The 69,604-nt window shown below is 51.2% G+C and overlaps 2 protein-coding genes and 1 long non-coding RNA gene across 3 annotated transcripts; 2 read left to right on the forward strand and 1 right to left on the reverse strand.

Annotated features, from left to right (window-relative positions):
- Positions 1–14,450: 14,450 nt before the first annotated feature.
- C6H10orf143 (chromosome 6 C10orf143 homolog) lies at positions 14,451–21,187 on the reverse strand. Its single transcript, XM_038141338.1, has 4 exons — positions 21,119–21,187; positions 17,722–17,862; positions 16,759–16,824; positions 14,451–16,068 (listed from the first exon to the last, which is right to left on the reverse strand). Exons 1-4 carry the CDS (start codon positions 21,185–21,187, stop codon positions 16,039–16,041), a joined length of 306 nt encoding a protein of 101 aa, XP_037997266.1. The 3' UTR covers positions 14,451–16,038.
- Positions 21,188–28,961: 7,774 nt separating this feature from the next.
- Positions 28,962–44,187, forward strand: GLRX3 (glutaredoxin 3). The gene is made up of 11 exons (XM_038141481.1): positions 28,962–29,119; positions 31,187–31,295; positions 33,918–33,992; positions 36,149–36,365; positions 36,480–36,652; positions 36,750–36,811; positions 38,189–38,246; positions 38,860–38,912; positions 40,806–40,845; positions 40,954–41,046; positions 43,976–44,187. Exons 1-11 carry the CDS (start codon positions 29,052–29,054, stop codon positions 44,024–44,026), a joined length of 999 nt encoding a protein of 332 aa, XP_037997409.1. The 5' UTR covers positions 28,962–29,051; the 3' UTR covers positions 44,027–44,187.
- On the forward strand, positions 42,058–43,179 carry LOC119702847. Its single transcript, XR_005257464.1, has 3 exons — positions 42,058–42,479; positions 42,655–42,725; positions 43,122–43,179. It is a non-coding gene; the product is annotated as an uncharacterized LOC119702847 (long non-coding RNA).
- Positions 44,188–69,604: the final 25,417 nt, after the last annotated feature.

The following is a 69,604-nucleotide window of genomic DNA, read 5'->3' on the forward strand; positions in this document are numbered from 1 at the left end:
ACCCTTCCAGAGGCGTTAAGTGGCCATAAATGCATATGAAATATCTGCCGCGGATCCCTCGCCTGCTCAGCAATGTGTTCTTCCTACGTCCCTAATTGCTAGCAGGAAAAATAGGAGGAATTTGTTTACCAGCTTCCTGCATAATATTCAGACATCTGGAGCTGCGAGGTCTGCCTGGCGCTCCTGGGGGACAGCAAATACATCAAGGACAATTAGACAAGCGGGGAGCTGCAGCCGGGAGGGAATTTCCCAACCGTGGGGAACGGCTCCGAGCCAGCCCCGGCGCCCCCCACCCTCCCTGGGCTCCCCTGCTCTTCCTCCTCTCCGTGACAAGCTCTTCCCCGCTCCTTTCATCATCCTGCCGCTGCTGGGAATGCTTGGACTCCGCCATCTCAGGGGGTTTTTCCCTAAATTATTTCCCGACCTGCTGGTGGCCGTGGGCTGCAGGTGCACTGGCCCCATCCCGGGGGGCTTTTCCCAAAGCAGGGAAACCCTCCGGAAAACCAAGTTTTGTGCAGTGGAGTTTCTGTCTGCGCCTCTCAAGGGCGAGTCAGGCGCTTTTTAGGGAGTGGAAATTCACCAACCTGCTGTGCGAGCCCTCCCTTCTGGCTCCTGTCACACACCTGAGGGACAGGCTCCTTTTTGGGGGTTCCTCTGGGCTCCTGCCACCCCTCAAAAAGCCAGGGACTGCTGTACGAGAGCCAGGGAGCTCCAGCCCCCGTGGGGCTGCTCCTCAGCTGTGACACAGATGGGTTATTGATGATTTTCTGTTTCTTATTTAACAGCTTGAGATCAGCAGAGAGAGACTGTGCGGTTTGATTGAAATCAGCCAAGGAACTGCTTTTAATCATGATTTAAATCGAAAAAAAAAAAAGAGAAAAAGTGAGAAACGTTGGTTTAAGTAATTGGTTTTTAAATTTGCTTTGCATTTGTGCTTTTTGAGTTGCCTAAATAAAGGTCTGTCCCCTTTGGGGTGCCCTGGAACCAAAATTCTCTTTGTAACACATCAGGGCCAAAGACCACGTGGTTTCCACCGGTGTATTTCGTGAACATACTTTAATTTAATTTAATTTTTGTACAAAGCCCACTTACCTGCTGTATTTTCACTCTTTCTCTGTTGCCTGTGTTCTGTAACTCCTGGTACCAGGCAGGAGGTGACTGGAAGGCAGCCAGGGACACTTTTTCCTGGAGATAATGCTTCTTCTTCAACACAGACATGAGAGAGGATGCTGCAATAGATTTGACAGCAGGGCACGAGGCTGGGGCAGCCTTTGGGAGCACTCAGGTGAGCCCGGGGTGGGATTTGGGAAGGGATGGGGGTCCCTGAGGAGCTGGCAGCCCCAGGAGCCCCCCAGGACCTCCCCTGACCTTCTGCTTTGTGAATTAGCAGATCTCAGCCTCTCACACCTTGGGCAAAAACAGGTGTGCAAATCCAGCCTGGACAGGGCTGGGAGCACCTGGGACAGGGGAAGGCGTCCCTGGGCATGGCAGGGGTGGCACTGGGTGGGGTTTAGGGTCCCTTCCCACCCAAACCAGTCTGGGATTCAGCGGAACTGTGGGCAACAGAGAGGGGAAGCACAGGGGGAGCCCTTGGAGCACCCAGAAATTGTTAATTTAGGGTTAATTTAATTTAATTTAATTTAATTTAATTTAATTTATGCCCTTCCACTTCTGAGAAGTCCTTCTGGCCAAGCTGGTGCCAGGATGGGCTGGGCTGGGTTTTGGGGCCCTGCCCCCCAGGCTGGGCTCCATGGATGGTTTGCCTGTGGATGCTCCCACAGGAGAATATCCACAGAGATCAGGAGCTGAGTCACTGCGGGGGCCAAAGGGGCCTCAGGAGCTCATGGAGCTGATTCCAGCCCCGCTGCTGCTGCTCCAGCAGGTCCTCTGCTCCCTTCCTGTGGATTTAGGGAATTCTGGACTGGCTGCCCGGGGAGGTGGTGGGGTCACCATCCTGGGTGTGTTTAACAAAGACTGGATGGGGCACTGGGTGCCAGGGTTGAGCTGAGGTGCTGGGCTGGGTTGGACTCGATGATCCTGGAGGTCTCTCCCAGCCTGGGCATGGTGGGATTGTGGGGTTCTGTAAAAGGCCCCTGACAAACCTGGGCCCAGCAGAACCAGGGACAGAGCTTTCAGAACAAGGACAAAGCGAATTCCTGAGCTGGCTGTGCCACCCTGGGCTGGGCTGGGGTGGCACCAGGAGTGGTTCAGGGCACAGAGGATCTCTGTGCCATCCCTGGGGGATCCTTGTTAGCCCTGGGGGATCCTTGTGCCAGCCCTGGGGGATCCCTGTGCCAGCCCTGGGGGATCCCTGTGCCAGCCCTGGGGATCCCTGACAGCCCTGGGGGATCCCTGTGCCAGCCCTGGGGATCCCTGACAGCCCTGGGGGATCCTTAACAGCCCTGGGGGATCCCTGACAGCCCTGGGGGATCCTTGACAGCCCTGGGGGATCCCTGTGCCAGCCTGGACATCCTCTCAAAGGGTGATGAAGCTCTGGAGTAGCTGCCCAGGGAGGTGGTGGGGTCACCATCCTGGGTGTGTTTAACACAGCCTGGATGTGGCACTGGGTGCCAGGGTTTAGCTGAGGTGCTGGGGCTGGGCTTGATGATCCTGGAGGTCTCTCCCAGCCTGGAGATTCTGTGGGTCAGAGTTCATGCACCTGGCACGCCCCAGGTGAGGATGGAGCTGTGTCAGGGGCACCCCCAGCTTTCTGAAGGGTCGATCAATACCCGAGCCAATCTGCTGCTGCTGCAAAGGTTACGCTGGGAGCTCTCCCTGCAGATAAAACAGAGCATTATGTCTTCTTCAGGCTGGCTCAGAATTGCAAATCCTGGAGTGAGACATGCTGGGGCACTCACAGGCAGCCTAGCAGTGAGGCTTGGAGCAGGCAAGGTTCTGCAGCGCTGAGCTGCATCCTGTCCATGCCATCCATGCCATCCATGCCATCCATGCCATCCATCCTGTCCATCCCATCCATCCTGTCCATCCTGTTCATCCCGTCCATCCCATCCATGCCATCCATGCCATCCATCCCATCCATCCCGTCCATCCCATCCATCCCGTCCATCCTGTCCATCCTGTTCATCCCGTCCATCCCATCCATCCCATCAATCCCATCCATCCTGTCCATCCCGTCCATCCCGTCCATCCCATCCATCCTGTCCATCCTCTCACTGTCCATCCCCTCGCTGTGGGGACAGGAGGGAGCCCAGCTCCTTGCAGGATCTCGGTGCTGTGGGATGGGGATGCTCAGGAGAAGGTGATGCCTGAGAGCTCCCTGGGGCAGAGCTGGGATCTCAGGGAGAGAACAAAGCAGGGATTTATTCCAGGGAAACCATTCCCTCCCAGGACACACCTGGGGCAGTGGTGCTGAGAGCTCCCTGGGGCAGAGCTGGGCACAGGGAGAGAACAAAGCAGGGATTTATTCCAGGGAAATCATTCCCTCCCAGGACACACCTGGGGCAGTGGTGCTGAGAGCTCCCTGGGGCAGAGCTGGGCACAGGGAGAGAACAAAGCAGGGATTTATTCCAAGGCCTCCCAGGACACACCTTGGGCAGTGGCTCCAGCCCAGCTGGGCCCCGGCTCAGGAGTTCTCCCGCTTGGATCAGCTCTGCTCCATTTCCATGGTGGCCTCAGGGCCCAGTCCCAGCTCCAGGGGACGCAGTGCCACCCTGCCAGGCTGCTCTCCTCCATCCCCTGCTGTTGGCACTTTTGGGGCTGAAGCTGCAGCGCTGTCCTTGGCTGTGGGGCTGGGAAAGGATTGCTGTGTGTGCCCGAGCTGTGAGGAGAGCTGCTGGGGCTGTGTGTGGGGTGCAGAGGCACACTGGGGCAGGGCAGGGGCTGGGACAGCAGAGCTGGAGCTGAAGGCATCAGAGGGGATGGAGCGCACGGAGCAGCACGGGCAGATGCGAGCCCAGGTAGCCGCCAGGCCGAGCGATGCTCCACGAGCAGTGCTGGAGCTCCTTCCTGTGGTGGCAGCGATGAGTTACTGCCTGTGGAGCACCGGCTGGGAACCGGCCTGGAAACAGCCTGGGAACAGCCTGGAATCAGCCTGGGAACAGCCTGGGAATCAGCCAGGAACCAGCCTGGGAATCAGCCAGGAACCAGCCTGGAATCAGCCTGGGAACCAGCCTGGGAGCAGCCTGGAAGCAGCCCTGGAAATAGCCTGGAACCAGCCTGGAAGCAGTCTGGAAGCAGCCTGGGAACAGCCTGGGAACAGCCTGGAACCAGCTGGGAACAGCCTGGGAATCAGCCAGGAACCAGCCCTGGAAACAGCCTGGGAACAGCCTGGAACCAGCCTGGGAACAGCCTGAGAACAGCCTGGAAGCAGCCTGGGAACAGCCTGAGAACAGCCTGGAACCAGCCAGGAACCAGCCTGGAACCAGCCTGGGAACCAGCTGGGAACAGCCGGGAACAGCCTGGGAACAGCCTGGGAACAGCCTGGGAACAGCCTGGAAGCAGCCTGGGAACAGCCAGGGAACCAGCTGGGAACAGCCTGGGAACAGCCTGGGAACAGCCTGGGAACAGCCAGGGAACAGCCTGGAAGCAGCCAGGGAACAGCCAGGGAACAGCCAGGGAACAGCCTGGGAACAGCCTGGGAACAGCCTGGGAACAGCCTGGAAGCAGCCTGGAACCAGCCAGGAACAGCCTGGGAACAGCCTGGGAACGCTGCCCATCCCCGGGATCCCTCCAGCCCTGCGGTCCCGGTGGGCTCAGGGCAGAGTGACCCCCTGGACACTGCCCCAGGACACTCCGGGTGTCCCCTCACCCAGCCCTGGGCCAGCTGGGGGGGTCACTCAGGCGTGTTCCTTAAATAATGTCATTTTCTTGCTGGTGTCACACACCTGCCCGGCCAGGAGTGGGGGGTCTGGGGTGGCAGCTCTGCCCAGCCCCGGGCACAGCCGTGGGTGCTGCCCACTCCCCTGCCTGCAGATCGTCAAGAGAACAGAATCTGGCCCTCAGTGCTCTTTTGATGTGTTTTCAGTATGCAAATGGGGTTTAATTTACAAACTTTGAGCAGTTTGCAGATGAGTTTATCAGTGTTGTGTTATTGAATTTATGGGTCAGCTGCAGGCACTGGGAAAGCACAGCAAACATTATTTATATTGTTAAACAAAGTCAAGGAATTCAGGCATCTGCTATTGGCCAGGAAAACAGACAATCAAAACAAAGCCACGTTTGTAACCATGCTCAGCAGTCTTTTTAGGAGAAGTAATTACTGAAATAATCGATGGCATGGATGGGATTACTAAAGACAGCAGTAGCCTGGAACGTCCATCCCGCCCTTGCACAGGGCAGCTGGGGGTGGAAGGAGCAGCTCTGGGGCTGTGGAATGCCAGGCTCACACTTGGATTTTGTTGTCTCAGCTGAGGAGCTCTGAGAGGAGCAGCTCCAGCCCTGCTGCTGCCTGGGCCGGGCGGGGATTCTGAACCCAGCACTCTCCTGTCCCATGCACTGATTTTGCTCTTGCTGCTCTGAAGAAAGTGAACGTAAGTCATTAATGAATTCCTTTTAATATGAGCGTTGATGTGCGTCGAGCTGGGTGAAACTCAAACTGAGGGGGAAAACATGCAGGCTGCATTGCCATGGGATGGGACACTGAGGGGGGTACGAGGGGGGGTCTGCACGGGCTTCCCTGGGCCCAGGCTGGCACCCAGCACCTGGAGGGACAGGGCTGGGAGCCCCTGGGACATGGGAGGCATCCCTGCCGTGGCAGGGGTGGCTCTGGGTGGGATTTCAGGTCCTTTTCCAGTCAAACCGCTCTGGGATCCTGCGACATCGCTGGTGATGCTCACGCCGCTCCGCAGAGCTTCCCCAGCCCCACCCGCCCAAATGGTGAGGTGCAAAGCTGCTTCAGGGAGAAAACAGAGCTACAGGGACACAGCGGGTCCAGCTGCAGCCCCCCGAGCCCCGCTGGGTCTGCAGTCAGGGCCAGGCTCTGCGCTGAGAGCCAAGGGAGGAGAGCAGGACTGGGGGAGGTGGGAGCAAACCCCTTCCACGCTTCTGGAACGGGAGCAGCGGGAATAAAACGCCACTTTGCTGGCACTAATGAACGTGTGGCAGTGCAGGAATAGCTCTGTGCCCATAGGAAGTCTGGGTTTTCAGCTACTGTTTAAGTTCCTTTTCTTCCAAAAGTGCTGGTGAGGCTCAGCCCTGTCATCCACTTCCTCTTACAACCGCCGCCGACTTCAAAGGAAATCCTGCTGGCAAAATAGCTACAGAATTGTGTCAGGAGTTTATTTGCTCCCAAGATTAGACAGTTAATGAAGATAGAATATTAAAATTACATTTACATAAAGCTAAGGGTAATCTTAAAGCGTTCCATTATTTTGTAAATGACCCGAAGTTTGTAACGCATTTATAATGATGAATCAGGAGACGAGGTCTTTCAAATGAGGAAGTGCAATTTATAATCTCACTTTCCTTCATTATTTATTCATCCTGCTGTTGAATCATCTGCTCTTCAGAACCTGAAAAGCCACGGAGCTCCCTTTACCTGCCACTGCTACTCTAGAAGGAAACCAAGTTTTGTGTTTGAGTCAGTCCCAGCCACAGGGTGAGGGGAGCTCCACACGGACCCTTTTCTTGGGCCCAGTGAGTCTGAAATTCCTACAATTCCAGCCTGGTTTGGGCTGGAAGGGACCCTAAATCCCCCCCAGAGCCACCCCTGCCATGGCAGGGACACCTCCCACTGTCCCAGGTGCTCCAGCCCCAGTGTCCAGCCTGGCCTGGGGCACTGCCAGGGATCCAGGGGCTGCCCACCCTCACAGGGAACAATTCCCAATTCCAAAAATCCCATCCAGCCCTGCCCTCCTTCAGCTGAAGGCCACAAATTCCACAGGACTTTTGCTGCCTGGCTTTCCCTTCAGGCTCAGACTTTGCTACACCTGAGCTGCTGGGGATGTGGTGATGGTAAAAGCAGACATTTTCTATTTCCAGCACTGACCCATGGAAAGAGCGAGTGCTTTCCACTCTGGTACTGTGCTTGTGACAGTGCCCTGACATTGCCCCTGTGTGAGCTCATAGCTCTGCTCCTTTCAAACAACCCCTCACCCAGCAGAGCTTCATTTAACCCCACTGCCCCTTTCTGGGTGCAGCAATTTCCCAAATTGTGAATTTTCAGCACACAAACTGGGCTGCCCCTGCATCCCTGGCAGTGCCCCAGGCCAGCCTGGACAGGCCTTGGAGCACCTGGGACAGGGGAAGTTGTCCCTGCCATGGCAGGGGTGGCACTGGGTGGGATTTAGGGTCCTTCCCACCCAAACCATTCCAGGATTTTATCCCGAGTGTGCTCTCAGTGGGCACCAAGGGCTCAGGAGGATCCCCCCAAGGAAATCAGGGCCTTAACCCAAAAGCTGCTCCAGGAGCATTCCCTCATCCCAAGCAGAGCAATAAGACCCCAAACTCCCTGCTGTAAGAGCTGGCCCTGAACCCAACCCACAGCTCTCAGCACGGAGAGCAACACTGGGCTCAAGAAGTGACAGAAAATCTTCTCTCCCCTTCTCTAAAGTAACTGTCCCAGTCTGGGCAAGTGATTTGCTGCACACAGGGACTGGGAAAGCAAAGTCTGGACAGGGCAGATTGTGTGACTCAGCTTTTACCAGAACTGGAACGACTTCGACAGGATGCTCAGCACAAGTGATGGAACCCATAAATTCAGGCCATAAATTCAGGCAGAAAATGCAGAATGTTATTTACCAGCTGCCCTAAATCACCCCATCTTCAGTGAAATAGCCTCCCTTCACCAAGTAACTCACACCAGCTATTTCCCTTTCCTTACAAACTCTGTGAAAAACTACTCAGAATTCTTCCCCTTCTCAGCTTTGCCTGAAATGCACATTTTAAAGCTTCCCAGGCTCTTTCTTTGCCGAGCTACTGAGTCAGGCACTGAAGCATCTGGCACTTGCTGGGAGGTGTTCAGTTCGGAGAACTTAACTTTTATTTAAAGGCTTTTTATCTTCAGGACTCCAGCACATCAGCACCCTGTTGGTGCAGGGAGTGCTGAGGCGCTGGAGATGGATTCCTGCCCCTCTCCTTGTGCCTCTGAGGATGAGGGGGGTGAGGATGAAGGCTGGTGCTCAGGAAGGTGCTCATGAGCAGAGGGAGGGCTCGGGAGGCTCAGGGAGGATTTTAACTGTGTGATTTTAGCTGGAATATTCACATTCCACTGGGCTCCTGTTATTCCCAGGGCATGGACAAGCCTGGCTTAGGGCACCACTGACAAAAGGAGAGGTGTGTTGACACTTCTTCATTAATTAAGGCCTAATTGATAAATTATTATTCAAGCTGTGGCTGTTCCTGGATCCCTGGCAGTGCCCAAGGCCAGCTTGGAGCACCTGGGACAGGGGAAGGTGTCCCTGCCCATGCAGGGGTGGCACTGGGTGGCCTTTGAGGTCCCTGCAGCCCAAACCAATTTGGGGCGCCGTGTAATTAAGAGGTGAACGTTAATTGTGTGAGGGGAAAAGCTTCCCAAGCCGCTGGATAGAGCTGGAGCATGGCTGGGCTCGGGACAAGCGGAAAGGGGAAGGAACTGGGTGGCCAGGTCCCGGCAGAATTCCATTTATCAGTGACCACAGAGCCTGCTCAGAGCCAGCAGTGCCAGCACGAGGTGACAGCACAGCTGGTGGGGAGAGATTCCAGGTGGGATCTGCGCGTGGGGACGCCTCGGGCTGATGCCACAGGAATCCCGCGCAGATGAGGAAAAACCTTGGTGCTGCTGCAGATCCGTGCTCCATCTGCAGCCTTCACAGGCCTCTGACTGTGCAATTACAGGAGGATTTTAGTCTGATTATACATGAAAAACTCCCCTCTCCAAAGAAACTCAAAGATCAGAGACATTTCCTTTCAAGTATTACACTGAAATCGGAACACTCCTGCTGCTTATTACAAAATGTTTCTGCAAGGCACTGTGGGACTCTCCCACTCGATACTTTTATTGTCAGAATTGTTTTGTTTTCTCTGTAAATCCCAGCATTTCGCTTCCATACCCTTCTTCTTTAGGGAAATGTTGTTAGGGAAGTTTTAGTCACAGCTTGAGCAGGATGCAGAGTCACAAGCCACTGCTGTGGGTGCATTAGCAGGACCCTGAGAATCACAACCAAACACAAAATAAATGACATGTTTGTCCTTCAGCTGGGTGAAAATGGGAATGCAAAGTCTAGAGTCTTATTTTTCCTGATCCCCACGATTCTCTAATCTTATCAAATATACATTCCCACATTCCAAGGCAGCCTGATAAAGCAGCTTGCTAGAAATAAGTTGCATTAGATTGTGTAGAGCACATTTTCCTGGGAAATCCAATTTCACAATCATCTTCTGGTGACATTTAGCCATTGCTTAGTTCAGCAAGGGCTCCTCGGGTGTTTGAAACGCCGAGTCCTGTGGCAGCAGCACCAGGGCAGGGACTGTCCCCCTGTGCCACCACAGGGACCTCCAGGGCTCAGTCCAGCTCTGGGTCCTGACTGCAGGAGAGCCCTGGAGGGGCTGGAGCGTGGCCAGGGCAGGGAGTGGAGCTGGGAAGGGGCTGGGGAACTCCTGAGGGAGCTGGGAAGGGAATGGAGAATCCTGAGGGAGCTGGGAAGGGGCTGGAGAGTTCCTGAGGGAGCTGGGAAGGGGCTGCAGAGTTCCTGAGGGAGCTGGGAAGGGGCTCAGCCTGGAGCAAAGGGGGCTCAGGGGGCCCTTGTGGCTCTGCACAGCTCCTGCCAGGAGGGGACAGCCGGGGGGTCGGGCTCTGCTCCAGGGAACAGGGACAGGAGCAGAGGGAACGGCCCCAGGCTGGGCCAGGGCAGCTCAGGGTGGGCACAGCAGGAATTCCCCCATGGAAAGGGGGCTCAGGCCTTGGCACTGCCCAGGGAAGGTTGGAGTGCCCAGCCCTGCAGGTGTCCCCTGGAGGTGGCACTCAGGGCTGGGGACAGGGTGGACTCAGGGGTCTGGCAGGTCCTGTCCCACCTCAGGGATCCTGTCCACTCCTTCCCCCAGCCCCTGCTCTTCCCTGGCTTTCCAGCCTGCTCCTCCTCTGCGGGCAGGCAGGATCATCCCCCTGGAGCCCAGATCCCAACAAACCCCAGGCTCCAGAGGCTGCCTGGCCACGGCACAGCTGCTCAGGGAGCGTGGCTGTCCCTGTTTGTCTGCGAGTGGAGGTGCCTCCAGGTTCATAAATCTGCATGCAGTAGTAGGGGTTCTCCACCAGCAATTCATTTTAATTATGTGAGACATAAAAAGACCACCTACAGATGAGACAATACAGCTGTAAGATTCTCAAGGTTACTGTGGGGAATACTTCATAACTGAAGTATGTTTTCCCCGAGGAATTTGACTACCATTTGATTTAATTTTTAATTTTTACATTTTAATCAAAAATAGATCAAATGGTGGTGTTGTCCCCCGGGAGCCATACTTCAGATATGAAGCAGTCCATGTTCCTTTTAAATATGTAAAGCTGCCATTTATGTATAACTCATGAATGACACCCTGTGTTGCAAGCAAATATCACGCGGCGATTTCGGGATTGTTGCAGCAACACCACCACAATCACACCAAAATATCAAAATATCCCCCAGTACAGGGCCAGCAGCACCCAGGGGGGCCCTGGCAGCTCATCCTGCCCATGCTCGGGGGAAGGCAGAGCCCCAGGGATGGAGGATGTGCCCGTGGAGGCTGTGCTGATCCCCGTGGGGTGCAGAAGCAGGGCAGGAGCTGCTCTGGGAGCGGGGCTGGGGGGTCAGGAGCAGGGTTTGGGACATCAGAGCCAAGCAGGGCTGCTCCAGGCTTGGGAGAGGCTGGGGACAAGGATGGAGGGACAGCACACAGGGAATGGCTCCCAGTGCCAGAGGGCAGGGCTGGATGGGAGATTGGGAATTGGGAATTGTTCCCTGGCAGGGTGGGCAGCCCTGGCACAGGGTGCCCAGAGCAGCTGGGGCTGCCCCTGGATCCCTGGCAGTGCCCCAGGCCAGGCTGGACACTGGGGCTGGAGCAGCTGGGACAGTGGGAGGTGTCCCTGCCATGGCAGGGGTGGCACTGGATGAGCTTTGAGGTCCCTTCCAACCCAAACCAGGCTGGAATTCTGTGACAAGAAACAGCCTCAAGCTGTGCCAGGGGACATTCAGGATGGATCCTGGGAAAACTCCTTCCTGGAAAGGGCTGGCAGCCCTGGGGGATTTCCCAGCCCTGTGCAGGTGGCACCTGGGGACACGGGCAGTGGTGGCCTGGGCAGGGATGGACTCCGTGGTGTGAGGGCCTTTTCCAACCGGAGCAATTCTGTGACTCTGTTGCATCTTCCTGGCATTTTTTATTTTCTGTGCTTTCAAACGTTGTGGCCGCTGCTTTTTCTGCTTCCTGGCCAAAGCTGGGAACAGCTCAGGAGGGAGAGGAGCGGCTCTCCCTGCTGTCCCCTGGCCAAGCCCCTTGTCACCCCTGGGAAAGGAGGTGACAATTCCCGCCGGGCAGGGATTCCCAGGAAAACCCCTTTGCCCAAAGCTCCCGGTGCTGCTCAGAGCAGCAGGAATGGGCAGGCAGGACCCTGAGTGCAGCTGGGTGAGGGGGAAATGCCCGTGCCAGTGTTAATTGGATAATTATCTGCTGCAATCGAGGCAAAGGCAGAGTTATTTATGTGTGACTCTGAATCTGCCAACACGGGGTATCACACCACGCTCCCAGGAGAGCGCTGAGGTTTTAAGCAACTAATTTAGACATAAACAGCGCGGATTTGAAATCTAGTCAATAAATTATAATGTCTAAAATAAACAAAAATAAATTTAAATATATTAACTGTATTCATTTCAACACGTAAGTCTTGGCTTGTCAGATCCAGGTTGCCTTTACACCCTACTTATCCCAATATTTTGATTTTCCATCTTATTTTTGGGAGTCTAGATGCCAAGTGGACCTGTAATTACCATCAAATTAATAATGAGAGCACCTAAACCTACTATAAAGATTTTACATGACATAAATAATATATTTATTCTCCTCATCAGAGGTTTTATTTACCTTTATTCCTCAGAAACCACTCGTGGAATAACACAACCAGACAACTCCATGCCGCAGCCAAAGTGGCGTTTAATGCTTCTGCTTTTGTAAGGAACAATTTACAAAATACAGAGTTAAAAATAAGAATTGGATCCTTTAAACCTGAATTAAAAACAGGCCAGGGGCCTTTCTCTCTATATACAGGTAAATAAAGCATCACTGGTTACTCTGTGTACAAACCACGGCAGTAGGAAATAGAAAGTTTATATTTTATATATTTTTTTTCATCAAGAAAACAAAATTTCAGAGTTCTACAAGGCGTACAAAAATAACTCTGTGGTTCCATGCAGATTTGACACAAATCTGCTTTAAAGGAATATTCACTGCCCCAGCCCGTGCCAGCTTTATGATCCTGGAAAATCCCAAAATAAATTACAAACACATCTATTTAAAAAAATATCACTGTTAAAAGCCTTCAGTGGAGCAGGCAATTAAACTCCAATTTGCTTCCAGCCTGATTTAAAAAAGCACTCCCTGCCCCGTTGGAGAACACGGAGCAAGGAATCACATCCGAGAGGAAAAGTTCACTTTGGAATTGATCCAGGAGCTTCTGCCTTCCAATCCGGGAGAAAATTCAGGATAACGGGGGTCTGGTAAAGGTGGTTTTATCCAGAGGGGACCAGGGCAGCAGCTGCCCTGCTGTGGGAACAGCTGGATGTGAACCCCAGGGCTCCCAGGTGGGGCAGGTCCCCAGGATGGAGCTGAAATGTGCATTTCTGTGGGGCAGGTCCCTCAAAACAGAGCTGAAATGTGCATTTCTGTGGGGCAGATCCATCAGAAGGGAGCTGAAATGTGCATTTCTGTGGGGCAGGTCCCCCAAAACAGCTGAAATGTGCATTTCTGTGGGGCAGGTCCCCCAAAACAGCTGAAATGTGCATTTCTGTGGGGCAGGTCCCCCAAAACAGAGCTGAAATGTGCATTTCTGTGGGGCAGGTCCCCCAAAACAGCTGAAATGTGCATTTCTGTGGGGCAGGTCCCCCAAAACAGCTGAAATGTACATTTCTGTGGGGCAGATCCATCAGAAGGGAGCTGAAATGTGCATTTCTGAACCCTCAGGGTGGGCAGCCCTGGCACAGGGGGCACAGATCCCTGGCAGTGCCCCTTGGGATGGGGCAGGGACAGGGGAGGTGTCCCAGCTGGAGCGGGATGGGCTGTAAGGTCCTTTCCAGCCCAAAGCAGGCTGGAATCCTGCAGGAATTGGGGACTGGCACAGCTGGAAATGAGAAGGGCAGATCCCTTCCCGCTGCCCGTGCCCCTTTTGGGGCTCACTCCCAGCACAGATGGCATCAGGAGGAGAATCTGTTTTATTTGATTTGGGTATCAGAACTGACTTGCTCTGCTTTCCCCTCCGTGCTCCTGGGGAAGCCCAGCACAGGGAGCCCTGTTTGGGAAGCAAACGCTTTTCCAGTGTGGGAAACACCTGGGAATTCCCCACGTCCCTGCCAGCCCATTTGGGACGGGGGAAGGACATCCCTGCTCCTGTGGAGCTCAGGAATGCCCTGAATGAAATGCAGAGGAGCCCCTGCTCCGTGCCCAGGGACGGGGAATCCTCATTACATAAATCAGCAGCGCACAAATGCTGAGCTTGCTCGAGTAACACGTGAGGAGATAAATCTAGAACCAGCCCCGCGCTTAACTGGCACTCACACTTCGGTTTAAAAAATAAATAAATCCCCAAAAATCCCATTAAAATTCTGCTGCAGCCACCAGCTGGGATTCACCAAAACATTTCAAACTGGAAAAGCGGGAGAAAAGCACTTCTCCTGCTGGAAAAGCAGGAGAATTCAAAAGGACGTGCCACAAACGCCAGCAGGAGCAGAAGGAAAAGCAGAAAGGAGCCAGCTGGTTCTTGGTTTTACCCCAGCCCAGAGCAGATCCAGGTGCAAAGCAAGCAGAGGAAATGTTGGCACAGGTCTCTGAGAACTCTTGAACGCGATAAAATGGGAGCTACTCAAGGAAAAACCCCTTTTTGCTTTGATAACCCGCGTGTTTCAAACTTGATCCCACAGTTTTGCCTGATGTGTTCTGGCAGAAAACTCTTCCATCACAGACTCCGAGTCCAGTTTTGGTATTCCCCTCTTTGAACACCCAAAATTTTGACCACATTTGACCAATTTTGACCAGTCCTTGTCACACCTGGGGTTTTGAGTGATTCTGCAGGAACTAAACCCTTTTAGCCCTTTACATTTAATCAGATCTTTCAGCTTGTGCAGCACAGAAACTGCTGTTTATCCACCTTTTTTTTTTAAAATACTGCTTTGATTGCCAGGATTTTTAAAAAACGAGGATTGGGGATGTAAAAATGAATTCCCCACAAATTCTGACCCAGATCTTGGTATCAAGCATGTAAATACTGACTTGAAAGTATTTATTCTTAATTTAACTAAAATTTTTGTTGGCTTGGAGGAAACTTAATTTTTTTAACCAAAGTCTGAATGCTAATTAAGTGCAGGTTTTAGACTTATTTCCTCACGCATTACTTCATTAAACTCAGTATTTCTGTGATATTCATTTATTTGATGAGAATATCTCAACTCGGTGCTGACTCCAACTCCACACACAGCATGGGAAGGATTCCAGGACTGCAAAAAAACCTTTGCCTGAGGGTTCTGCAGCCTGATAACCCCAAAATTAACCTTTCAGAGGTTAATTAACCTGTCCTTAGGTTTGTGCCAATAAAAGCCTGCCGGGTGACGAGGCCAAGCCTTTTTAAACAGATTTTTTGGGGGATTTAAATGTAAGCTTCAATGGGGTTTTTCCTGCACTTCACAGCTGCAAAGCCACTTCAAAACGAAAATTTGTGTCCTCCCATTCCTGCCTGTGGCCCTGCACAAGGAGCACTTTCCAAAGCAGCATTTTCCAAGGGGTCAGGGCTGCTGGGGAAACCTTTGGAATCAACACAAGCTCTGGCCCAGGCCCAGGTGAAGCCTGGGCCCACGGCCAGCTCAACTTAACCAGCCTAAAACATGAAATCTGCCTTTCCTTATCCTTTATGGACAAATTCTGAGCTACCTGAACATTAAATCAGCCATTTCTTGTCCTTTTTAGACAAATTCTGAGTTAAATCTGAAATCTGCCTTTTCTTGTCCTTTTAAAACAGATTCTGAGCTACCTAAACATGAAATCAGCCTTTCCTTGTCCTTTATGGACAAATTCTGAGTTAAATCTGAAATCTGCCTTTCCTTGTCCTTTTAAAACAAATTGTGAGCTACCTAAACATGAAATCTGCCTTTTCTTGTCATTTATGGACAAATTATGAGCTACCTAAATATTAAATCAGCCTTTTCTTGTCCTTTTAAAACAATTTCTGAACTATCTATACATGAAATCTGCCTTTCCTTGTCATTTTAAAACAAGTTATGAGCTAAACATGAAATTAACCTTTCCTTGTCATTTTAAAACAAATTCTGAGCTAAACATGAAATCTTCATTTTCTTGTCCTTTTAAAACAAATTGTGAGCTACCTAAACACAAAATCAGCCTTTCCTTGTCCTTTATGGACAAATTCTGAGCTAAACATGAAATCAGCCATTCCTTGTCCTTTTTGGATGAATTCTGAGTTAAATCTGAAATCTGCCTTTTCTTGTCCTTTTAAAACAAATTCTGAACTATCTATACATGAAATCAGTCTTTCCTTGTCCTTTTTAAACAATTTCTGAACTATCTATATATGAAATCAGCCTTTCCTTGTCCTTTTAAAACAAGTTATGAGCTGAACATGAAATTACCTTTCCTTGTCATTTTAAAACAAATTGTGAGCTACCTAACCATGAAACCAGCCTTTCCTTGTCCTTTATGGACAAATTGTGAATTACCCAAACACGAAAGCAGCCTCTCCTTGTCCTGTTCAGACAAACTCCAGGCTAGCTGGGGAGCAGGAGCGTTTTGGGCAGCTGTGAAACTGCAGGGATGGAGGCCAGGGTGGGTGCAGAGGCAGGCAGGAGCCAGGACCAGCTGCCCCCTGGGGATGCCAGCAGGGAACCAGAGCTGCTCCTCTGCCCCTCTCCGTTCCTAGGAGCCCAGGATGTGGCTGAAGTGGCCCTGCAATGAGAAAACCTCAGGTCACCACAAAGGAGCTTGGCAAAAAGGCTTCTCCTCACTCCTCACTGTCAAATTTTATTTGAAATCGCTGAGTACCACCACAAATGTTCCATTCTTTTTCCTTTTTATTTTTTTCCTCCAGGGATAAGTGGAAATAAATTAAGTCAATCAATGTCTGCTCCTGATGGAAACTGTGATGGAAGCTTTGCCTTTAATTCCATAAATCAGAGATTTTGCCATGAACTTCCAGCATTTCCTCACACCTCTCCTCATTCTGGCTCTGGAAGGAGCAGTATTTTCAGTATTTTATCTATTCCTTAGAAAGGAAATACCCAACTACAGAAAAAATGGAGATAGACTGAGATTCCTGAGTATTTTGTTCTGATCCAGTAAATCAAGGACAAGTAAAACTGGGCAGAGCAAGTGTTATGTTGTTGTTTCTTTCAGTCACTTCCCAAATTCTGCTTTTTAGAGAGAATTTAAAAGATGTGTTGAGAATCTCCAGATTTTCCAAGTGCTGCTGGAAATATCAATTTGTGCTCTGCTGAAATGCTAAATCCATCTCCTTTATTTTTAATTTCCAGGCTTTATTCCTGAGCAGTGCAGCTGTGGAGGGTGTTAACTTCATGTTTGAATGGGGAACAGTCCTCCCAGTCCTTTATGTCCCAAAAAGCAGATTCCCACACTTACAGATTCTCCAGCAACACATCTCGGGCAGGGCTGGGGAATGCCTTTGCTCCCATGATTGTCCAAAACCTGAGGAACAAACCAGACACAAATTCATCAAAAAAAAAAAAACAAAACAAAAAAACCAAACAAAAAACCAACAACAACAACAACAAAAAAAAAAAAAATCCAGAAAAAAACCCAAAACCAAAACCAAGGAAACAAAAAACCCCCAAAAAAACAAACAAAAAAACCAACAAGAAAAAAACCAGAAAAAAACCCCAAAACCAAAACCAATGAAACAAAAAAACCCAAAACCAAAACAAACAAAAAAACCAACAACAACAAAAAAAAAAAACAGAAAAAAACCCAAAACCAACCAAACAAAAAAAAAAACCCAAAAAAACCCAGAAAAAACCCCAAAACCAAAACCAACCAAAAAAAAAAAAAAAAACCCAGAAAAAACCCCAAAACCAAACCAAACAAACAAAAAAACCCCAAAAAACCCAAAAAGGGCAAATATTTGCAGCTTTATGATAAAATGTATTTGAGATGTGATCTTGCAGCAAACCCACGGACAGTGGGAACTTGTAGGTGTGATATTTTGTGAAAATCCCTTTGCTAGGATTTTCTTCTCCTGAGAAGCTGAAGGGCCTCAGCTCCAAGTGTGAACAATTTGTGATCTGCTGCTGTGGGATGCAGCAGGTGCTTCCTCCATTGCTCAGTGTGGGATGTTTCTGCTTGGTGGCCAATCCAGGGGGCAGCAGCTCTCGGACTCTGTGGAGTCACAGAACTTTGTTATCCATTCCTTTCTATTCCTGTCTCGCCTTCTGATGAATCTCTCTCTCTGTTCTTTGTAGTACAGTTATAGTGTGGTCTATTTAATGTAATATATATCATAATATAATAAACCAGCCTTCTGAAATGGAGTCAAGATCTCTCCTTCACCAAGCCCTACCTGCCCTGAACCCCACATCAGGAACTCACCACGGGATTCTGCTTTGTCCTTGCAGCCCAGGGAGCAGGCTCAGGGAGGAGGCTCTGCCTGGAATCCAGGTCCATGGCACAATCCACCAGCTGGGCACCAGCCTGCCCGGGAAAGGTGTCCAGCAGCCTGCACGCCCGCTTCTGGAACGTTCCAAAGGCAAGGTTTACATCTCTGTGCCAGCACAGACCCCAAAGCCTGGGGATTTTCCTGCCGGTGCCTCCCAAGGATGCCACATCCACTGGGAAGAACAGCAGGATGGCAGCGGGCTGTGAGGAGTTAGGGCAGAACCCCAAGGTTTGGGATGCCCAGTGCCCCTCCTGCTGGGAGAGCAGGAATTCTGTGTCACACCTCCCTGTGCCCCTGGGAGCAGGAATTCTGTGTCTCACACCTCCCTGTGCCCCTGGGAGCAGGAATTCTGTGTCTCACACCCCTCTGGGTGCCCCTGGGAGCAGGAATTCTGTGTCTCACACCCCTCTGGATGCCCCTGGGAGCAGGAATTCTGTGTCTCACACCCCTCTGGGTGCCCCTGGGAGCAGGAATTCTGTGTCTCACACCCCTCTGGGTGCCCCTGGGAGCAGGAATTCTGTGTCTCACACCTCCCTGTGCCCCTGGGAGCAGGAATTCTGTGTCACACCTCCCTGTGCCCCTGGGAGCAGGAATTCTGTGTCTCACACCCCTCTGTGCAGCAATTCTGTGTCTCACACCCCTCTGTGCAGGAATTCTGTGTCTCACACCCCTCTGTGCAGGAATTCTGTGTCTCACACCCCTCTGTGCTCCAGTCCCATGAGATCCCTGGCAAAAGGCATCCCTGAGCCTCCACCCCAGCCGGACGTGCCATGGGGCTGATCCAAGGAATCGTGTGGAAGGAGTGATTAAATCCAGGAAGCAGAAGGAAAAGCCTTGGATCCACGATCCCAGTGATGGGAACACCCTTGGAGAGGGGATTTGTGCCTTCCCTGAACACTGGCACCTTTTCCCAGCTCTCCAGGGCTGCTCCACCTCCCCTGGAGCTGTGCCCTGAGCTGTGCCCAGCACCCAGGGGGGTTTGGCTGTCCTGGGAGCCCAAGGGCTGGGCTGAGCCCTCCCAGGGCTCAGGGACCCCTCACAGGACCAGGGGGGTCCCAAAACTGCTGCTCTCAGCGGCACCGGGGAGGTTAAGCTGCAAATCCATGGAAAACACCAAGTGGAAACCTCCAGGAGAACATCCCTGGCCCCAGAGTGCCCATGGAAAGGGAGGGTGACCCAGACCCCAGGGCTGGCTAACACGAATTAACACAACATGGGAATGACAAAACTGACCCAGATTTAGGGCCTGAATTCCAGAGGGACACTCGCACCCTTGGGATGTTCTGCCCCAAACAAAACTTTGTTCAAGGAATCCCACCATTCCATCTCTTTCTCCAGGAAGGAGGCGTGCTGGCACAGAGCCACCAGGCTGCTGGAGCACAGAAATGGAATTTACAGTTGGAGTAAGTTATGGAAAACCCAACATGGATCAATGCACCAGGAGCCTCGGCAGGAAAGAGCTGAGATGGGATCAGCGGGAAGGGAGGCAGGATACCAGCATGGGAAGGGAATCCACAAGTGAAATATGTGCTGCAGTAGGAAAAGAAATAATGGAATAAAAGTCTGGGGAGGGTCTCTGAATCCTTGAGTTTGCCTCCCACTGGGAAAACATCCTCTGCCTCTGCAGAATCCTCCTCCGGTGCAGGGAAAGGCAAAGTGCAGCAGCAAACGGGGAATATGTGTGAGATGAGGGGGCAAAGGGAAAAATGGCTCAATGCCCCACCCCAGAAGGAACTGGGCTGATTAAAAATAAACTCCAGGTATCGTTCTGGGGGTTTGCTCAGCGTCAGCGCCAGGAATTCAGCACAGGCAGGAGACAAACTCATCCCACCCATGCCAGCCTGCGGGAGATTCCTGCTCAGGGCACGCTTCAGCCTCTGGAATTGCCTCCTGGGGAGGAAGCAGCACTGCAGCAGCCCTGCCTGCACAGGATCCTGACAGGGATCCACAGTCCCTGCTCAAAGGCAAGCAGGGATTGTGCCAGGGAATGGCGCAGCCCAGGCAGCTGGAAATGAGCAGACACAAGCAGCAGGCAGGGATGCACCTCCCTGCCGGGAGTCACTCTCACTTTCCTGTCCAGCTGAAAGCCCTGGGAAATCCCGCTCGTTTCCACTGATGGGATGAAGAGCTCAGAGGTGAAACCGAACTGCTGCCAGAGCCAGCTCCCCTGGACATCCAGCCTGAAGGAGCTGGAGAAGTTCTGCTCATTTGTTGGGGTATTTTGGTACAGTTTTAACGATTTCCTCCAAGTTTAATATGTTATTGTCGTGCAATTTCTGCTTTTTGGCCCTGTTTTAAAGGCAGCCTGTCCCTGTTTGGGGACACACCAGCCTGTCCCACACGGCTCCACAGAGCCCAGCTCTCCTGGATCCCTGAGGAATGATGCCCTGGGGAGATGCTCCTGGCTTTTCCCCATGGAAAGACGGCTCTGCCTGGGAAAGCAGAGGGAATGTGAGATCCATGCAGATCCACCTGCGAAACTCTACCTGAAGAGCAATCCAAACTGGGAGCTCTGGCCTTGAAAATCTGATATTCCTCTAAGTCCAAATGCCTCAAAACCCAACCTTCCAACCCAAACCAGGCCGGGATTCTGCTTCCTCTCTGTCATCCGGGAGCCAGGAGAGCAGCAACAGATGGAATTAGTGAGGCTGCCTGGTAAAGAGGGTTTCAGCCAGAAAGAAAGAAAAAAAATAAGAAAACAGGAACAAAAAAAGGAAAAGTAAAAATACCGGGAAGAAAAAAGGGAAAAGAAAAAAAAAACCCAAAACCAAAAAACCCACAAAGGGGGCGAAAAGGAAAAACAAAAAAGAAGGTAAGAAAGGGAAAATAAGTGAAAAGAGAAAAGGAAGGAAAAAGAAAGGAAATAAAAAAGGGAAATAGTAATTAAAAATGAATAGAGGAAAAGGAAGAAAGGGAAAAACGAGAAATTCCAAAGGAAAAAAGGAAAAGAAAGAAAGGGGAAAACGAGAAATTCCAAAAGAAAAAAGGAGAAGGAAAAAAGACATCAAAAAAAAAAAAAAAAGAAGGGGGGAAATAAAATGGGAAAGAGAAAACGTGGAAAAAGAAACGATGGAAAAAGAGGGGAAAAAAGCAAAACCCCGAAGCCTGCGGAGCTCAGCCCCCGAGCCGGCCGTGCCCGCTCCCGAGCCGGCGACAGTCGCGACACGGCCCGGGAGCGAGGGGAGCGGGACCGGGCCCGACCCCAGCCTCTGCCCCGGTCCCGGTCCCGCCCGGTCCCGGTCCCGCCCGGTCCCGGTCCCGGTCCCGTCCGAATTCCCGATTCCCACTCCCGATTCCCGATTCCGATTCCCATCCCCGTTCCCGACTCACGCATTCCGGCTCCCCGGCTGCCCCCGGCCCGAGCGCCGCACGCCGGCCCCGCACCGGCACCGCGGCCATGGCGGCACCGGCACCGCCCCGGAACCGCCCCGGAACCGCCCCGGGATCCGCCCCGGAACCGCCCCCGGCACCGGCACCGCCCCGGAACCGCTCCAGAACCGCCCCGGGATCCGCCCGGGATCCGCCCCTGGAACCGGCACCGCCCCGGAACCGCCCCGGGATCCGCCCCTGGAACCGGCACCGCCCCGGCACCGCCCCGGAACCGCCCCTGGAACCGGCACCGCCCCGGAACCGCCCCGGAACCGCCCCCGGCACCGGCACCGCCCCGGAACCGCTCCAGAACCGCCCCGGGATCCGCCCGGGATCCGCCCCTGGAACCGGCACCGCCCCGAAACCGCCCCGGAACCGCCCCGGGATCCGCCCCTGGAACCGGCACCGCCCGGGATCCGCCCCTGGCACCGGCACCGCCCCTGGCACCGGCACCTCCACCCCCGGAACCTCCCCCTGGCACCGGCACCGCCCCGGCACCGCCCCGGGATCCACCCCGGCACCGCCCCGGAACCGACACCGGCACCGCCCCGGGATCCACCCCTGGAACCGGGACCCGCCCCGGAACCGCCCCCGGAACGCTGCACCAGGATGCGCTCCTGGATCCGCCCCTGGATCCACCGCCGGAGCCTCCCCTGGATTCACCCCCGAGCCGGGATCCGCCCCCGGAACCTCCCCTGGATTCACCCCCGAGCCGGGATCCGCCCCCGGAGCCTCCCCCGCACCTGCCGGGGCTGCGGTCCCGGTTCCGATCCGAGCGGGGATCCGAGCGGCCCCGAGCCACCGCGGCCATCGCGCAGCGCTGAGCCCGGCCCCGGGCGGATCCCGGGATGGCCGCACTGGGAAGGGACCCCAAATCCCCCCCAGTGCCACCCCTGCCATGGCAGGGACACCTCCCACTGTCCCAGCTGCTCCAGCCCCAGTGTCCAGCCTGGCCTGGGGCACTGCCAGGGATCCAGGGGCAGCCCCAACTGCTCTGGGAATTCCATCCTGCTGGAAACGGAGAATTCCAGACTTTCTGTGCTGCCGGGCTCTGACCCCCAGGAGAGCACTGCAGTGACCTGAGGCCCTGGAGAAGCTTCCAGAATGGAATGACAGAACTGGGATTGAGGGTGTGGGGTTTGGATAGAGGTGTGTGACAGCACAGGGTGGGAACGCAGAGTTGAAGGGTTTGGAATACAGAAATAGATAGAAATACAGTCATATACATAAATGTATAAACACAACATATAAACATATATAAACATAAACATACATAGATATAAATACAGTAATAGATATAAATACAGTAATATACATAAATATATAAATATAAACACGACATATAAACATATATAAACATATATAAATACATATAAACATAAACATACACATATATAAATACAGTAATATATATAAAGCAAGATGGAGGTTTTAGGGTGGAGGCTGCTCCTTCTTCATTTTCTTTTTCACAGCTTTGGGTGGTTTTGTGGAATTGGATAAAAAAATCCTCATTGTGGGCACGGGTGGTTGGTTATTGGGTTAAAAGTAAAAATAATTGAGGTGTCATTTCTTAATTGGACAGTTTATCCTTCAAAGGCCTTGACGAGAGAGAGACAGGGCTCCATTTTTAGTTTGGTAAAGTGCTGCAGGACTCAGGGATTGTGAGGCTGTGACATGGATAAGAACTGACAAACATCTGAGTGCCAGCAAGAAACACCATCTCACAATTTAATCCCGAGCTTGGCAGATAAGAAACAAAGGATCCATGAGAAAGGCAACGCGGGATTCTTTAGGAAACCCGCTGGAAAACTGCAGTGGGATTTGGGAGCAGCTGGGAGCACCCAGCCGGCCTCTTCCCTCGGGGGTTTTCACCCCGCTTTGGGCTCCACGTCTCCTTGGGGCTGCGGGTGAGCAGGGTTAATCACCCTGGCCCTTGCCAGCCTAATTTGTCCCCCTGCCTGTTCATCCCGAGTCCTTGAAGCTTGCCTGGGACGCTCCTGCCACGGCTCCATATGGGATCCCAGAAATACGGCTGGAGGGGAGGGAGATTTAGCTCTCCCCTGCCTCCTATCCATTTGGAGCAGCAGTCCTCGCCTTTCCCTTCCCAAGGAACCTGGAAAAGGTCTCGGGAAGCTCTCTCAAGGCTGAGGGTTTGATTTATGGGGCGGAGCTGGAGTTGACGTGGGCCACAGAGGGAAGAGATTTATTTCCAGGGGTTCCATCTGTCCCACGCCTCATTCCCGGAGCGGAACCGTGGCACGGAGCCTCGGCCCCCATCCCATAATGCCCGGATCCAGACCTTTGGGATTCCCTCTGCTGAATTCCATCCCAGCCCAAACCCACCCCTGTTTGTTGGGAACTCACCAGGAATGGGAGCGGAACAAGGAAGAGAACCCCAAACCCAGGAGCCCGTGCGGCAGCAGCAGGAATTCCGTGGAATTTTCTGGGACACAGAGGCAATGTCCACAGCAAAACTGCTTGCTGGAGAGCTCCAGGGGCAAAAGAACTCCAAGGCAGAAATCCTTCCCATTGGAAAATAGGTTTGTTTGTGGAATTCCCTGGATTAGCCTCAGGTGCCCGCTGGTCCCAGCAGGTGCTTTCCCCGTTCTTCCAGCGGGGATTTTATTTGATGTGAGCTGGAATCTCAAACAGAAATGGGCAATCCTGTTGGTATGACAAGAATTCAGGATTTAAACAGAAGTATTTTCTTCAAAACAAATATTTCACGGGGGCAAAAACCCCCACGTTTTTCCGTTGTTTTGTGAGAGAGGAACGATAATTTTTAAAAGCTCTGAAAATCAGCAAAATGGGATAAAATCCCAAGCATGCTTTTCCTAAAGGCTGGAATTTCTGATTATTCCACAGGGTTTCTGTCAGAGAAAATAAATAGAATTAGACTTTCTTTCCTCCACTCCCGCAGTTGATATCAACTAGAATGTATTTATGGAAAATGTGTAGTTTTCTATATTTTTCTTTGTTTTCTTTAAAGGTATTTTAGCCTGTAGGAAAAGACAATAAATGGAGATCTAGCAGTTTATTTTGCATTAATTTGCTTTTTGAGAATTCAGATAAAACATTGTTGATTAACGTGTCAGAATTGTACATGACATCGACCCAGTGAAATTCCAGGCTGTTTCATGCCCATCTTTTTGACAGCACGGGGATCAGAGTGCTCTGGGTTGATTCCTGTCTCTGCATCAGGAGGATTATCGGGCAGACCAGAATAACCATTCACTGTTCCTGGCACGCTGCACTGCCCACCACCAGGCTAATCCTGCTTCCAGATTTATGGGCTCCAGGGGCCAGAACCTCGTTTCACCTTGACAGCACCCCAGGTTCTTTTCCACGGAATATCCTGGCAAAGACCGAGGGAAACGGGAATTTGTCACCCTGAGCAGCAGCCTGGTGTCGCAGGTGGCTCTGGGTGCTGATGGACAGCAGGGACCAGGGGACACCCTGGGGCTGTGCTGGCACCAGTGACCGTGGGGACACACCAGGGCTGGCATCTGGGCAGGTGACCCCAGGCTGAGGGTGCAGTGACACCCCTGAAGGATGGGATGGCATCCGGGGGGACGCGGACACGCTCCAGAAGTGCCCTGGAGCCAGGCTGGCACACCTGGGGGCTCACCTGGAGAGGAGCAGCTCCAGGGAGAGCTCAGAGCCTGCCAGGGCCTGGAGGGGCTCCAGGAGAGCTGCAGAGGGGCTGGGGACAAGGATGGAGGGACAGCACACAGGGAATGGCTCCCAGTGCCAGAGGGCAGGGCTGGATGGGAGATTGGGAATGGGAATTGTTCCCTGGCAGGGTGGGCAGCCCTGGCACAGGGTGCCTATTGTAAATCAGGGGCAGCTCCGACGAGGGGAGAGAGAATGATGAGGAGGACTCCGTCTTATCAGAAAGCTAATTAAGAACTTTATTACACTGTGTTATTCTGTACATCTAAAACTGAACCTGCCGTGCACTCACCCTTGCTCACACCTGCACAGCACTGCGCTCATCCCTGATCCTTCCGTGAGTGTCCCGACAGTCCCGACACAGACACGCTCCTGGCCCCGACAGGCCAAGGGAACAAAGCATCCTCACTCTGGGTGAACAATCTCCACACTGCACTCTGCTTTGGCTGGGTGAACAATCTCCACACTGCTCTCTGCTTTGGCTGGGGTACACAATCATCTCCACACTGCTCTCTGCTTTGGCTGGGTGAACAATCTCCACACTGCACTCTGCTTTGGCTGGGGTACACAATCATCTCCACACTGCTCTCTGCTTTGTCTGGGGTACACAATCATCTCCACACTGCTCTCTGCTTTGGCTGGGGTACACAATCTCCACACTGCACTCTGCTTTGGCTGGGGTACACAATCTCCACACTGCACTCTGCTTTGGCTGGGGTACACAATCATCTCCACACTGCTCTCTGCTTTGTCTGGGGTACACAATCATCTCCACACTGCTCTCTGCTTTGGCTGGGGTACACAATCTCCACACTGCACTCTGCTTTGGCTGGGGTACACAATCTCCACACTGCTCTCTGCTTTGGCTGGGGTACACAATCATCTCCACACTGCTCTCTGCTTTGGCTGGGGTAATCAATCTCCACACTGCTCTCTGCTTTGGCTGGGTGAACAATCTCCACACTGCTCTCTGCTTTGGCTGGGGTAATCAATCTCCACACTGCTCTCTGCTTTGGCTGGGGTACACAATCATCTCCACACTGCACTCTGCTTTGGCTGGGTGAACAATCTCCACACTGCTCTCTGCTTTGGCTGGGTGAACAATCTCCACACTGCTCTCTGCTTTGGCTGGGGTACACAATCATCTCCACACTGCACTCTGCTTTGGCTGGGGTGCACAATCTCCACACTGCACTCTGCTTTGGCTGGGGTACACAATCTCCACACTGCACTCTGCTTTGGCTGGGGTACACAATCATCTCCACACTGCTCTCTGCTTTGGCTGGGTGAACAATCTCCACACTGCACTCTGCTTTGGCTGGGGTACACAATCTCCACACTGCACTCTGCTTTGGCTGGGGTAATCAATCTCCACACTGCTCTCTGCTTTGGCTGGGTTAATCAGTCTCCACACTGCACTCTGCTTTGGCTGGGGTACACAATCTCCACACTGCATTCCACTTTGGCACAACACAGGCACAGCAAGCCAGATGAGAATTGTGTTTTCTTTCTCTGATGTTCCAAGAATGTGAGTTCCAGAAATATTCCTGGGAAAAACTGTGCCTTGCTTTTGTCCGTGAGGAGAAAGGTGGCTACAGGTGCCCGGAGCAGCGGGGGCTGCCCCTGCCCCCCGGCAGTGCCCCAGGCCAGGCTGGGTCTTGGCTCATTCCCCAGTCCAGGGGGGTTCCAAGAGCTCCCATCCAGCACCCCAGGGTGCTGAAGGTTCAGGGCGCTGCACTGGCCGTGGCAGCTGTGTCCAGGCTGGTTTCTCTGGGGTGCTGCACGTTTGCAGGTGTATGATGGTGCCTTGAGCTCCGTGTTTCTTATAACCACCCTTTAAACCCTTTTACACCACAATAACCAAACAACAGCACGTGCTCAACAATTGTCAGCTATTTCACAACAGTTTTGTTTTTAACAACTGGAGCGGCACGTGGGACAGAATGCAAAATGTCTAGGGTAGAAATTTATTTTGATTTAGGTGAAATGTACATTTTTGCGTTGAGTTTGTCGCTGAAAACATAGTTTGTTCTGACTGCTTGTTCTTGCAAAAAGCTATGTGTCACTGTAGGACACGAAATGACGACACGCTCACCGCTGCTCTCAAGGTGAAGGGAAAAGGGAATGTTTATTTTCTGACTCCAACATTTATAGATTTCCAAAAGTGACAGCGGATTGGAGGGTGGCAGTGCCACCTCTGCAATGACACTGGACAGACCAACAGCCCATCAGATTTCTCCTCCTCCATAAAAGCATGCAGAACAAGGAGGTATTTACAGAAATTGTGTGAGAAGGTTCGTTACAAGAACACAAACATCAGAAGGCTCAGAAAATCCTAAAAAATCAGAGCGACACCTATGCTCAGAGAAACTGCTGCAGCTGAAGGGCAGAGATCAGGGGAGACAGCGAGGGCAGCCTGAGCCAGGAATGCTTTCTGATAAAGAACGAGCAGCAAATGCTGTGCAAAACTGGTGAAATGAACATGTATCGACCTCTTGGGAAATGTATTTGAGAGGGGGATAAAAAAGGATCCGGAGTTCCCAGAGGCACGCAGGTTTTGAGGGGAGAGGAACCCACATGTGTCCAGCGCTGTGACAAACACACCGGCTGTACCTGTGACAAACACAAACACACCGGCTGTGCCTGTGACAAACACAAACACAAACACACCGGCTGTACCTGTGACAAACACACACACAAACACACCGGCTGTACCTGTGACAAACACAAACACAAACACACCGGCTGTGCCTGTGACAAACACAAACACACCGGCTGTGCCTGTGACAAACACACACACAAACACACCGGCTGTACCTGTGACAAACACACACACAAACACACCGGCTGTGCCTGTGACAAACACAAACACAAACACACCGGCTGTGCCCGTGACAAACACAAACACACACACACCGGCTGTGCCCGTGACAAACACAAACACACACACACCGGCTGTACCTGTGACAAACACAAACACAAACACACCGGCTGTGCCTGTGACAAACACAAACACACACACACCGGCTGTGCCTGTGACAAACACAAACACAAACACACCGGCTGTGCCTGTGACAAACACAAACACACCGGCTGTGCCTGTGACAAACACAAACACAAACACACCGGCTGTACCTGTGACAAACACACACACACCGGCTGTACCTGTGACAAACACAAACACAAACACACCGGCTGTGCCTGTGACAGACACAAACACAAACACACCGGCTGTACCTGTGACAAACACAAACACAAACACACCGGCTGTGCCTGTGACAAACACAAACACAAACACAAACACACCGGCTGTGCCTGTGACAAACACAAACACAAACACACCGGCTGTACCTGTGACAAACACAAACACAAACACAAACACACCGGCTGTGCCTGTGACAAACACAAACACACCGGCTGTGCCTGTGACAAACACAAACACAAACACACCGGCTGTGCCTGTGACAAACTCAAACACACCGGCTGTGCCTGTGACAAACACAAACACACACACATCGGCTGTACCTGTGACAAACACACCGGCTGTACCTGTGACAAACACAAACACAAACACACCGGCTGTACCTGTGACAAACACACACACACCGGCTGTGCCTGTGACAAACACAAACACACACACACCGGCTGTACCTGTGACAACACAAACACAAACACACACACACCGGCTGTGCCCGTGACAAACACAAACACACACACACCGGCTGTACCTGTGACAACACAAACACAAACACACACACACCGGCTGTGCCCGTGACAAACACACACACAAACACACCGGCTGTGCCTGTGACAAACACAAACACAAACACACCGGCTGTGCCTGTGACAAACACAAACACACCGGCTGTACCTGTGACAAACACAAACACAAACACACCGGCTGTGCCTGTGACAAACACACACACACCGGCTGTGCCTGTGACAAACACAAACACAAACACACCGGCTGTGCCTGTGACAAACACAAACACAAACACACACACACCGGCCTCACAACTTCCACAGAAGTCGGGGACTTTGCTTATGTCCGCATGTCACAGGGGGACACGAGACACGGGAAAGAGTCGTGAGGGGAGGACACGTGACGCGGACGGGCCACGTGACGCGGGCGGAAGCGCGTGACCAGGGCGGACGCACGTGACCCTCGGTTGCCGCCACGTGACCGGCGCGCGCCCCCACGTGTCCCTGGCTCGGCCCGGCCATGGCGGGCGCGGTGGCGGCCGCGGGCTCCGTGGAGCAGTTCCAGAAGCTGCTGCAGCGCCCGGACAGGTGAGGGGACACCGCGGGGAGGCGCCGGTCCCGTTCCTGGGTCCCTTACCGGGGCTCCCGTCCCGCCGCGCCATCCCTCCGGCTCCGCCATGGCGGCCGTCTCCGCCTCACGTCCCTCGGTGCTATCCGTTGGTGCCATGCCGGTGTCACCTCCGGGGGTGCCAAAACCGGCTCCCGTTCCTTGGTGCCATCCTGGCTTCCCCATCCCGGTGTCCCCTCTTTGGGTCCTCGCTGCCATCCCGCTGTCCTGTCCCTCGGTGCCATCCCGCTGTCCCCTCTTTGGGTGCCATCCCGGTGTCCCGTGCCTCCTTGCCATCCTGGGTTCTCCATCCCGGTGTCCCCTCTTTGGGTCCCGTCCCTCGGTGCCATGCCGCTGTCCCCTCCCGGTCCCCGCAGGGCACAGCTCGGGAGGGGCCGGTGCTGCCGCAGTGCCCGGTAAAACCTGCGCGGGGAAGATAAAAAGCCCCAAATGGAGACAAACCAGTGGGAACAGCAGTGGCACATCAATGGGGACAGCAGTGGCACATCAATGGGGACAGCAGTGGCACATCAATGGGGACAGCGGTGGCACTGCAGTGGGGACAGCGGTGGCACTGCAGTGGGGACAGCAGTGACTTTGCAGTGGGGACAGCAGTGACTTTGCAGTGGGGACAGCAGTGGCACTGCAGTGGGGACAGCAGTGGCACTGCAGTGGGGACAGCAGTGGCACTTCAATGGGACAGCAGTGGCACTGCAGTGGGGACAGCAGTGGCACTGCAGTGGGGACAGCAGTGGCACTGCAGTGGGGACAGCAGTGGCACTGCAGTGGGGACAGCAGTGGCACTGCAGTGGGATGGGTGTCCTGATTCCTGTTTTCTGAGTGAATTCCCATCACGTTGTGTCTTTCACTCCCTGTTGCCGTTCTCTGGTGGCTTTGACCTCTGTTGAAGTTCCCCTGGCTTGTCACTGCTGTCACGGCAGGTGCTGGGGCCCGTGGGGCCGGTACCCAGTGCGATGGGATTCCCGCTCACACCTTTAAATGCTGTGTGGAGCCGATCCCAAACGTGCCTGGAATGACTGAAGGCAGGAGGATAACACTGCAGCGTGACAGGTTTTGTTCCGCACGGCCTCAGCGCTGCTCCTGGGCTCCGAACGTTCCCTGGGAAAGGAAAGCTCCTGGCTGTGCTTTAAAGGGTTTTTTATCTCAGTGATGCCTCAGGTCTGGCTTTTCCATGTTTCCCATTCTGAGCTGCTTCAGTGTGTGGGGCTGGGCTCACAGCAGGGGATGCTGAGCTCTGCACAGAGCAGGGACACAAAACAATTCCTGCTCCAGCTGGGACCAAGGACAAATGAGCCAAAGCTCAGCCCAGGAGCACAAACAGCGTGGGCTGGAGAGAGGAAAACAAGCAGGGTGGGAGTGCCTGGGCTAAAGCTGGGATGGGACAATGAACTGCAAGGTGCAAATGGAGCAGAACTGAGCCAAGGGAGAGACCCCGGGAGCGCTCGTGCATTTTGGGACCATTTGGGTTCCTCTTGGGTTCATTTTGGGACCATTTGGGTTCCTCTTGGGTTCATTTTGGGACCATTTGGGTTCATCTTGGGTTCATTTTGGGACCATTTGGGTTCCTCTTGGGTTCATTTTGGGACCATTTGGGTTCATCTTGGGTTCATTTTGGGGCCATTTTGGTCCATCTTGGGTTCATTTTGGGACCATTTGGGTTCATCTTGGGTTCATTTTGGGACCATTTTGGTCCATCTTGGGTTCATTTTGGGACCATTTTGTTTCATCTTGGGGGCAGCCCTGGCTGGGCTCTTGTGCTGCCCAAGGTGGATCCATGGAGGAGATCCTTGAATAAATCCCTGCTTTACTCTGTGCCTCTGCCCAGCCTCTCAAGGCCTCACAGGCACGTGGTGGGGTTTGTGGGTTTTTATGGAGTCCCCATTCCTGGGGGTGGCACTCCGGGCTCTGGGGACAGGGTGGCTGTCGGGCCCCCCTGGAGGGCGATCCTGGGGGCGTTTCCCAGGCTCAGGGGCTCCAGGATCCTGGTGTTTCTGGCAGCTGTCCCCAGCAGTGCTGTTTCTCCCCAGGTCCCTGGTGGTGGTGCACTTCTGGGCGCCGTGGGCTCCGCAGTGCGCGCAGATGAACGAGGTGATGGCGGCGCTGGCCCGCGAGCACAGCCAGGTCACCTTCGTGCAGGTGAGGCCAGGGGCAGCCCGGGGAAGGGAAATGCTCCAAAACAGGGGCAGGGGCCTCCTGGGGGGGCCTCCGTGGCTTCACGTTTCAAATGCCCCTCTCACATCTGGGATCCCGGAGGTGCTGCTGGCAGGGATGGCTCAGACTGGGAATCCTGGAATGCCTTGGGTGGGAAGGGAGCTCAGAGCCCATGCAGTGTCATCCCAGAGGTGCTGCTGTTATCAGGGATGGCTCAGACTGGGAATCCTGGAATGCCTTGGGTGGGAAGGGAGCTCAGAGCCCATCCTGTGTTATCCCAGAGGTGCTGCTGGCAGGGATGGCTCAGACTGGGAATCCTGGAATGCCTTGGGTGGGAAGGGAGCTCAGAGCCCATGCAGTGTCATCCCAGAGGTGCTGCTGTTATCAGGGATGGCTCAGACAGGGAATCCTGGAATGATTTGGGTGGGAAGGGAGCTCAGAGTCCATCCAGTGCTATCCCAGAGGTGCTGCTGTCAGGGATAGTCAGACAGGGAATCCTGGAATGATTTGGGTGGGAAGGGAGCTCAGAGTCCATCCAGTGCTATCCCAGAGGTGCTGCTGTCAGGGATAGTCAGACAGGGAATCCTGGAATGATTTGGGTGGGAAGGGAGCTCAGAGTCCATCCAGTGCTATCCCAGAGGTGCTGCTGTCAGGGATAGTCAGACAGGGAATCCTGGAATGATTTGGGTGGGAAGGGAGCTCAAAGCCCATCCAGTGCCACCCCTGCCATGGCAGGGACACCTCCCCCTGTCCCAGGGTGTCCAGCCTTGGGGATGTTCCTGGTTAAGGGATCTCAGGATTCCCAGGGGGTTCCTGTGGCACTGGAATGACCCTTCAGGAAGGTGAATTCAGCCCCTGCAAGGCTGTCACTCTGCTTTGTGAGACCCTCTGCACATCCCACTGGGGTCCAGGGGAAGGAGGAAGGAATTCCCTTCATCCACGTGCTGTTGGTTTGAAACCAGATCTCTCTGGTTAATGAGGCACTTGTGGGATGCTGAGGGCAGGGAGCAGTGGGGCAGCCAGCTGTGTGTGAGTGTTTTAATGGGATTTTTACAGCCTTTAGGATGTGTGTATGGTTTTCTTTAACGATTCCTCTCAGCTGGTATTTGTAGAATTATTGTAATGGTATTTTATGACTTAGAGCTTCAAAAGACTAATCTTCAACGCACTGCAAATTCAAGATGCTTACATTTACCTGGAGTTTGGTAGCTTTTACTCAGCCCAACAAAGTCTGGAATCTCTCAGTTGCCTTTTTACTATTCCTGTATCATTTATTTATGACCTTTATTATTCAGCTGTAGTTTGTATTTTAATAACGAGGTTCCAAAGTCATCCAGGGCTGTGACACCAAGGTAGTGGCACATCCTTCCCCCAGCTTCCCTCCTCCCAGTAACTGTAATATTACTGGTGTTCTTGCTTAGAGAAAATAAGCTGATGAAAGCTCTTGGGTGAATTTTACTGATACATTTTGGAGGGAGGAGCTCCTCCAGAGGAATATATTTGATTTTGGCAGTTCTTGGTGGGGTTTTTGTGTTCCAGAATATCCAGCCTGCCTTTGAATTGGCAAGCCCCTGTTACCTCCTTGGATGTTTGGTTGGAATGAGTGTGTTCACATCCCAAAACACTCACAGACAGCGTTTTGGGAAGCTGTGCCAATGAGAGCAAGTTCCTGAAATATGAAATGAAATCTGTCCTGTGTGATGTGGAGCATAAATATTGAAACAGGAAATTTTGCTGGGAAAGAAAATGAGTGTTAGAGGTGGAAGTCATCATTTGCCCCTGGAAAAAGAAGCAATAATTGGAATTACCTATTCTCTTTCAATTTTGAATAAGCTTTCAGTTCAGTTCCAGCTGGATGTAAGCTTTCATTTCCTAGCTGTCGTTTCTCAGTTGATTCTGTTGGAGTGGTGACGTGCAGGAGGAGGCTGGGGCTCACTTTTGATGCTCTGCTTTGCCTGTCTAATTAGTGGGTTCATTAGGAGCCTGTGTAGCTGGAGCAGCTCCAACTCTGAGCCAGTGAAGATTCCATAGCAGATCCCTCCGTGATGGAAGTGGGAGCAGTAATCCCAGGCTGGGCGCTCAGCAGCCGTGCAGGGGTTAAAAATCAAGTAAAAATCAAGTTAAAAATGAAGTTTAGCAGCACCAGCTGAAGGAGCAGCTCCTTTTCCCCTCCTAATTTGCAGGGGGCTGCAGATGTCAGGGGTGATGCAGAGCCCCCCAGAGGGGCACAAAAGCACCTCTGTGATGGTGACATCACCGGGGGCAGTGATTTATGGATTCCAATATCGCAGGAGCTGCACAGCATTGAGAATTTACTGGGTCAGGAGTGCACCAAAAATTGTATTCACAGCCTCCGGGCATCTTTTGAAATGTGCAACAAAATAAAAACCTCTGAACCTGTTCTGACACCGTGGAGGTTCAGTGCCACGGCAGCCCAGAGAGTCTCATTTAAATGCAAATGTCTCCCAGACTTCAGCAGCAGATCCTGCTTAAATGTATAAAATGCCAGGGAGAACATTCCAGGATTGACACTCGCAGTGAAACTTTAAAGAAGATTATGAAAATAATCCAGGTTTTTTTTTGTTTTTTTTTTGGTTTGGTTTTTAGCTGGAAGCTGAGGCTGTGCCTGAAGTGTCTGAAAAATATGGAATTAGTTCTGTTCCAACGTTCTTGTTCTTTAAGGTAAGAGGAAATGGATTTAAGAGGAAATGAATTTAAGAAAAGTGGATTTAAGAGAAAATAGAATCCATGTGGACTCTTAATACTCAGACTTTTGTAATGCTCTACCAGAACCATAGGAGCTTTCTCAGTGAGGACACACCTCTGTGACTGATTGAATTCTATCCAGTGGAACCTAAAAATGGAAATAGACATGGTTTTTGCACTTTTTATGGAATAGTTCAGGGCTTCCTTAAGTGCTTCGGGATTCATACATAGTTTCTATTTCGCCTGTTGTACTTGGGTCAAGGAATTTGCAGCAACATTTCTTTGTGTTGCAGCTGGGGAAAAGACCCAAGTAAATATGGTAATAACAGAAATAGCAATTCTGTTTGGGTGCTATTTGCCTGTGAGGGTAAAATGGATACTATTTTCTTAAATAAGTATTTCTAGAGGCAAACTTGGTGCTGTTACTGATGCCTTGGGGTGGCTGCCCCGAGCAGAGGCTAGAGAAGGTTCAGAGGATAAAGTGGGTATTTAATAAAGCCTTCAACAGGTGCCCCTTGGCAGTCAGAGCCTCCCAGAAGCTGCACCCAGGATGGGCCATGGTCATGGGTTTTTCAGGCAGATACCAGTTTGGTTTATGTACATGTCAGGGGTTAATCCTGCAGTTCAGCTTCAGGTGATGAAGTTATTTACCCCCAGTTTGCTCCTCCCCAGTTCACTTCTGTTTATACTTTTCAGGAGCTGAGGCTGTAGGGTGTCCTTGAGTTTCGGGCCTGGAGGGATTGTTTAGCCTGACCAAAATGAGAGGACAGTTAACCACAGTTTGTATGGAGTTCAGAGTTAGGCACTAGTGCAGCGTGGGGTCTGCAAAACAGGCTGAAATCCCTCAGGCATCCTTAGTGCCAGCAAGGCACGAGCCTGGCAGTGCAGCCCCTCTCTGGAAAGCCAGGCTTAGCTGGGCTGTGTGTGCTGGGCTTTGAGCCCAGCCTGGATTAAAGGCTGTGTGTGCTGTGCTTAGCCCAGCCTGGCCTAAAGGCTGTGTGTGCTGTGCTTAGCCCAGCCTGGCCTAAAGGCTGTGTGTGCTGTGTTTAGCCCAGCCTGGCCTAAAGGCTGTGTGTGCTGTGCTTAGCCCAGCCTGGCCTAAAGGCTGTGTGTGCTGTGCTTAGCCCAGCCTGGCCTAAAGGCTGTGTGTGCTGTGCTTAGCCCAGCCTGGACTAAAGGCTGTGTGTGCTGTGTTTAACCCAGGCTGGCCTAAAGGCTGTGTGTGCTGTGTTTAACCCAGCCTGGCCTAAAGGCTGTGTGTGCTGTGTTTAACCCAGGCTGGACTAAAGGCTGTGTGTGCTGTGCTTAGCCCAGCCTGGACTAAAGGCTGTGTGTGCTGTGTTTAACCCAGGCTGGACTAAAGGCTGTGTGTGCTGTGCTTGAGCCCAGCCTGCCCTGCGTGCTGTGTGTCCCCTGCCCTGCGTGCTGTGTGTCCCCCTGCCCTGAAGGCCACGTGTCCCCCTGCCCTGTGTGCCGTGTGTCCCCCTGCCCTGAGGACCATGTGTGCTGTGTCCCCCTGCCCCGAGGGCCATGTGTGCCGCGTGTCCCCCTGCCCTGAGGGCCGTGTGTGTGTGTGTCCCCCTGCCCTGAGGGCCATGTGTGTGTGTGTCCCCCTGCCCTGAGGGCCGCGTGTCCCCCTGCCCTGAAGGCCATGTGTGCCGCGTGTCCCCCTGCCCTGAGGGCCATGTGTGTGTGTGTGTCCCCCTGCCCTGAGGGCCATGTGTGTGTGTCCCCCTGCCCTGAGGGCCGTGTGTGCTATGTCCCCCTGCCCTGAAGGCCATGTGTGCCGCGTGTCCCCCTGCCCTGAGGGCCATGTGTGTGTGTGTCCCCCTGCCCTGAGGGCCGTGTGTGTGTGTGTCCCCCTGCCCTGAGGGCCGTGTGTGTGTGTCCCCCTGCCCTGTGTGCTGTGTGTGTGTGTCCCCCTGCCCTGAGGGCCGTGTGTGTGTGTCCCCCTGCCCTGTGTGCTGTGTGTGTGTGTCCCCCTGCCCTGAGGGCCGTGTGTGCTGTGTCCCCCTGCCCTGTGTGCTGTGTGTGTGTGTCCCCCTGCCCTGAGGGCCGTGTGTGCTGTGTCCCCCTGCCCTGTGTGCTGTGTGTGTGTGTCCCCCTGCCCTGTGTGCTGTGTCCCCCTGCAGAACTCGCAGAAGGTGGACCGGCTGGACGGCGCGCACGCTCCGGAGCTGACGCAGAAGGTGCAGCGGCACGCGGCGGGCACGGCTGGCACGGCGGGCACGGCCGGCCCCGGCGGCGCTGCCCCTGCCCAGGAGCAGCTGCACGCCCGCCTCAGGGGGCTCATCAACGCGGCGCCCTGCATGCTGTTCATGAAGGGCTCTCCCAGGGAGCCCCGCTGCGGTGAGTGAGCCCTCCCGGCTCCCTCCCCGTCCCCCGGGCCGGGCCGGGCCGAGCCCGGCTCCGATCGGCCGGGGCGAGCCCCGCCGGGCTGAGATCCCCGGGAATCCCACGCAGGCTTCAGCAGGCAGATGGTGGAGATCCTGCAGAAGCACGGCGTGGCCTTCAGCAGCTTTGACATCTTCTCCGACGAGGAGGTGCGCCAGGGGCTCAAAGCCTTCTCCAACTGGCCAACCTACCCCCAGCTCTACGTCAAGGGCGAGCTCATCGGGGGGCTGGACATCGTCAAGGTGACACCATTCAATCTCTCTCCTCTTTGGCTTGCCAGAAATGTCCTTGTCTCGCTTTTCCCACCTCATTTTTGCTTTTTTTCCCCAATTTCCTCAGGAGCTCGAGGCATCGGGAGAGCTGGACACGATCTGCCCAAAGGGCCAGAAGCTGGAGGACAGGTGGGGGAATTATAACAAATGTTGAGGTTTTTTCCTATGTTCATTCAGGGGAAACCCTCTGTGAATTCCTGATTTACCAGAAGTGCCTCAAGAATTTATTTACTGGCAGAATTCTTGCAGTTTTTCAGTGTCTTTTGGGGTTTGTACATTTAAGTCCAAGAATCTTTACTTATATTTGTGGTTTAATTCCTGCCTGTTGCAAGAATGTATCTGTTTACATATTTCTAGATCTATTTCTAGATCTATTTCTATATCTATATCTATATCTATATAATCTATTTCTATATATATTTCTATATCTATATCTATATCTATTTCTATATATATATTTATTTATCTATCTATATGTATATATATTTATAAATATGTGTTTCTATATTTATAAATTTCTATACTTACATCTATATATATATATTTATAAATATATCTGTATTTCTGTATTTCCATTTATATTTCTGTAGATATCTACTTTCATATTTATATATCTCTATATATATACTTACATATTTATATATCTGTATCTCTAGGTGGATATATAGATATTGATTCCTTCTCGTCTCTCTTTAACAATTTTTTTCTTTAAAAATAACTGGGAAAATCATCTTTTTAAGCCTTTTCCAGCTTTATTTGCCACAGACTTCCCAGCTCTGGTGTTACTGGAGGGAATCCCTGCCTGGTTCTTCCCCCTGCTCAGTGCAGTGAAATAATTGAATAAATCCCCTGTAGAAGTGCTGATAAACAACAGCCCCAGCACTCTGAGTTCTAGGGATTCATTCATTCCTTGCAGGCTTGCCCCAAGCCTTGGCTTGCTTTGCTTTGAAATGGTTTCACTGGGGCCACAGACCCCAGTCAGTGCTTTTAGCAGGGATTCAGTTGGAGATCAAGGTGAGATGGGCTCCTCTCTAAAACCTTTTTGTTGGAGCCCTTTAAAAACTCATTTTTAAAGCCTTTCAGCCCCTCCCTGTGCTTTGTGAGGAGTTTGTTTGGAAATGAAACACCTCTGGCCAGTTCTTGGTGGCAGTTTGCAAATCGCACAAGCGGTAACTCCATCTACACAGAATTTTCTTGCTGGGCACAAACTTCTGAGGGAAAGAAGGGAATGGGAAGCATCCTCTGCTTCCCAAAGGCTTTGAAAGTTCCCTTAATTTTGTTTTTAGGTTAAAGTTGTCCATGAGCTGTGTTTGTGAGGGGCAGCAGCACCTTCGGGGAGGTTTTAGTGCCATTTTTCACCAGGCTGCTCCATGGGAGATGGGTTCCTGCTGGGAGTGGCACTCCCATCCCAGGGTGCAGTTCCTGGAGATTTATCACTTGGATTTTTCCTCCCCAATTCTGCTTTTTGTTTGGGGTGATAACCGAGGTGTTTGATGTCTTTTCCAGGCTTAAATCCTTGATAAACAAAGCTCCTGTGATGCTCTTCATGAAGGGAAACAAACAGGTAACGTGGGGAGTTCCAGAAAATACTGAATTTTTGCCTTCTTCTTCCTTAACTCAAATCAGGGCTGCTGCAAAAGTTATTTATCTTTTTATTTGGTGCTTCTGTAAACCATAGAACAGCCTGGTTCTGTTATTGCTGAATATTATCTAACTATTAGATATTCCTGTTAGTATAGATGTTAATAGAAATATCTAATGCTTAGATATTGTAATAGATACTCTGATATCTTATAGATGTTTATAATACCTATTGATATCTAAAATTTGCTACATTGTCCTCATGTGAAGAGTTTGCTGTGGATATGAATTATTAATTCATTATAATTCCAATTATAATAAATTTAATTATAGTTAAATTAATTATAATTAGATTAATTATAATGGTAATAAATATAACAAGTTGCTGCTGGTGTTTATTATGGTGAATCCCGGGCAGGGATGCCTCAATATAAATCAGATTTATTCCAGAAATCCATAAAAATCAGGAGATGAATGATGGAAAAGGGATTGAGGAGAGGCTCATCCAGCAAAAAATTGGGGATTGCTGCAGTGCAGCTGGAATTCCATGGATTTCAAAAAGCAGGGACATTTAATATCTGTATTTTGTATTGTAGATGGCAAAATGTGGCTTCAGCAAGCAAATCATAGAAATCATGAATAACACTGGGTAAGGAATGGGGTTTGAGTTTGGGAGGGCAGTTTTGGGGTAAAAACTGCATTTTATGGAAAATATGTGAGAAAATATGAGTGGAATTACTCCCCAAATACAGGTTTTTATTTTTCAATAGGGTTTCAAGGGTCTTCTGAGAATTTTAATGAGGTTTTTTAAGATCACTGAGGAGTTTTTTGAGAATTTTGAGGGTTCTTTCAAGATCTGTAAGGTATTTTTGAGAATTTTGAGGGGATCTTCAGAAATTTGAGGGGTTCTAGCAGAATTTTGAGAATTTTGAGGGGTTTTTGAAAATTTTTGAGCCTTTTTTTGTGAGAATTTTTAGGGTTTTGTGAAGATTTTGTGTATTTTTTTCAAGATTTTAGGGCTTCTCTGAGAGAATTTTGAAGGGTTTTTTGGGGAATTTGGAGGACTTTTTGTGAGACTTTTTAGGGGTTATGAAAATGTTTGGGGTTTTTAAAAAACCTTGAGGTTTTGAGACTTGTCTGAGGGGTTTTTTTTGAGATGTCTGAGGGTTTTTTCTGAGACTTTTGAGGGGGTTTTTGAGTATTTTGAGAGTTTTTTTTAAAGTCTTGAGGTTTTAGAACTTTAAGGGTGTTTTTTTTTTTTTAAATTTTGAGGGGATTTTGACAACATAGAGAAAGTTTTTTGATAATTTTACAAATTTCCTGAGAACTTTGAGGGTTTTTCCAGCATTTTATGAGTTTTTAAAAAAATGTTGTGGGTTTAGAACTTTGAGGGGTTTATTTTTAAATTTTGAGGGGTTTTTTGACAACATTGAGGAGGTTTTTTGATAATTTCATGCATTTCTTGAGAACTTTGAAGAGGTTTTTGCCAGCATTTTATGGATTTTTAAAAAATCTTGAGGCCTTAGAACTCTGAGGGATTTTTTAATAATTCTGAGGAGTTATTGATACTTTTGAGGGGGTTTTTGAGAACTTTGAGGAGTTTTTTAAAATAATTTTGAGGGGTTTTTGATAATTTTGAGGATTTTTTGATAACTTTGAGGGGTTTTTTTTATTCTGAGGGGTTTTTGAGAACATTGAGGAGTTTTTTTCCTGCATTTTCTGGATTTTTAAAAAATCTTTAGGCCTTAGAACTTTGAGGGTTTTTTAAAATAATTTTGAGGTTTTTTTGAGAACTTTGAGGGTTTTTTTTAATAATTCTGAGGGGTTTTTGAGAACATTGAGCAGGTTTTTTTATAATTTTATGGATTTCTTGAGAACTTTGAGGAGTTTTTTCCAGCATTTTATGGATGTTTCAAAATCTTGAGGCCTTAGAACTTTGAGGGGTTTTTAAAATAATTTTGAGGGGGTTTTGATAATTTTGAGGAGTTTTTGATAATTTTGAGGGGGTTTTGAGAACTTTCAGGAGGTTTTTTTTTAAATTTTGAGGGGTTTTTGAGAACATTGAGGAGTTTTTGAGAACATTGAGGAGTTTTTTCCAGCATTTTATGGATGGTTCAAAATCTTGAGGCCTTAGAATTTTGAGGGGTTTTTTGATAATTTTGAGGAGGCTTTTGAGAACTTTCAGGAGTTTTTGATAATTTTGTGGGGTTTTTGAGAACATTGAGGAGTTTTTGAGAACTTTGAGGGGTTTTTTAAAATAATTTTGTGGGGGTTTTGATACTTTTGAGGAGTTTTTGATAGTTTTGAGTGGTTTTTAATACTTTTGAGGAGATTCTGAGCACTTTGAGGGGTTTCCCCAGCATTTTATGGATTTTTAAAAAACCTTGACGTTCTAGAAATTTTTGGGGGCAATTCTTTGCAGCTTTGTGAGAGTTTGGTGAGAATTTTGAGTTTCTTCACCCGTGTTTCTGCTGCTTTTTGAGCATTCCTTCCCAGCTGCAGTGTGAGTAACGTGAATATCCCATCTTTCCCCTCTGCCCAGCGTGGATTACGAGACCTTTGACATCCTGGAGGACGAGGAGGTAACAGAACCTGCCTTCCCTGGGGATGCCTCCCCTGCTGCCTTTCCGGGGCCAGGATTCCCAGGTCATTCCCAGATCATTCCCCAATCCTTCCCTTCTGATCCCCAGGTGCGCCAGGGGCTGAAATCCTTCTCCAACTGGCCCACGTACCCCCAGCTCTACGTCAAGGGGGAGCTGGTGGGAGGGCTGGACATTGTCAAGGTAAAAACTCCACTTCTTGCCTTTATTTGTTGCTTTTAAAATTCTATTTATAGGAATTTTCCTGCCTGTCCCCCACAGAATCCCTGCAGCCACCCCAGCAGGCTTTTCCAGGGAAAGGAGCTTTAATTCTCCAGGAATGACTGGAAAAAGCCCATTTTTACCCCTTTTTTTTCACTTTTCTCATCTTTAATTTTGCTGCTGATGTTGGTTTTCTTTCCCAGAAAACATTCCTGGGGAAAAAGGCAATTTCCTTGGTGGTGTTGGAGCAGCCCCAGAGCTCCCAAATCCCCCTGAGCCCATTCCTGGATGGTCCAGAGGCAGTTCCTCAGGCTGGGGACTCCTGGGGATGCTCAGCCAATAAATCCCATTTCATTCCAAAAATCCTGGGACTCCTGAAAGTCCAGAGATTTGTTTGATTTATTTAAGAAGTGTGAGGATTGCCTCAATTACACAGATTAATTTTATTTACAAAGATTAATTTTACTTCAATTACCTAGATTAATTTTATTTATATAGATGAATGTTACTTAAAGTATTTGGATTAATTTTATTTACAGAGATAACTTTACTTCAAATGCATTGCTTTATTTTATTTATTAACTTCACTTCAATTATGTAGATATTATATTATTATATATAATATAGATATATTATATAATATATAATATATAATATATAATATATAATATATAATATATAATATTATATATTATATATTATTTTTATATATATTATATAATATATAATATAAAGATACTATATTATTATATTAGCTATATTAATTTTGCTTAAAGTATATAAATTATTATTTATTTAATTTATTTATTTATATATATTTTTATTTATTTATTTATATTTATTTAAGTGTAGGGATTGCTTCAATTCTTACATAAATTTATTATTGAAATTATTATATAAAATTATATACATATAAAATTTATATATTTTATAAATATAGAAATAATAATTTTATTTATAGAAACTATTTTTACATAAATCCTGTATATTTATTTTATTTATGTAGATGAACTTTACTTAAATTATATGGATTAATTCTATTTATATAGATGAATTTTACCTAAAGTATATAATTAATTTTATTTATTTAACAAATGTAGGGATTGCTTCAATATAGATATAGATTAATTTTGCTTATATTATATAGATTAACTTAATTTCTAGATTAATTTTGTTTATTTATTTAGCAAGCGTGAGGATTAAATCAAAAAAAGTAATCTGGATAATTAAGAAGCATGGGGGTCTTTTCAGTGCTCAGGAGCAGGAGTCTTGGGCATTGTGAGATGCTGCAAAATCCTTTTTGTTTATTGTATTTCCATTTCATTTCTCTGTGCATCCTTGGGCTGTTTGAGTCCAGGCCTGTGTGTGCGGGTGGATGCTGTCAGTGCTTTCAGTTTGGCTTTTAACGCAGCGAGGTGTGCATGCTGTCCGTGCAGCAAGGTGTGCATGCTGTCAGTGCAGCAAGGTGTGCATGCTGTCAGTGCAGCAAGGTGTGCATGCTGCCAGTGCAGCAAGGTGTGCATGCTGTCAGTGCAGCAAGGTGTGCATGCTGCCAGTGCAGCAAGGTGTGCATGCTGCCAGTGCAGCAAGGTGTGCATGCTGTCAGTGCAGCAAGGTGTGGATGCTGTCAGTGGTTTAAATTTCATTTTTAATGCAGCAAGGTGTGCATGCTGCCAGTGCAGCAAGGTGTGCATGCTGCCAGTGCAGCAAGGTGTGCATGCTGTCAGTGCAGCAAGGTGTGCATGCTGTCAGTGGGTTCAGTTTCATTTTTAACGCAGCAAGGTATGCATGCTGTCAGTGGTTTCAGTTTGGTTTTTAACACAGCGAGGTGTGCATGCTGTCAGTGGTTTCAGTTTGGTTTTTAACACAGCGAGGTGTGCATGCTGTCAGTGGTTTCAGTTTGGTTTTTAACACAGCGAGGTGTGCATGCTGTCAGTGGTTTCAGTTTGGTTTTTAACACAGCGAGGTGTGCATGCTGTCAGTGGTTTCAGTTTGGTTTTTAACACAGCGAGGTGTGCATGCTGTCAGTGGTTTCAGTTTGGTTTTTAAGCAGCAAGGTGTGGATGCTGTCAGTGGTTTAAATTTCATTTTTAATGCAGCAAGGTGTGCATGCTGTCAGTGGGTTCAGTTTCGTTTTTAAGCAGCAAGGTGTGGATGCTGTCAGTGCAGCAAGGTGTGGATGCTGTCAGTGGGTTCAGTTTGGTTTTTAACACAGCGAGGTGTGGATGCTGTCAGTGCAGCAAGGTGTGGATGCTGTCAGTGGTTTAAATTTCATTTTTAATGCAGCAAGGTGTGCATGCTGTCAGTGCAGCAAGGTGTGCATGCTGTCAGTGGTTTAAATTTCGTTTTTAAGCAGCAAGGTGTGCATGCTGTCAGTGGGTTCAGTTTCGTTTTTAAGCAGCAAGGTGTGCATGCTGTCAGTGGTTTAAATTTCATTTTTAAGCAGCAAGGTGTGGGTTAAGGAAGGAGAGCTGCTGGCTCCGGGTGTGGCAGGAGAGGAACGTTCCACCTCGTTCCACCTCGATTGATTCCCTGGTGCTCCTGCCCGGGAATTCCAGCCCCCAGGCACCTCCTGCCCGGAGTCCCCAGGGGTTTATTTGCTTCTTGGGGTTTATGGGTGGCAAAACCAAACCCACCCATGGGTGGCACTTCTTGGGAAGTTCTGTTCCTGTTGGGAATTCCGGAATTCCACCTGGGAGCTCGGGGACACCGAGCAGAACTTCCAAGGTGGGATTTTCCACCTCAGCATTTTGTTTTTTTTCACTAAACCCACCCAAAGCAGAATTTAAATACTTTATAAAGCCCAGAGTGCTGCCCGGGAGGGACGCACAGGGACACAGCACGCCCTGCTGCCAGGAGAATCCCCTGCTGGAATCCTGGGATCATCCCAACACATCCTTTCTTCTTTCAGGAGCTGAAGGAAAGCGGCGAGCTGCTGCCCGTGCTGAAGGGGGAGAACTGACGGGGGAAGAGAAATCCTGGCACAGCCAGAGGTTCTCCTGGAGAAGCAGAAAACTGCAGCCCTGAGGAGCAGCAGACAGGAAATAAACAGAAATATTCTCTCTGTGAAAAGGGGTTTCGCTGGGGACCCCAAAAGGTCAATTAAAATGCAGGGCTCCAGGATTCCTGCCGCTGGGTTTCGTTATTTGCAGCCCTGTCCATCCCAGGAGTATTGGAGGTGAAATGGGAGCTCAGTTCCTTTGGGCTCAGCTCTCATTAGGGGAATGTTGATGGAGCACCATCTTGTGCTGCCCCCATTCATCGTTTCCCTGTCTGATGAACAAGGAAAACACTTTGGGAGCCTTCAGGGAGTTGTTAATGAGCTGCAGCTCTGTCCCCCGCAGGCTCGTTAAGCGGGTGCGCTGATGGCTCATTTGGGGTGCTCAGTCATGAACGTGGGGTTTTGGGGAGCTTTCAGTGGTTTTGGTCAGGGATCTTTCAGGGCTGTGGGGTTTTTGGGAGGTTTCAATGTTTTTGGTCAGGGATCTTTCAGGGCTGTGGGGTTTTTGGGAGGTTTCAGTGGTTTGGGAAATGCTGCTCTGGGATCCTTTAAGGCTGTGGGGTTTTTAGGGAGGTTTCAGTGGTTTTGCTCAGGGATCTTTCAGGGCTGTGGGGTTTTGGGGTTTTTGGGAGGTTTCAGTGTTTTTGGTCAGGGATCTTTCAGAGCTGTGGGGTTTTTGTGAGGTTTCAGTGGTTTGGGAGGTGCTGTTCAGGGATCTTTCAGGGCTGTGGGGTTTTGGGACGTTTCCGTGGTTTGGGAAGTGCTGCTCTGGGATCTTTCAGGGCTGTGGGGTTGTGGGGTTTTGGGAGGTTTCAGTGGTTTGGAAGTGCTGCTCTGGGATCCTTCAGGGCTGTGGGGTTTTTTGGGGAGGTTTCAGTGGTTTTGGTCAGGGATGCTTTAGGGCTGTGGGGTTTTGGGAGCTTTCAGTGGTTTTGCTCAGGGAATCCTTTAGGGCTGTGGGGTTTTGGGAGGTTTCAGTGGTTTGGAAGTGCTGCTCTGGGATCTTTCAGGGCTGTGGGGTTTTGGGGTTTTTGGGAGGTTTCAGTGGTTTTGCTCAGGGAATCCTTTAGGGCTGTGGGGTTTTGGGAGCTTTCAGTGGTTTGGAAGTGCTGCTCTGGGATCTTTCAGGGCTGTGGGGTTTTGGGTTTTTGGGGAGGTTTCAGTGGTTTGGGAGGTGCTGCTCGGGGATCTTTCAGGGCTGTGAGGTTTCCTGGGCTGCCCAGGGGGTTTCATTGTTTCAGCACTGTGTCTGGTGAAGTCCCAGTGCCCAGATCCTGGCAGGAGCCTCTCATTGGGAGGGCCAGGACTGACTGTGCCAGGCACTGGAAACAGCTCCAGTGAGGTGCACACCTTCAGCAGCAGCTTGGAAGGCCTGGGCAGCAGCTTCAGGGCTTGTTCCCTAAATCCTAAATATGATCCAGGTCTCAGAACCTAAACCTACTCTGGTGTTAACTTATCCCAACCCGGAGCAGGTTGGTGCAGGGAAGCAGGTCCTTCCACGTGTCAGAGGATTCCTAGGGATGGATATTTAATTTCCTAGGATTAGTTTTAGTAATTGCTATCAAATATGTGTTATAAGTTTAAACCCGATTTTAATTGCTTTAAAAAATCCTTGTCATGAAAACAAGCCTTAATTAATCCTCTTAAGTGAATTGCACATGCATTCAGGTAGTTGTCAGCAGGAAGAAAATAATTTATTACAGCAAAATGCAGCACCCCTGTGGTGAAATAAGGAGCCAGAAGCTTTAATTAAATACTAAATACCAAATGCTGTTTAGTTTTCCTTCAGAATTCAGTGTAGTGGAATTTATTTGGGGTTTATGGAGTCCTGTTAATGGATTTATGGACGTGCCCCAGAGCAGCAGGGAATGGCAGCTGATTGCTGGCAATTTGTACTTTTATTTCTTCCAGGATGGGACATTGGCAAGGAATTGTTGCCTGGCACAGGGCAGCTGTGGATGCCTTGTTTGTATTTCCCTCCTTATTTTGCAAGATTTCCTTTGTTTGTCCCAGCGTTTCAGCTGGATTATTTTTTCCTTGCAATTTAATGTTGGGATATTAGGAACAAAAACAAAAACCCCAAATACTCCTTTGGAAGGAACAAAAAAAACCCCAAATATTCCTTTGGAAGGAACAAATATTTTCCTGAGGAAGAGAGGAACAGCCAGTAATTAAACCCTCTGTTCTACTAAATATATTAAATCAAATTTCTGGCAGATAACTGTCACCTCTGTCACCCCCTCGGTGCTGGGACAAGAAATTCCTCCCAACCTCCATGGAATATTCCAGGTTTGAAAGGGAAGTGTCACCAGATCAGGGGTGCAATCAATCCATAGCTGGGACTTAAATTAAAAATTAACCTGCTGCATGTGAGCACTGACTGAGGGCTTCTGCCGGCCGAGGGAAATTGGGGTAGTTCATGATTTTAATTAGGGGTATTTTGTGGGGAAATTTGGGTTCATGATTTTAATTAGGGGGTATTTTATAGGGAAATTTGGGTTAATGATTTTAATTAGGGGGTATTTTATGGGGAAATTTGGGTTCATGATTTTAATTAGGGGTATTTTATGGGGAAATTTGGGTTAATTCATGATTTTAATTAGGGGTATTTTATGGGGAAATTTGGGTTAATTAATGATTTTAATTAGGGGTATTTTGTGGGGAAATTGGGGCTAATTAATGATTTTAATTAGGGGTATTTCATGGGGAAATTTGGGCTAATTAATGATTTTAATTAGCGTTATTTCATGGGGAAATTGGGGTTAGTTCATGATTTTAATTAGGGGGGCATTTCTTGGGGACTAATGGGGATTTCATTTCATGGGGCTGAGACCAAAGGGGAGCAAACAGGGATTTGTTTTTCCTTCAAGGTCTAGTCCAGGTGAGATTTGGGGGATTTGAAGGACAGCTGGGGGACATGGGGTGGAAAGAGCTGTTTTTGGGGTTAAAGGAGCTGGTTTTGGATGAAAGGAGCTGGTTTTGGGGTTAAAGGAGCTGTGTTGGGGTAAAAGGAGCTGTGTTGGAGTAAAAGGAGCTGTTTCTGAGGTTAAAGGAGCTGGTGTTTGGGGTGAAAGGAGCTGCTTTTGGGGTTGAAGGAGCTGGTTTGGGGTGAAAGGAGCTGTTTTTGAGGTTGAAGGAGCTGTGTTGGGGTTGAAGGAGCTGGTTTTGGGTTAAAGGAGCTGTTTGGGGTTAAAGGAGCTGTTTCTGAGGTTAAAGGACCGGGTTTGGGGTTAAAGGAGCTGGTTTTGGGTGAAAGGAGCTGCTTTTGGGGTTGAAGGAGCTGGTTTGGGGTTAAAGGAGATGCTTTTGGGGTTGAAGGAGCTGGTTTTGGGTTAAAGGAGCTGTTTGGGGTTGAAGGAGCTGGTTTGGGGTTAAAGGAGATGCTTTTGGGGTTGAAGGAGCTGGTTTTGGGTTAAAGGAGCTGTTTGGGGTTGAAGGAGCTGGTTTTGGGTTAAAGGAGATGCTTTTGGGGTTAAAGGAGCTGTTTGGGGTTGAAGGAGCTGCTTTTGGGGTTGAAGGAGCTGGTTTTGGGTTAAAGGATCAGGTTTTGGCGTGTGCTGTGACTGCCCTCGCCGCGGCGGTGTCCCAGGGCTGTGCTGGTGCCACTCGGGGCGGGTCCCTGTCCCCATTCCCTGTGATCCCCAGGCCAGGGCAGCAGAATCCCTCCCGAGCCGGGGAAACTCCCGCAGGTGAGCTGAAAACTCCAGGAGCGGGGAGAGCGCGGTGTCAGCTCAGCCCGGACCTCCTTTAGGGGAAACCTTGACCCCGCTGTCGGCCCCGGGTCCCCAAATCCTCCTGCAGCCCGGCACCCCCGTTCTGCCAGCCCGGCCTGGGGGGCGAGGGGCTCCTCCCGTGCCAGCGCCGTGCCCGGGCACCGGGACCCTCGGGGGATTCCGAGCGGGCACAGGACCGGGCTGGGACATCCCGGGAACCCCCCGGGCACAGGGATGGGGCTCGGGCATCCCGGGAATCCCCCGGGCACAGGGACGGGGCTGGGACATCCCGGGGATCTCCGGGCACAAGGACGGGGTTCGGGCATCCCGGGAACCCCCCGGGCACGGGGACGGGGCTGGGACATCCCGGGAATCCCCCGAGCACAGGGACGGGGCTGGGGAGTCCGGGATTGGGGGAACAAACCAATCCCGGGGATTTTCCTGCCGGCGGCAGCGCCGGGCACGGCCACGGGGCGGTGCTGGGCACCGCGGAGCGCGGGGCGGCGGGAGAGAGGGAAAACGGGATAGAGGAAAAACGGGATAATGGGGTGGTGGGATAGAAAGATAGAGGGATAACGGGACAGAGAAAGGGAGAGCGGAGCTGGGGATGCTGCCCCGGGATAACGGGGCTGGGAATGCTGCCCCGGGATAACGGGATAGTGGGATAACGGGATAACGGGGCTGGGAATGCTGCCCCGGGATAACGGGATAGTGGGATAACGGGGCTGGGAATGCTGCCCCGGGATAACGGGATGGTGGCAGGGCACAGGAGCAGAGCTGGGGATGGCACAGGAGGGATGGTGTGGGGGTAATGGGGACACGGGGCTGGGGATGCCACAGGAGGGATGGCCCCGGGGATAACGGGAATAACGGGATACCGGGGCTGGGAATGCTGAGGGGAGCTCGGGGGGATATCAGGGAGTAGGAGCTGGGCTAAGGAGGGAAATCAGGCTGGGAATGCTGCAGGGCGGAATAACAGGGGAATAACGGGGCAGGGAATGTGGGGCGGGTGGGAAAGAGGGACAAGGGGGGGTCACAGGGCTGGGGGCTCCTCAGCCCAGCACCCCCCGGTCCCAGGGTGAGGTGTCCAACGTGGCTTTGTTGGGGATTCATTCAAACTTTCAGTTTAAATCCATTGGTTGCTGTTCCCAAGGCAAACCTGGACTGTCCGGCCATCTCTCAGGTCAAATGCTTGGGAATAATAGTATTAATAATAATAGTGATTATAATAATAGTAATAATAATAATAGTAATAATAGCAGTATAATGACGATGATGATGGCAGTAGCAGCTGTGGTTGCTGCTCAGTCTGAGTGTCCCCAGGGAGCAGCCCTGAACCCCCTGGTGCCACGGGTGCCTCTGCAGGAAGGGCAGGAGCCGAGGCTTTCCTGCCACTGGGAAGGTTTGGGTTAAACTGGGAATGCTCCCTTGGGCAGACTGGGGCTGGCAGGAGGGCTCAGACTCTCAGGGATTTCGGGCTCCTGGCAGAAGCAGCCTCAGGGCTGATCCCTCCCTGGGGGCCGGGCACAGTCTGGCTGCCAGCTCTGCACCCCAGGGCTGCTCACGTCCCTGCTGCACCTGGGGCCAGAGCTGGGCACAGCGCAGAGCCTGGGTGGCTCGGGGATGGCAGCAGAACTCATGGATCACGTGTGAGCCCCCAGGGAATTCCAGAAGGGTTTGGGTGGGAAGGGACCCCAAATCCCCCCCAGTGCCACCCCTGCCATGGCAGGGACACCTCCCACTGTCCCAGCTGCTCCAGCCCCAGTGTCCAGCCTGGCCTGGGGCACTGCCAGGGATCCAGGGGCAGCCCCAGCTGCTCTGGGCACCCTGTGCCAGGGCTGCCCACCCTGCCAGGGAGCAATTCCCAATTCCCAATCTCCCATCCAGCCCTGCCCTCTGGCACTGGGAGCCATTCCCTGTGTGCTGTCCCTGCCTTTTCCAAAGCCACGATGGAAGATTTGGTTGTCACCTGCTTTGAAGCTGCTGTGGACAGCAAAACACGGCAGGGAAAAAAAATTGAGTATATATATATATATACACCCATATATATATATATAATGTATATATAGATATATGTATATATATAATATTATAGATACTATATATAATATAGTATATATTATATATTATTATATATTATTATATATAATATATAATAAATATATTATATACACATATAAAAATATATGTATATATAATGTGTATATATATATAGTATATATATATGTATATATATGTGTATATATATGTGTGTGTGTGTGTATATATATATATATATATATATATATATATATTTTTTTTTTTTTTTTTTTTTTTTTTTTTTTTTTTTGGCCAGGGCAGCTTGAAAACCCATTTCAATTATTCCCAGCTGCCGTTCCTCGTTGTTTTTCCCGGGAATCTGCCCGTGCGGCACTAGATGGAGCCTTCCGAGCGCGGGCGGAGCTCGGGGAGCCGGAGCCGCTCCGCCGGCCGCGCTCCGTGGATCGCGGGAGCGCCGCTGGACGCGGGGATGCGCTCAGCCAGGCACGGAGGGGAAGGATCGCTCTCCCCTGCAGAGGGCAAAACTCACCTGGGCTGACTCAAACTCCCTCCGCGTCTGGACCGAGGGGCAGGGCTGCACCCCGCGTTCTTCCAGCGGATCGTTGCGGTGGAAGGCGCTGAGCGGGGAGCTCCCTTCGGTCCCAAAGCAGCCCGGCATTCCGGGCTCCGCGGGACGGGCAGCGGCAGGGCTGTGCTGGTGGCCTTGGCAGCACGCAGGGTGCGCGGAGCTTCCACTCCCGGCTGTCCCTGGCTGCCTTTCTGGGGAAAATCCTTCCAAACGGGGCGATTATTTGATGAGGTGGCTTTGGTGGCCGTGTGAGGTGGGGAGCACTTCCCAGTGCTCTCCTTGCAGCAGCCGCGTGCTGTCACCCTTCTGAGCACCCCAAAAAAGCAGATTATGGGATGCCAGGGTCGGGGGCACGGAGCTGCGGCGTGGCTCGGGGTGGGCTGTGCCATCCCCATCGTCCCCTGCCGGCTTCACAGCGAGTGGGAGCAGCCTGGGCACTGCTGGCACCCAGGATGTGGGAGCAGAACGAGGGAATGCAATTATCAAACAAACCTGGGGCACAGCACCTCTGCTCGTGCTGAGGACGGCAATGAGAGGGGACTTGTTGGAGGGGAGATGCTCTGCCCCAAGGCTTCCAAACTGCACAAATGGGTCTGCCCCATCCCTGGAAGTGCCCAAGGCCAGGCTGGAGGGGCTTGGAACACCCTGGGATAGTGGAGACTGGGAGAGGGGTGGAGTTGATAGGACCACTTCACTCTGGTCTCTTCAGTGGAGAACAGAGAGTGAATTCAGTCCTTGAAGAGACCTCCAGGATCATCGAGCCCAGCCCAAAACCTCAGCTCAACCCTGGCACCCAGGGCCACATCCAGGCTTGCTAAACACACCCAGGATGGTGACCCCACCACCTCCCCAGGCAGAACATTCCAGAGCTTCATCACCCTTTGAGAGGATGTCCAGGCTGGCAGGGATCCCCCAGGGCTGGCACAGGGATCCCCCAGAGCTTCCAGGGATCCCCCAGGGCTGGCACAGGGATCCCCCAAGGCTGTCAGGGATCCCCCAGGGCTGGCACAGAGATCCTCTGTGCCCTGAACCACTCCTGGTGCCTCCCCAGCCCAGCCCAGGGTGGCACAGCCAGCTCAGGAATTCGCTTTGTCCTTGTTCTGAAAGCTCTGTCCCTGGTTCTGCTGGGGGTGCAGGGTGTGTGCCCGGCCCTGGGAATTGTGTTTGTGCCCAGGGAGCAGGGAATGAGCTGGAGCTGGAGCTGGAGCTGGACAGCCACAGCCCCCAGCAGGGAGGGAGCTCTCCAGCCACCCCCTTCTGGCACTTTTGGGATCTTTTCCTGCTGCTCAGGCTGTGTTTGCAGTCCTTTTTGCCCGGGGAGGGTTGCAGCGCCCATCCCTGGGGGTGCCCAAGGAATTCCTGGAGGTGGCACTCGGAGCTCTGGGCTGGCACAAGGTGGGGATGGGCACGGCTGATCCGGAGTTGTTTTCCAGCCTGAATGATCCTGGGATTCCACGGTTCTGTGGCAGCTGGGTACCTGAGCAGACCTCATTAACTTCAGATCAAATGCAACACGAATTCATGCCCTGAAATGGTGATTTTCAAAACATGTTTTGTGTTAAAAGGGCTCTTTTTTCTCCGCTCGCTTCGCTTTCATCCGGAATTCATTTCCAGCCTCTCTGCAACCAGCTCCTGTGTTTCAGGAAATGTTTCCGAATTCCTGAGCTAAAACGCCATTTGAAAACCTCATTTGAATTTTTAAACAGCTTTGCCTGCCCCAAATGGTTTTTGCCAAATGAAAGAGCTGCACCTGAAAAGTTTTTCCCAGCTCCAGGGAGGAACTGGGTCTGCATGTGGAAGCAGCTGGAATGCTGAGGGGGAGCAGGGGGAGAGGAACAGCACCGAGGGAGGGCAGGATGTGGATTCCCATCACTGAAACCTCCACCTCCATTTTTAAAGCACAAATAAACCACAACAGGCCAGCAAAGAGTGGAATGGGAACACGAGGCTGGAACACGATCCTGGCTCCCTCTGCTCTGCTCAGGTCTGGGGTCAAATCAGGATTTATGCCAGAGCTCAGTGCCACGGAAGGACCTTGGTGACCTTGGCCTTTCCAGGGCTTGCAGATGGACAGGGGAAGGGCTCCCAGCTGGGCAGGTTTAGGTGGGATGTTGGGAATTAGGAATTGTGCCCTGGGAGGGTGTTAGTACGACGTCTTTATGAAAATCCTTTTGCCAGGATTTCCTTCTCCTGAGGAGCTGAGCAGCCTCAGGACAGAAATGTCACCAAGAACTCTCTGCTGCTGTGGGATGCAGCAGCTGCTGCCTTGGTTGGTCCATGGAGGTGTTTCTAATTAATGGCCAATCAAGGATGCAGCTGGCTCAGGCTCTGCTCAGGCACAGCCTTTGTTATTCATTCCTTTCTGTTCCTGCCCAGCCTTCTGATGGATCCTTCCTCTCTGTTCTTTCAGTGGAGTTTTAATAGAGCATTTTTAATATAATATATATCATAATATAATAAATCAGCCTTCTGGAACATGGAGTCAGGATTCTCATCTCTTCCCTCGTCCTGGGACCCTGCAAATCCCACAACAGGAGGGTGGGCAGCCCTGGCACAGGGTGCCCAGAGCAGCTGTGGCTGCCCCTGGATCCCTGGCAGTGCCCCAGGCCAGGCTGGACACTGGGGCTGGAGCACCTGGGACAGTGGGAGGTGTCCCTGCCGTGGCAGGGTGGGATGGGATGGATTTTAGGGTCCCTCCCACCCAAAGCAGGCTGGAGTTCTGTGAAAGCTGCTGTTTCAGGAGCTTGGTATCTCAGGACAAAAGGAGTTGGAATCTTTAGGGCTGGAAAAACCAAATTAAAACAATCAAATCCCACCAGCAAGTGCTGCTGTGCATTGTTTGTTTTTCCCCTCTGAGGGATGGATGGATGTCCCCAAGCCAAACCTGGCTGGAAGCGTGGGTGAGCTGAGCCTGCACAGCCAGGAGAGCTCCAGCTGAGGCACAGGGTTTAATTCAGGTTTTTCAGGTTTAATTCAGGTTTGAGGTGATTTCAAATGCCTGAAAGAGTTCAGTGCACCTGCAGCACAGCAGCTGGGAAGTGATTCCTGTGGCTTTTGCCGGGCAGCCAGGATGAGGGAAGAGATGAGAATCCTGACTCCGTGTTCCAGAAGGCTGATTTATTATATTATGATATATATTATATTAAAAATGCTCTATTAAAACTGCACTGAAAGAACAGAGAGGAAGGATCCATCAGAAGGTCAGGTAAGAATAGAATGGAACAAATAACAAAGGCTGTGACTCCCAGAGAGTTTAAGTTAGTTGCATTCTTGATTAGTTATTAAGCAAAAACACTTAACATGAACCAACCAAGGCAGCACCTGTTGCATCCCACAGCAGCAGAGAGTCACAGTTTACATTTTACTCTTAAAACCCCTCAGCTTCTCAGGAGAAGGAAATCCTGGCAGAAGGATTTTCACAAAATCTGCCTGTGGCAGATTCCAGCGCTGGGAGGTGTCAGGGCTTTGGCCAAGCACAGCAGAGCGTGGCAGCAAGTGACAAAAGCGCCCTGGTGGCCCGTGCTCAGCGGGCTCAGGAAATGACAGGCTGAAGGAAACGCAGTTCCAGTGCTCGGAGCTGGCTCCTGGCACGGAGCTTTCCCTGCAAATGGGATTTTCTGCTGGGGGCACAGCAGTGCTGGGTTTGGTGCTGAAAGCTCGTTAAGGTCTGATGTTAAACAATTAATGCTCCCGGGGACAAATTGCTTCATGGAGCGGGGCTGGCAGGAAAATCCAATATCCTGGGAAATGACAGGGCTGGCAGGCAGCCTGGGGCCTGCAGGGGGCTCGGCGCTGTGCGGGTTCCAGGGGTCCTGTCAGAACCCAGCGCTGCTCCCCTGGAGCATTTCCTCCTGGAAAGGCTTTTCCAGCCCTGGCGCAGCCTCCCGGGGCACTGCTGGGCTCCCCATCCCCTGTTCAAGGGATTCAAACACCTTGGGACGTGGCCTTGGCAGTGCTCTGGAATCCCTGGACTTGATGATTTCGGAGGTTTTTTCCCAACCTCAACAGTTCATGAAAACGCCTTCAATGTCCTTGAGATCCTTCCCTCCCTGGCTGCCTGCTGCATTTACAAACGTTCCAAAGGAACTGCACCAGGGAATTCAATGAAAATCCCGCTTTGGGTTGAACTCTTTTTTTCCCTGCTGCATCTTCGTAATGGCAATAAAAATAATAACAAAATTCCCTGGGGGATAAAGCCACTTCCCAGGGCTGAGTTTGGGGTCATCGCCCTCAGTTTGTGGGGGGGATGTTCTCCATGCTGAAATCTCAGCCTTGTCCTGCCTCTCCTCGTGGCCCTGGCTCCTCCTGGGCTCCACAGAAGGGAAGTGGAGCCTGGATTCCCCAGGGACACAAAAATCCTGCCTGGATTCCCCAGGGACACCAAAACCCTGCTTGGTTTTCTCCAGGGACACCAAAATCCTGCCTGGATTTCCCAGGGATGCCAAAACCCTGCCTGGATTCCCCAGGGACACAAAAATCCTGCCTGGATTTCTCCAGGGACACCGAAATCCTGCCTGGATTTCCCAGGGACACCAAAATCCTGCCTGGATTCTCCAGGGACACTGAAACCCTGCCTGGATTCCCCAGGGACACCGAAATCCTCTCCCACCAAACATCCCACACTTTTAGCACCCTGCCCTGGGGCAGGAGCTGAGTGCCACACACCAGAGCACCTGTCCCCTTTTCCTTCCATCTCTGAATTTAATGAGCGACCACTGATGTATTTTTTTTTCCCTCCTAAATTTTTAAGATCCATTTTTCCATTCCTTCCCTGAATCAAAACGAAAACGCTTTTCCTCCTTTTTCCCCTCTTCTCCCTTTTCCTTCCCCCCTCTTTCCCTCTCCTTTCCCCCTTTTCCCCCTCCTTATTCCCCCCCTCACTTCCCCCCTTTGTTTCCCTCTTACCCCCCTTTCCCCCCCCTTTCTCCCTGTTCCCCCTTTTCAGATTTCCCGATTTTCCCCAGCTCTTGTCTCCCAGCAGTGTCACACAGCTGAGGCTGCTCCCTTCGTCCTTCCCTCTCCAGCTGCTGCCAGATGTTTCCAGAGGAAAATCCAGCCCCTCCCAGCCTTACCCACGCCTTTCCTCCGAGCAATCCCCTGCTCCAAAGCCCCAGCAGCTGTTTTAGACACCCAGTTTTCCTTTCCTTGCTTCCCTCAGAAAGCCAGGCTGGGTTTAGGGCGTGTGGCTGTCGGACCTGAAATGACGACACGCTCGCTGCTGCTTTCCAGGTGAAGGGAAAAGGGGAACGTTCATTTCCTGATTTTAACATTTTTGTGGTGTTTTAAAAGTGGCAGTGGGTCGGAGGGCGGCAGTGCCACCCCTCTGATGACACTGCACAAGCCAACAGCCCATCAAAGCTTTTTTCCTCCATCAGAGAATGCAAAGCAATAAGATATTTATAGAACTGTGTGAGAAAGTTCGTAACAAAAGTGCAAACATCAAAAGGCTTAACAAAACCTTTAAAAAATCAAGGCAACAAGGGTGTCTCTGAGTTATTTTTCCTTTTTATGGGCAGCATTTTAAATTGCAGCGTCTCCCAACCTTTCCCTTCCCAGGAGCTCTGCACAACCCTGGTTTTTATCTCTGCAGTGAGGCTTCCAGCTGGAGTTTGCCTGGGTGCTGAGAGGGAAAATGTCATTTTTGCAGGGGAGGGTTTCTCTGTGCTCCCCCAGACAAGGACACGGGATTCCCCGGGGGATGGAGGGCTGCTCCACGGCCAGGGGGATTTGGGGAGGGATTGTTCCCCACGAGGCTGGGGGCCCTGGCACAGCGTGCCCACAAATAAAGAGGTTTTTCCTCGCTCTCAGCTGGATTTTCCTGGGCACCCCTCTCTTCCCTGGTTCCCTGCCCCTCTCCAGGGCGCCCGGCCCAAACTGAATTTGTGAGCTTGTGCTCCTGGCTCTGAGCCCTCACAGGTCTGGCAGATTCTGCACCTCCAGCTGCGCCCAGGGATGCGTTCCTGGATTCCTGTCCTCACACCGCGGGCTGAAGGGAAGATACATTGGAACTGTCACCCCAGGTTTTAATTCCTTTTATTTTTCTCCCTCCTGTAGACATCCCACAAAGCTCATTTATGGGATCAGCCTGGTTTGGGAGAGTCTGCTTTAAATATTTCAGTTTCCGTTTTATCACCTGCAGCTCCAATCAGGCTTTGCACGGTGCTGAGGCTGATCACAAATAATTTTTTTTTTTGCTACCAGACGTCTTTAGTCCCCCAAAAAAAATGACTTTGAGAAAATGAGCAGTGATGCATTAAAATGCATTTTACAGAGAAATTATCTTTATCTGCTTTGTCTTCTTTTTTTATTATTACTATTTTTGGTAAAATAACAATAATAATAATAATAATAATAATTTTGCTGCTGCAAAACCACAAAAATACAAAAAAAAAAATCTGCTTCACTTGGAAAAAGGATTTGCAAAATATCCCCATGAATGTCTTGGAATCATGAATGGATTTCAATAACCCCCACACTGACGAGGGCACGCTGCAGATGCTGATTAATAATTAACATGTTTACAACCATTTTGCAAATAATGGGCTAATCGGTGCAATTATGTGTTTTCCAAGTGGGCAGGGCTGTGCTCCCAGGCAATCCTGGAAAACTCCCCGGCCAAGGCTCTGCTTCCCAGGCTGCTGTTTATTTCTGTGGGCCATTGATTTCCTGCCAGCACGGAGTGGGTTTAATTTTAACTGATAGTCCAGTGGCTCATTCCAGCTTTAAATTCTCACTGAGCCTCCTGTTTGCAGCATTCCAGCGCCCGGGAAGGGAGGGGATTCCCTGCAAACACCTGGGCAGGTGAGCAGGGAAAGGGAAACATTTTCTGTGGGGTTCCTGCAGAGCTGGACTGCTGCAGGGCAAAGGAAAGCTCAAGCGATGGATAAACAGAGATACAAACCCTGCTGCAAATGAGGAAGGGGCACGGGGAGAGGTGGATTGCTCACCTTTTAAACTCCTTTTTGTTTTGCTCCTGCAGGCCACAATCAGCACAGAGCCCCAGAAGGGTTTGGGATGGAAGGGACCTCCAAGAGCATCTCATCCCACACCCTGGGACACCTCCCAGGAGGGGCTGGGGAGTCTGCCCCATTGAGGTGGGAAAAGCCCCCCAAGATCATCCAGTCCAAGCTGTGGCTGATCCCCACCTTGTCCCCATCCTGACCCCCACCTTGTCCCCATCCTGACCCTCACCTTGTCCCCAGCCTGATCCCCACCTTGTCCCCATCCCGATCCTCACCTTGTCCCCATCCTGACCCCCACCTTGTCCCCATCCCGACCCCCACCTTGTCCCCATCCTGATCCCCACCTTGTCCCCAGCCTGATCCCCATCCTGACCCTCACCTTGTCCCCATCCCGATCCTCACCTTGTCCCCATCCCGACCCCCACCTTGTCCCCATCCTGATCCCCACCTTGTCCCCATCCTGACCCTCACCTTGTCCCCAGCCCAACCCCCACCTTGTCCCCAGCCTGACCCCCACCTTGTCCTCATCCTGACCCTCACCTTGTCCCCATCCTGACCCTCACCTTGTCCCCATCCTGATCCCCACCTTGTCCCCATCCTGATCCTCACCTTGTCCCCATCCTGATCCCCACCTTGTCCCCATCCTGACCCTCACCTTGTCCCCATCCTGATCCCCACCTTGTCCCCATCCTGACCCTCACCTTGTCCCCATCCTGATCCCCACCTTGTCCCCAGCCTGACCCCCACCTTGTCCCCAGCCCAGAGCCCTGAGTGCCACCTCCAGGCATTCCCTGGACATCTCCACCGCCTCCCTGGGCAGTTCCTTCCAGGGTTTAACAGCCATTTCCATGAAGAAATCCTTCCGTCAGGGCAGGTTCAGGCTGGATTTTAGGGCAAATTCCTTCATGGGAAGTGTTGGATGTCCCTGTCCCTGGGGGGATTTCAAAGCCATGTAAATGTGGCACTGGGGGCACAGGAGGCCTGGGCAGGAGTGGTTCTGTCATATCCCATATTGAATAAACTCCCTGAAATTCAGTTTTCCAAAGCAGGAGGGAGGAAAATTTCTTGGCTACAACGGCGCAATAAAAACTTTCTGAGATAGAGGAATAAAAGGTGTGTGTGACAAGGCTGAACCTGCAACAGTAATGAACAACAAAGCAGAGTGAGTAAATGGAGAGACTTAAAAGGAGTGCACAGGGTTTAAACTCTAAACAGAGCAGCAAAAGTGAAATTGCCACAGCAAACAGAGCTCCCAGCAGCCGTGGGGAGCATGAAGAAAACCCAGCTTGTGCCCGGGCTGGGGGCCGAGGAGGGGAATAACCAGCTTGTGGCTGTACTCCAGAACTGGAGGTGTTGTACTGGGGAAGGGGTAAGCGCTGTGCACCTGAGGTGTGGCAGAGATATTACTGTGCTGATTTGTTTGGGGTGGTCTCCGGGGTCCCCTCGACCCCCCAGGCTGTGGTTTGGGCACAGCCAGGCTGATTTCTCATTTCTCCTGTCATTTCCTATCTTCCAAGGCATTACAGAAAAATTTGAGCAAGCTATTTTTAGCCAGGCTTGAAAGCACCTGGGTTTTTTTTTTTTTGTTTTTCTTTTGCAGGCCTGATTCTTGAGGGGCAGCTTTGATTGTGTTTCCTTTTGTTTCTGCCCTCAGTTCTGGCTGCCTTGAAGTGCAGCTTTCCTTTGGCCCCCGGGCTCCCCTGGGCAGGGACCCTGCCCTGCTGCTGCTCCCAGGCACGCCTGCCATCCCCAGGGGACATCCAAAGGTGGTTTTCACCTTGCAGGAGCAGCCAAAGGCACGAATCTGGATTCAGCTGCAGGGAAAACACTGGAACAGAGGACAGGCTGTGTCTGAAAGGGAAACATCAGGAAATAATCCCCATCTCACCAGTTCTGATCCTAACAGGAATGCTGGAGTTGTCACCTCTGGCTTTGGAGGCCTGAGTTCATCTTCTCTGTTGGACTCACACTCGGGTGAGTGGGCGAATGAAGCTGGAGGAGTCAGTGCCAGCCTTGCCCTGGGCTGTGAACTGGCACCACGGGTTTGGCTGGTGCTCCAAAGGGATCTCCTGCCCCCAGTGCTTGTGGGGACACCACTAATCCCACCCTGCTGGGATTTCAACTCTTTCTCCTTTCCATTTCCTTCCCACCCTCTGTCCTTGGCTGGGAGGACCCATGCCAAGGGCTCTCTAGGCATTGCCAACCATTAGAGGCCAGGAAAATTAAATTAAATTTCTCTAAACTCAATGTGGCTTTGTTTCATGGCTTCAGCTCCCTCCTCGTACCCACACTCATCAATCCTGGTGTCTGCAATTCTCTCCCACCCGGTGAACCCCTCCACGTGTTCTCTGGTTTCCCATCTCCATCCATTTCCCATCTCCAGGGCTCCTGTAACTGCATCCAAGGCACCGTCAGCAGTGATGCGTGTCCCTGCCCAAGCCCTGGGAGCAGCAGATCCCATTTTGGAGCTGGGCTGATGAGCAGTTTTTCATCTGGAAGGAGGATGGATGGTGGGCACAAACCAGATTATGCAGGGGAGCTCGGATTCAGAGGCTGAGAAAGGGGAATTTCTCACTGGGGGGAGCATTGATCAGGCCTCGTGCAGGGTGCAGAAACCCCAGGAATATTGCAGGCTAGAGCTGCCCACGGCTCCCCCTCTGCAGGGCCTGCTTGGAGCAGGAGGGATTCACTCAGGGAATGAGATACTCATTCCCTTCATGTGCAGGGAATGCTGCTGCCTGGGCCAGGCCAGGGAGCAGGGACAGAAGCCTCATCCGCCTGAAAGTCTCACAGATTCAATTCCAGCTCTGTTTATTTTTCGTTCCTGCTCAGAAGGACTAAGCCCTCTCCTTCCCAGGGCACACAAAGCCCCTCACGCTCTGCTGTGCCTTAATTGCTTTTAATTTCTAGGGGAGAACGACGCTGCTGCCCCTGTGCTGAGGGGAGCTGCAGCTCCTGAGATCCAGGCACTCCCTGAGACAAAATCCCGGGAACCCTGGAGACCAAAACCCTGGGGTCCCTGAGACAAAAACTTGGAACCCCTGAGATGAAAACCCTGGAACCCCTGAGACAAAATCCCTGGAACTCCTGAGATAAAACCCTGGGATCACTGAGACAAAAACCCTGGAACCCCTGAGATAAAAACCCTGGGGTCCCTGAGACAGAAACCCTGAGACCAAAACCCTGGGATCGCTGAGACAAAATCCCTGGGGTCCCTGAGACAGAAACCCTGGAACCCCTGAGACAAGATCTCTGGGATCCCTGAGATGAAAACCCTGGAACTCCTGAGACAAGAACCCTGGAACCCCTGAGACAAAAACCCTGGAACCCCTGAGACAAAATCCCTGGAACCCCTGAGACAGAAACCCTGGGATCCCTGAGACAAAAACCCTGGGATCCCTGAGACAAAAACCCTGGGATCCTTGAGACCAAAACCCTGGAATCCCTGAGAGAAAAACCCTGGGGTTCCTGAGACAAAAACCCTAAGACCAAAACCCTGGGATCCCTGCGACAGAAACCCTGGAACTCCTGAGACAAGACCTCTGGGATCCCTGAGATGAAAACCCTGGGATCACTGAGACAAGAACCCTGGAACCCCTGAGACAAAAACCCTGGGGTTCCTGAGACAAAATCCATGAGACCAAAACCCTGGAACTCCTGAGACAAAACCCTGGGGTCCCTGAGACAAAAACCCTGGGGTTCCTGAGACCAAAATCCCTGGAACTCCTGAGACAAAAGCCCTGGAACCCCTGAGACAAAAAACCTGGAACTCCTAAGACAAAATCCTTGGGATCTCTGAGACAAAATCCCTGGGGTCCCTGAGACAAAAACCCTGAGACCCAAACCCTGAAACCCCTGAGACCAAAACCCCAAAAGCCCTGCTGAGGCTGGGAGCACTCAGCCCTCTCCTTTCCCTGCTGGCTGCAGCTGGGGCCGTGGGTTCTGTGGGGCACAGGAGGTGCAATTCCTCTGCCCTTCCTCCCCTCCACCCCTCTCCTGTGAACCCTGAGAGCTTTCCCTGGCCAAGCAGAGTGTTGGAGATTAATCCCTCAGCTCTTTTTCCCAGCTGGGCTGCTGGGGCTGCTGCAGAGTGAAAACATTAATTTCCAGAGGAGCAGGGTTTGCTCCTGACCGTCTCAGAGAGCTCCAAATCTCATTTCTTTGCCTCTGTTTTGGAAGGTTTGGATGCAAATTAAGAAGAGTTGAGGCTGGGATTTGTAACTGGGGTGGCAGCAATAATGCCACACGTCCTGCCCTGCGCTGGGACATCTGGGGCTCACCAGGGCAGCCCAGGATAAATCCCTCCATTCCCACCTGGAGTGATTGATTAGAATTATTTGATTAGAAAAGTATGTAAGGAACAATTATTACTTGGGAAAACCAAGGGAAATTGGAGAAATGCATCAATATTCCAAACCACAGCTTCTTCAAACGCAAAGCCCAAATTCCCAGATGTGGCACTCAAATCCATTTCCTGCCGTGGAGCTGCAGCCTGGAAAAACTGTTCAGAAGCAATTCTGGTTTGCACACTTGGTGATGGAATGGAAGATTCAGGAAATTCCTTTGCCATCAGGAGGAAATTTGGATTTTTCCCGTGCTTAACTCCTGCTGCTCTGTGCCTGGAAACGCACGGGAGGTGGGAAGAGGTGGGATGGTTCCAAACCCCTGGACGTAACCAGAATTAACAATAATTGGATATTCTTTCATCTCGAGGTGGATAAAAGCTGCAGGGAGAACTTTGAGGACGTTTCTGGCACAACCAACTGCTCAGGGGTCTGAGACATTCCAGATTTTCCTTTTAGAGGGAGCTGAGAGCTTTCCTCCTCCCTTCAGTCTGGGCGCTGGGAAGGAGGGAGGAATAAGGGCTGAACTTGCTGTCAACCCTCTTAAAAGCTTTTTATTGTAGCTGGAATGTGTGATAACGGCCCCCAGAACCATCATTAGAGTTAATTAAAGGTCTGTTTCTTTTTTCTAATGCGAGGGGTTTCTTTTCTGCCGTTGATAACACAGCAATAAAACCTTGCTTTAGGCAAAATCTTGGTGGGCAAGGTCACAATTTAGAAGTAATTCGGAAATTGAAAGGCACACCAGAAAGCAGCATCTGGTTCCTGTTATTTCTGAGTTGTGGGAGTCCAGAGGGAATGATTTAGAGTTGAAAGGGAAGGAAAAGAGGAACATCGGAGTCTGTGCACTGAGGGGATGGTCATGGGGAGGAGGTGAAAGGAGGACAGGGAATTTGGGGTGAACATCCACTTAAACACAAAAATTTGTCAGGTCCTGGTTTGGTTTGGGTTGGAAAGGCAGAGCCTGCTTCCAGGGACAGGAAAAGTCAGGATGGAGGCACGGAAATGTCCAGATTTTACCACGTTTGTGTATTTGATGCAAATTGGAGACTTGCACCTGCTGGGAGCGGGGCTGGGATGCCGTGGGGAGCTGCCACACCCCAGAATTGCTGTTGAGGGTGAATCCCTTCAGCGCTGGGAGCCCCCTGGGATTCTTTAAGGATCTTGGGCTCAGAAATCCAGGGATGGGCATGGTCTCCATCCTTGGAGATGCTCCAGCCCCCTGGAGCTGTGGGGACCTGGGGAACTCCATCCTTCCCTGAATATTCAACCCAGATGATGGCTCCTAACTTTATCATTCAAACGACATTCCCGCACGCTCATTCAGGGCCAGCCGGGAAGCAGCAGGAGCTCAACTGGTCAGAAAAGTCATTTCCTGAGATAAGAAATGTAAAACAAGTGCCAGCGGTGGAGATTTAATTGCTGCGAATCTGTGGAGTGGAAGCTGGGCTCTCTGCTCTCCAAAACAATCACGTCCAGCTCCCAGCCGGCACAGCTGCGCTTTGGATGCCTGCAAGTCGTAGTAAATTTGTTGTGGATGTGTTAATTAAGAGGTTAATTATGGTCGAGATGCTCTGGTACTCAGGTTTGCTGCTGCTGCTGTGGGGTGTGAATGCTGCTCACCCCAAAACCAGAGGAAAATGGGGAGGCCTGGCAGATTATCCAGGGAAGCTGGGGCTGCCCCTGGATCCCTGGCAGTGCCCCAGGCCAGGCTGGACACTGGGGCTGGAGCAGCTGGGACAGTGGGAGGTGTCCCTGCCGTGGCAGGGGTGGCTCTGGGGGGGATTTGGGGTCCCTTCCAGCCCACACCAGTGTGGGGATGTGTGATTTGGGGCTGAACAAGGATGAGCTGGGAAGGGTTTGCTCCTGTGTGTGGTGCCCGGGACACCCCTGGCGCTCCCAAAAATGTGTGGTGTGACCCTGCCCCTGCAAAGTCCACGAGAAACCAATCCTGGAAACACACAAGGAAAAAAAAAATTTAAAAAAGCAGGAAAAGGTGTCATCTGGTGATAAGGAATTTCCCAGCTGGTGGCAGAAAAGCTTCAGCAGCGATTAACAGTGAACCGTGCTGAGATTTCAAACAACTTTTGGAATTGATAAAGCAAGAGTAAACAAAACAGAGTCCAATCCCCCGAATTTAATCCCCAGAACTGCAGCTCTGCATCTCTGAGGTGGTGCCAGTGAGCCTGGACCCTGGGAAGGATTGGGAAACAAATTGCCCAGCCTCCTTCAGCAGCGCCAGGTGCTGGAAAAGCCTCCTTGGTGCCACCAGTGAGTCCCCGGGGACCCTGCTGGAGCTTGGAAACAAAAGCAAGATTGAGCTCTGGAGCTCCTTGAAGAAAAGCAGAGTTTATAGACAAGATGCACTTCTGGGATGCTGCTCGATCCAAGTGGATGAAAATCAGGGCTCCTGCAGAACCCAAGGAGTTCTGAGGGGTAACCTGACTGCAGGCTGAGGTTTAACGGGGAGAAACTCTATTCAGGGCACCAGAGGCGCCCCGTGGCCCGAAATCTCTTGCAATCTGCACCCTCTGAGCACATCAGCACCATCCCACGCTCTTTCCAGCGGGGCAGAGCAGGAGCCAAGCTCCGGTGAAGCCAGGAGAGGCTGCAGGGCCTGGGCTGCTGCTCGTTGCCGTTTCCCTGGCACCAGAGAGCACAGGAACCCCCCGGAGAAGGGGTGGGGGAGCCATGGGTCCCTCCACTGCCCAGGGCTGGGGAGAGTGCTAAAAGTTTAGTGCCATTAGAAAAGGGATAAAAGGGCTCCGTGCTGTCTATGGCGTGTGGATAATTAATGAAAGGCAGGATAATTTAATGAAGATGTTTTCAGGAGTGCAGGCTCTGATGGGCTGGGAATTGATCCAATGAAAGCCTCAGTTCTCTGATGGGGAGTTGGATCAGTGACCCCTAAAACAGTCCTGCCACAGACCCAAACACAGCACGCCCTCCTCTGGAACGTCTGCCTCTGGAAGTCTGTCCTCCTGAGAGGAGGTGATGGATCCTGGCAGCTCCCAGAGCTCCTGAGGACTCCACTGGTGCCTCGGGGAAGTTTGAGCCAGCAGGATCTGAGGCTGCCCACGGGTCTGACCCTCCTGCAGCCCTGGCACAAAATCCATCCCAAGCGCTCCAGGTGTGTGAGCCCTGCCCCAGGACTCAGCTCGGCCGGTGCACAGGGGGAACAAGCTGTGGCTCTGGAATCAGGGAATGCCCGGCTCCTGCAGGGTGGAAAAGCCCTCTGTGGGCACCAAGTCCTGCCACCAGCAGCACCACGGGGCCCTCAGCTGCCTCTGGCTGCTCTCATCCCATCATTGGAGCTCCTCCTCTGGAATCTGGGCTTTCCCGTGCTCAGCAATCATTCCATTTCGGTTCATACAGGGCTAATTCCTCCTCTGGAATCTGGGCTTTCCCGTGCTCAGCAATCATTCCATTTCGGTTCATACAGGGCTAATTCCTCCTCTGGAATTTGGGCTTTCCCGTGCCCGGCAATCATTCCATTTCGGTTCATACAGGGCCTGAAGTGGGGAGGGGACACGTTTGTGTGTAAAACCTGAATGTGTGTCCCCGGTCCTGGGGCTCCAGCAGGTGAGGACAGCTCCCCAGAGGAGTTAATTCCTTATTAATTCACTAACTGAGGAAGGATTTCTTCCTGGAAAGAAGGCAGGGACTGCCCAGGGAGGTTTGGAGCGCCCTGGAGGTGGCACTGAGTGCTCTGGGCTGGGGACAGGGTGGGGATCCAAGGCTGGACTCTGCCCCAGGAGGGCTTCTCCAACCTCAATAATTCCGTGATTCTTAAGGAAAAGCTCATTTTCAGCAGGCAGCATTCATCCATCAAGCACGTGCAGCCGCCTGGAATGCTGTGTGATAGATGAATGCCCCCATAAATATGGAATTGTGGAGGTGGCAGCGGATGTGACACCCCCCACCCACCACAATCACTTGTAAATCACAGAGTTCTCGCCGCAGCCACAACTCCATAATAGCAGCATGATTAGAAAGCCATAAAAAACAAAGTTGTTTTGTCAGGATCATTTCCTCTCTGATCACAGGGCTGCTGGAAAGTGGCTCTGGGCTTAAGTGATAGATGAGAGCCATTAATGGAGCCACAGACCTTCCCAGGCTGTTTGCAGCCAAAATTAAAAGGGAACTTTAACAGTCCGGGGTGGTTTGGAAGCCTGGAGAGTGGTTGGGTGTCGTGGTGGGGTTGGTATAAAATTCAGCCTCTCACAGCCGTAAATCACGTTATTATTCATGAATAATTCCATTCTGTGTATTATTTTGATGGTTGGAAAATCCCCTCTTACTCCTCCGCTCTGAGACCCTCCTGCCACGAAATTATGGGATCACAGAGTGGTTGGGGTTGGAAGGGACCTTAAAGTTCTGTTTGAAATGCTTGTTTTGTGCCTCACAGATGCAGTTTGACTTCTCTCTCCCTGTATTTATCACCCCAACATGAAAACAGATCTCGCAACGGGACACGAAATGAACAACTCACACGAGCTGGAAGGTCCAGGGTAAAAAGAGGACAGTTCATTTCTGAACTCCAATATTTATAGGCTTTCAAAAGTGACCACGGGCTGGAGGACGAAATTGCCATCTCTCCAGCCCCACTGGTCAAGCCAACAGTGCATCGATTCTCTGTTCCTCCAGAAAGGAATGCAGAACAATCATCACTTACATGAAAAGTGCGTGAGAAACCCCACTAAAACATGGAAACATCAGCGGGCTGGGAAGAACTTTGGAAGAGCAGGGTGAGAAACAGACACCTCCAGCTTTTGGGGTGATCTTTCCAGCTGCCCCACACAGCTGCCCCCCGCTGGCCCTGAGCACAGCGCCCTGTGTCTGCAGGGGCAGTGACAATGCAGAACAGCCCCGTGTCACTGAGGGCAGAGCCACGGCAGCCCTGCCTTTCCAGGAGCAAAAGCCACGATTTTAACAGGGACACGTGGGCCCAGCTGCTCTCGGGGGGACGGGAGGGATGGAGTGCTGCTGTGCTCCAGGAACGCTCCGGCAGTTTGTTTCTTTGCCTCTAACAGCTTTGGGATATCCTCTAAAAGCTTTGGGATATCCTTTAAAAGCTTTGGGGCGTCCTTTAAAAGATTTGGGGTGTCCTTTAAAAGCTTTGGGGTGTCCTTTAAAAGATTTGGGATATCCTTTAAAAGCTTTGGGATAGCCTTTAAAAGCTTTGGGATATCCTCTAAAAGCTTTGGGGTGTCCTGTCAGGCTGAGGGATAGCCTTTAAAAGCTTTGGGATATCCTTTAAAAGCTTTGGGGTGTCCTTTAGAAGCTTTGGGGTGTCCTGTCTGACTGAGGGATATCCTCTAAAAGCTTTGGGATATACTCTAAAAGCTTTGGGGTGTCCTTTAAAAGCTGAGAGATATCCTGTCAGGCTGAGGGATATCCTTTAGAAGCTTTGGGGTGTCCTTTAAAAGCTTTGGGATATCCTTTAGAAGCTTTGGGGTGTCTTGTCAGGCTGAGGGATATCCTTTAAAAGCTTTGGGGTATCCTATAAAGCTTTGGGGTGTCCTGTCAGGCCGAGGGATATTTACTGCAGCGTGGAACGAGACGTGGCAAGGATGAGAGCTGGGAAATGAGGGAGCTGCTGCTGCCAGGCTCAGGGGGAGTGCTGCAGCTTCCCATTCTCACTGCCCCCACAGAAAAACCTCATTATTATGGGCTGGGCCCAGCAGGAGAGGGAATTCTGCCCCTGTGCCCAGGAGAGCCCAATGCAGAGCCCAGCCCAGCAGGGACCTGGAGCTGCTGCAGAGAAGCCAGAGGAGGCACCAGATGATCAGAGAGAGGATGGAGCAGCTCTGCTGGCACACCTGGGGGGCTCACCTGCAGAGGAGAAGGTTGGGGTGACCTCAGTGTGGCCTCACAGGGCCTGGAGGAGCCACAGGAGAGAGATGGAGAGGGACACTTTGAGTGGGACAGGGCAGGGAATGGAGCTGGGAAGGGGCTGGAGAATCCTGAGGGAGCTGGGAAGGGAATGGAGAGCTCCTGAGGGAGCTGGGAAGGGGATGGAGAACTCCTGAGGGAGCTGGGAAGGGGCTGGAGAGTTCCCGAGGGAGCTGGGAAGGGGCTGGAGAGTTCCTGAGGGAGCTGGGAAGGGGCTGGAGAGCTCCTGAGGGAGCTGGGAAGGGGCTGCAGAGTTCCTGAGGGAGCTGGGAAGGGGCTCAGCCTGGAGCAAAGGGGGCTCAGGGGGCCCTTGTGGCTCTGCACAGCTCCTGCCAGGAGGGCACAGCCAGGGGGTCGGGCTCTGCTCCAGGGAACAGGGACAGGAGCAGAGGGAACGGCCCCAGGCTGGGCCAGGGGAGGTTTAGGTTGAAATCAGGAAAAATTCCTCCTGGAAATGGCTGTCCAGCCCCGGCACAGCTCCCAGGGCTCGGTGGAATCCCCATCCCTGGAGGGATGTCAGACCTCAGTGGATGTGGCTCCTGGGGATGTGCTTTAGGGCTCCAGTTGCTGGTGGAGGGATTTCAGGTTCATTCCTGATGATTTCAGGAGATTTCAGTTTGTTACATCCCTCTCAACGCCCCGAGGTCTTTTCTTTCGTGCCATTTTGTCTCTGTGTGTCTGACTCCTGCTGGATTTCCCCCGCTCTGGGGGAGGCTCAGAAACCCCCCTGTGTCAGCCTGGCTCCCAGACACCCTGTCCCTGAAAGCCCAGAGTGATCTTCACTCCACATCCCCGTGCTTTCCTGAGCATTCCTGAGGTGCTCCTCTGGTTCTCCTTTCCTGCCCATTTCCCTGCAGATGCCTGGGGATGTAATGAGGCTCAGTCTCCAATTTCCCTGATTCATCACGCCAAATCCACTGACAAAATCTTCTGCTCTCAAATCCTATAATGCCGTGCAGAAAATTTGTTTTCTAGCCAGGATGCATTATGGCTTTTAGGACTTGGAAACTGCGTCCTCAATAGCATTACACTTATTTTTTATTTATTTATTTATTTTTTCTTATTGGGTCAGATTATTCTTTTGTTCTGTAGGAACAAAAGTCCAAGGATTTTTTAAAAATAATTATTTCTTTCTGGTTTTTTATTTTTATTTTCCCTCCCCTTTTATTTCCCTGGATTAAGACCTTTCAGTCTCAGAGTCTTTATTTCAGTGAGCAGCATTCCCACCCCCCTGAATCTCCACGTTTTTTCCCCACGGGCTTCAGCATCAATCAAACCCCTTTAAATGTCAGTTGTGTTTCTTCCTGGCTCTTTATTGTTATTTTTTGCCATTTTAGATGCTACGAGCTGACCTTGCATTGTTGAGAACAGTGCAAAACTGGATCACTACATCCTTGCTTGGCTGATTTTTTCCATGGAACAGGCTGGGAATGTTTATGGGGGCGGGGGGGGTTGATGGGAATGGGGCAGAATTTTGGGGCTGTTCCAGTGTGGTCTTTCTCCTTAGGCTTGGAATTTTCTGCTTAGGCTTGGAATTTTCTGCTTAGGCTTGGAATTTCCAGCCAAACCCGGGCCAGGGAGTGCTTGCTGCCTGCAGACACAGCTAAATGCTGTTTGTGGGCCTTAGGAAAGGATATAAAAATGGAAAATTCAGTAAAAAATGGAGGAACTCTTCTCTCAGCGGCGCAAAGGGTGGAAGGCTGTGCTCGTGCCCAGCCAGAGGAGGCTCCTGGGTGGGTTTCAGGAGGAAATTGGGCTGCTTCTGCTCACACCAGCAGCTGCTCCCTAAGGGCTGTGGGTTAAGAGGAGCCCTGCCCAGCCCAGCCTCACTTTCCCCTCTGAAACTCTGTTTTTGTGGTGCTTTCTCCCAGTGGCCTGGATTGTCTAATTCTCGGAGCAAATCTCCTCCTTCCACACCCTGCCTCATTGCACTGTTTAGATCAAGGTTTCAGGATTCTTCCTAAAGTAGGAATCTGTCCAGCTCTAATTCCTACAGCGGCATTTGATTTATTTTTCTA

This window comes from Motacilla alba, chromosome 6 (assembly GCF_015832195.1).
Source record: "Motacilla alba alba isolate MOTALB_02 chromosome 6, Motacilla_alba_V1.0_pri, whole genome shotgun sequence".
Lineage (NCBI taxonomy): Eukaryota > Metazoa > Chordata > Aves > Passeriformes > Motacillidae > Motacilla > Motacilla alba.

Excerpts from the sequence above, each read along its gene's own strand:
- C6H10orf143 (XM_038141338.1), bottom strand. The coding sequence starts at position 21,187 with ATGGCCGCGGTGCCGGTGCGGGGCCGGCGTGCGGCGCTCGGGCCGGGG. Across the intron at positions 17,863-21,118 it reads CAGCCGGGGAGCCGGAATGC|AAGCGGGCGTGCAGGCTGCT; the intron begins GTGAGTCGGGAA and ends GGAACGTTCCAG. Across the intron at positions 16,825-17,721 it reads GGACAAAGCAGAATCCCGTG|GTTTTGGACAATCATGGGAG; the intron begins GTGAGTTCCTGA and ends TTTGTTCCTCAG.
- GLRX3 (XM_038141481.1), top strand. The coding sequence starts at position 29,052 with ATGGCGGGCGCGGTGGCGGCCGCGGGCTCCGTGGAGCAGTTCCAGAAG. Across the intron at positions 29,120-31,186 it reads CTGCTGCAGCGCCCGGACAG|GTCCCTGGTGGTGGTGCACT; the intron begins GTGAGGGGACAC and ends GTTTCTCCCCAG. Across the intron at positions 36,812-38,188 it reads GGCCAGAAGCTGGAGGACAG|GCTTAAATCCTTGATAAACA; the intron begins GTGGGGGAATTA and ends TGTCTTTTCCAG.